This window comes from Bos taurus, chromosome 20 (genome assembly GCF_002263795.3).
Source record: "Bos taurus isolate L1 Dominette 01449 registration number 42190680 breed Hereford chromosome 20, ARS-UCD2.0, whole genome shotgun sequence".
Classification (NCBI taxonomy): Eukaryota; Metazoa; Chordata; class Mammalia; order Artiodactyla; family Bovidae; genus Bos; species Bos taurus.
This window is the reverse complement of record NC_037347.1, coordinates 29,905,057-29,977,145: the sequence shown is the minus strand read 5'-3', so window position 1 is coordinate 29,977,145 and position 72,089 is coordinate 29,905,057.

Genomic DNA, 72,089 nt, shown 5'->3' with positions numbered 1-72,089 from the left:
AGTCACTAGGTTGTGTATGATTCTTTTGCAACCCCACAGACTGTAGCCCACCAGGCTCCTCTGTCCATGGAATTTTCTAGGCAAGAATACAGCAGTGGGTTGCCATTTCCATCTCCAGGGGATCTTCCCAACCCATGGATCAAACTCACGTCCCCTGCATTTGCAGGCAGATTCTTTACCACTGAGAAGCCCTTTGCCTAAGTTTACATGCAAACAAAGTTTATAATCATGTATGATACATATCAATGACAAGCTATAAATTTGAATTTGTTTGTGAAGGTGGTTGAATTATAGATGGAAAATTCTCAAATATTGAAACAAGAAGACCTCCAGAAGTCATGTGTCCATGTAAAGCTCCCTTCAATAGCTTGCTTGACGCATGGTTATTCAGCTGGAGTTTAAAAACTCCACGTTGTAAATGGTCCTTTTCATGTTTGGCAGAGCATTGTTATATTGAACTGGAAAACTGCCTTCACTTTCAGTCCAGTTTCTGTACTCACCAAACACTGAAGAAGAAATTTGCCTTTCCTTTTTCTGCTAGATTTTCAAGCTTGAAGCTGTCTCAGTTGATAGGCTGTCTTCACTGTGATTAATTGTTTTGGTTTTTGCTGTTCTTAGTGTTTTTGTTTACTCATTATACAGTTGAAAAAGTTAAGATTCAAGTAATAGAACAAAGTACATTCCTTGGCAAACTTTGGTGGTTTTTGAATTATACCTGTGCAAAAGAGAATTTAAGTATCAGAAAGGGGCACCAAGGGAAATTTACGTTCATGAATCATGAAGCAGGAGGTGAACAATGCTTCCTTTTTACCACCAGAGGTCTTCAAAGGACCTGTAATAGCTGCCTCTCCACCAACTGAGAAGGAAAATTCTCTAATAATGAAGCTGACAGTTCCTTTGCAAGTAATTTATTGAAGAATTTAAGTAATTATTAGTTCTCTTTAGCTTTAAGTCTAAACATTGCTCTCAAGGCTAAGAAAACAAAAACTAATCACCAAACTCTCAAATACAGAACAATTTTTATAATGTATTATTTTTATTTTAGTTTGATTTATTGCCTAATCATCTCAGTTCCTATTTTTGGAAACTTCTGATGCTAATTGCAATAATAAAAGCAATATTAAATGATTGTCAGTATTACATAAAAGTGAAAACCCACTATTATTTATATATGTTTATGAACATCTTATACATTATAAATATGTAAAATATCCTAATTTTGCTTTTCAATTTAAAGGTTCAGCAACAATGCGAGTTAATTTCTCTGACATACTAAACCATTGGAAAGCTAAGCTAGGCAAAGATTTTTGTATCAGCTAAAAAAAACAGCTTCCTGTTTGGATTTTAAAAGAAAATGACTTTAGATAAACTAATAAATCCTGTAATATGCATAGTAATTTGAGTAACAGTTGTGTAATTTCATTGGCACTTTGTAATTCTTATGGTGATTTTTATTTAATTCAATATTTATTGAGAGCCTGTTACATGCCTGCCATTTTACTAGTGATGGCATAGACAAAAATTACAACCATACATGATCCTGTTCTCAAGAAATTTACAGCTTAGTTCAGGAAAATAGTCAACGAATTACAATTTAACTTTAAAAATGCCCCTTTAAAAGATAATCAGAAGGGCATTGGGAACCAAAGGAACCACCTAACTAGGTAGGAATCAAAAGATTTCAACAGAAAGCAGATACCACAACTAGGTGAAAAGCTAATGGCAGTCAAGTGGCCAAAGGCAGAGGGAAGAGGAGCAGTGCTTCGTGAGAGAGCAAACACAAGCAAAGCAATGAGAAGACAGAAAAGAATAACATGTTAGGGAGTGATGAAAGTGGAGGGAGAAATATGCCTGAATCTGTAATACAGGCTAACATTTTGCTTCCACACATTAAATCAATCAAGAAATATATACCTGATTATTTTGAGGGTAAAGAAAGGGCTAAGGCAAAAATATTCTTAATTCTTGCTTGTAATGTGAATTAACTATATACAAATGAATACAGGCCCTCTAATCAGTGTCCAAACAAAATTTAAAGCATAAACTCACAAAGTGAGTTTTGAAAGCACTTAAAAGATCTGAAAGCCCTTACAAGTTGTTTTTCTTTTTATGTTGTGGCCCCCAACCACCTGACTTTAATTATATTTATGATCATAACAGTACTGCCCCAAAGGGACTTACACAATTCAAGTTTATTATGTTCATAGACATTGGTTCAGTTCAGTTCAGTCACTCACTCATGTCCGACTATTTGCGACCCCATGTATTGCAGCACGCTAGGCCTCCCTGTCCATCACCAACTCCCTGAGTTCACTGAGACTCATGTCCATCAAGTCAGTGATGCCATCCAGCCATCTCATCCTCTGTCGTCCCCTTCTCCTCCTGCCCCCAATCCCTCCCAGCATCAGGGTCTTTTCCAATGAGTCAGATCTTCACATGAGGTGGCCAAAGTATTGGAGTTTCAGCTTTAGCATCATTTCTTCCAAAGAACACCCAGGACTGATCTCCTTCAGATGGACTGGTTGGATCTCCTTGTAGTCCAAAGGACTCTCAAGAGTCTTCTCCAACACCACAGTTCAAAAGCATCAGTTCTTCAGTGTTCAGCTTTCTTCACAGTCCAACTCTCACATCCATACATGACTACTGGAAAAACCATAGCCTTGACTAGATGGACCTTTGTTGGCAAAGTAATGTCTCTGCTTTTGAATATGCTATCTAGGTTGGTCATAACTTTCCTTCCAAGGAGTAAGCGTCTTTTAATTTCATGGCTGCAATCACCATCTGCAGTGATTTTAGAGCCCCAAAAAATAAAGTCTAACACTGTTTTCACTGTTTTCCCATCTATTTGCCATGAAGTGATGAGACCAGAGGCCATGATCTTAGTTTTCTGAATGCTGAGCTTTAAGCCAACTTTTTCACTCTCATCTTTCACTTTCATCAAGAGGCTTTTTAGTTCCTCTTCACTTTCTGCCATAAGGGTGGTGTCATCTGCATATCTGAGGTTATTGATATTTCTCCCTGCAATCTTGATTCCAGCCTGTGCTTCTTCCAGCCCAGCGTTTCTCATGATGTACTCTGCATAGAAGTTAAATAAGCAGGGTGACAATATACAGCCTTGACGTACTCCTTTTCCTATTTGGAACCCGTCTGTTGTTCCATGTCCAGTTCTAACTGTTGCTTCCTGACCTGCATATAGGTTTCTCAAGAGGCAGGTCAGGTGGTCTGGTATTCCCATCTCTTGAAGAAATTTCCACAGTTTATTGTGATCCACACAGTCAAGGCTTTTTGGCATAGTCAATAGAGCAGAAATAGATGCTTTTCTGGAACTCTCTTGCTTTTTCCATGATCCAGCGGATGTTGGCAATTTGATCTCTGGTTCCTCTGCCTTTTCTAAAACCAGCTTGAACATTGGAAATTCACAATTCACGTATTGCTGCAGCCTGGCATGACTTTACTAGAAGAAGCTATAGTGTAACAAAAAGACTCATCTCCTTTATAGTAGTTATCTCTTTGCATATCTATTAATGATTCTTCCAAAACTATGAAAGGCAAGGCTCTTACCTTTTCACCACGATGTAACCTTACTTGGTGAGTATATTTGGGCTGAATAAGTCAATGAAGGAAGAGCTGTAGGGAGATAAATATGGGCTTCCCCAATGGCTCAGCAGCAAAGAATTTGCCTTCAATGCAGGAGGCACAGGAGACGTGGGTTCAGTCCTTGGGTTGGGAAGATCCTCTGGAGAAGGAAATGGCAACCCACTCCAGTATTCTTGCTGGAAGATTCCATGGACAGGGTAGCTTCTCAGGCTACAGTCCACAGGGTGGCAAAGAGTCAGACTCGACTAAGCACACATATAACAACAGGGAGATAAGTGGACACTGAAATGATCACATAAATGATGGAACTCCTTGGATCAAATTTTAAAAACTTGAGAACAGGTTCATTTCAAATCAAGATGTTTCAATATAATCTAAGTATCATTAGTTTACTATTATGTTTTAATTTTTAAATACCAAAGAAATATGTTTCTCATATTTTTCCAAGGTAGTCTGATATGGCATTTGAATACAAATCTTCACTAGAATTTATTTAAGCCCTATGGTTTCACCTTTGTGCTCTCACATTTTCAAAGTGTGATATGTTTTGTTCTTTGTTACTAGATTAAGCACCTGTTGAACAGAGAGTAACAGATATATCCGGTAGGCTCTTAAGTCTTATTTATGCTTGACACAGGAAACAGAGGAAAAGATCCATTTTACCCCAATATGCTTCAGTTGATGAAAGTGCATAAGTATAGGTTTTACACATTTGAGCTCACCTGTCAGTGACTCTTTACAAGGAAGCCACTCTACTCTTTTGTTCCTTGAGGAATAGCAATGCCTGAGTGTGTGGAAAAAACATCCCACAGAGATGTGAAAGATGTCTGTGAAGCTAACTTTCACTTCTGGACTTCCTTTTAGTGACCTGTTTTCTTTTACAGTTCAGTTTAGTTCAGTTGCTCAGTCGTATCTGACTCTTTGTGATGCCATGGACTGCAGCATGCCAGGCTTCCCTGTCCATCACCAACTCCTAGAGCTTACTCATACATTTTTATAAGCTAAAGACAAAATTGATAAGATATGAAATTAAAAAATTATGAACAGAAAGAATATAAGTATCATTATAAATATCAGTCTGTCAAATAACTTGTTTTTAAGCTTTTTAACTCTGACACTGTTTACTACTCAGGAAATGAAGTTTCTAATTAGAACAGAGTACTACCTGTGAAAATTGATATACTTCATCTATTTTAGGACAGAGAAATTCTACCAAGGTCAATTAAGATAATTTTCCCTTCTTAAGCTCTAACATCGTTATTTGTATCATTTGTACTGCAGTTCCCAGTAATTAAAACAGCAGGTTACAGATGGGTTATTTCGGCATGGGCACACTCATTTTCTTGCCCTCAGGTTAGATGGACATTGTAGGCACCGCCTATTGTCCCTGGGTAAGACTCCCTCAGATTGTCCTTGGACAAGAAAATCAGCCTAAATAGATCTTTTTCATTTGCTTCATAAATCTTTCAAACAAACTGTATTTGTGACTGCCAGCTGAAGTGTTCTGAACAGGAGAAACAATTCAATAATTGTATGCTTTTGATGTCAACTTGACATAAAGTTAAAAAGAAAGAGATTCAGTTATTTAAGAGAAGATTTTTTAAAAGTTTCTTTGAAGTGCATATTTATCTGTAAACCTTTTTTTTTTTTATGTTGAGAAAGAAGTCATGTCCTTCCAAACATTCTCTAATTAATGTACTCCATAGCAATACCTGTCTAAAGAGTGGTAGTTAGGAAAAATTTAGGGAAGAAAGATGAAAGATGAGAAAGTTTCAAAACAATATGCTCATATGGTTTTGGAATAGGAAGGCAGAGTATCAACTGCCTGTTTACTCTCTTATTTAAGATTGTGTGGAAAGAATTTAATATGTAATACTTATGTTTCTTAGATGAGTCAATGCTTCTGCTCCTTTCCATAATCAAAAAACATCCCCCCTCCCACCGCCTCCTGCTAAGCCATTAAGTGGAAAAAAAATAGGATTTTCCAATGCATCATGGAAAATTCTATCTTAAATCTTATGGGTTCTATGTGTTAAATATATAGTTTAAATTATATGTCAGTCTGTTTGAGTCATCACAATACATGGCATTGGCCCACATTCCTTTAAACAGTTTTCTTTGTTGAAAAATTCCTAAAGTTTAAATTAATCAACTGCTTTGATTTTAGATGTTAATTTCCTTCATAATTTATGGGCCTTCACATAGCTTCTGCTCTCCTATTTACCTGCATTGCTTGGCACTTCACCTCCTCACCATCTGTCAAAATCCTATTCATTGTTTCAGATCAAGTTCAAGCCGAGTCACATTTGTCAAGATTGCTTTGATCACACTGTCTGATCTCTCCTTCCTCTGGTATTTCATAGCATTTATTACCATTTCCACTCATAGTCTTTCTCTCAAACTGTCTTGAATCACCCTTATCATTAGTAAATGTCTTATTTGTCCTATTGCACAATAAGCTCTTAGGCCAGTGACTGGGACTTATGCTTTTGTGCTTCTTCTTAGGGTCCCTTGAATATACTAGTTACTCAAAAGTGACTGAAAAGACATTCTTATACAGGATATGATATTTTAGATAGTCACCTTTTAAAATTAAGATTACACATACATATTTCTCTTTAACAATAATTCCAATAAAGAAGAGTTGGCTAAAATCATGCCCACATGTGGAACAAGAATAATCTCTTCCAAATTATGATTGATTGCTCATGAATTAAATACTCTACTGAATACAATTTTATGCAACATCAAATCTAAGAGCAATTCTGTCTATGATTTTTATGGAAACATGCTAGGGCCTTTTTAGTCCAAAGCCCTGGTGTTTAGTTTGTTGCTATTGTTTAGTTGTGAAGTCATGTCTGACATTTTTGCAATCCCATGGACTATAGCCTGCCAAGCTCCTCTGACCATGGGATTTTCTAGTCAAAAATACTGGAGTGGGTTGCCGCTTCCTTCTCCAGGGGATCTTCCTGACCCTGGGATTGAACTTGTGTCTCCTGCATTGGTAGGCAGATTCTTTACGACTGAGCCACCTGGGAAGCCCAGTGTTTAGTTTGTATATATAGAAGAGCTGTTTGCATCTAGAAAAGATTGATATATATATGGCTCAGCCTCAGAGAATTAAAATCAATGTGGTAATAAGTACCTGGATGTTGTATGATACTGTTTTGAGTCATAAAAGGGAGGACAGAAAAAAAATCATTTTAGTTTGGTTCTAAACTTATCAGTGTTTTGAAATTTCAATTTCGTGAATTATTTTTAAAGAACTCAAGTTAGGGCTCCTCTAAAAGTTACCATAATTTAGAGTGGAGTCTAATATAGCATGATGGAAAACAAGGTATGTAGATATCATTACAAAGTAAAAAGCATTAGCACGTGTTGAGTCCACCCTTCTTCCAGGTGTTCGGATAATTAACTTCACGAGTCGGTTCAACATTTTTATCCTTTTGCTGCCTATCTAGAAACTGAGGCATAAGAAGTAGGTGTAGTGTTTGCCCAAGGCTATGCAACTGAGAAGTCACAGAGCCAGGATGGAAAGGCAGGAGCATCTGATTTCAAAGTCAATGCTTTTTCTGTCCTGGGTTGCCTTTTACAAGAATGTGTTACCAACATTTAGAAATCTTACTTATAAAAATCCCCCCACTGGCTATCTATTTTACATATGGTTATATGTATGTTTCAATGTTACTTCTCAGTTGTCCCTCCCTCTCCTTCCCTCGCTCAAACCCAGTGCTCTGTGACAAACTTGAGGGGTGGGATGGGGTGGGAGGTGGGAGGGAGGTTCAAGAGGAGCGGGCCATATGCATACGTATGGCTGATTCATGTCAGATGCATGGCAGAAAACAGCACGATATTATAAAGCAATTACCCTCCAATTAAAAATAAGTGAAAGTCACTTAGTCATGCCCAACTCTTTGCCACTTCATGGATTATACAAGTCCATGGAATTCTCCAGGCCAGAACACTGGAGTGGGTAGCCTTTCCCTTCTCTAGGGGATCTTCCCAACCCAGGGATCGAACCCAGGTCTCCTGCATTGCAGGCAGATTCTTTACCAGCTGAGTCACCAGGGAAGCCCCCAATTTAAAAAATAAATAAATTTTAAAAATCCCCCCAAAAAGAGAGCTTAGAGATACATAGAAATTCATAGCTGGAATAAATATATATTCTCTACATATTCATGATTAGATGAAAGGGAAATTAGCAAATATATGTCAATTATCTTCAATAAACTTTCTACATGAAGCCTTTGGAAAAAGCAGGATCTGTTATTTAACAGAAATTGTTGACTTTTAAAAGAATATGGCATTTCCTGCTCATATTCAATGTGTTCTCCATCTGACCTCTAAATCTTTGCCTGTTGTATTTTCGCTTAACTTGCCTTTCTCCTTTTTAGAAAAACAATTTCCCTCTAATGGATTTTCTTTTAGGGTTGAAACTCAGTTCAATAGGAATCAGACTCTCAGAGCTGCAAGAGACCTTAAGGCAAAACTGAACCTCAACCATCATTTTACTGATGAGTAAAAAGCTGACAGTGAAGTGAAATGATTTATCTAGTCTACTGGAGAGATCCAGGTTTCCTGATTCTCAACTCAGTGAAATTCTGTGAAACACTACATCTTAATGAGATGCTCAGAGATCAAGCCATTTTGAAGTTGATCGACACTTTTTTTTTTCTTGTAATTTATTGACCAGATTGATCTAGAGCCATCATTACTAATTCATTCTTTGGAATGCTATTTTTAATGTAAAGGCCATGGAAAATTGAAAGATGGCAAATAATGTAGGAGCATAGATACTATACTTTAACATAGGCTTTAGCTTGTCATTCCAGCCTCACCTTCCCCAGGCTTATTCTAAAATTTGTCATGCACTTCATGCCTCCATGGTTTAGCCCCCTGTGCTCCTACATCTTAAATTCTCTTCCAAATCTTGACTGTCTGGAAAAATCCCACTTATTCTCCATTTCTCATTTCTTAGCTTTAGCCACACCTTCTCTTGACCTTGGAAGAATTAATTTTCTACTTCTCTGTGCTACTATTCCTATTTGTGCTTTTATTACAGTGTTTATCCTTATTTTGTTGCCATTTTTCCCTCACTTATCTTTCCATCCTCAGACTAGAAGTTCCTTGAGTGCAAGATTTTGTTCTAATCTTCTTACTATCCCCATGATAACTAAATGCTATACACAAAGTAGTGGCTTCAAATACATTGCTCTTGAACAAATTACTTGCAAATCATGGTCTTTCAAAGACAATGCCCTAAAAGAAAAAAATAAAGTTTAAAAATTAAGGCTATAAGTGGGATCACTTGATCTGATAATTATCACAAAATTTGCTGTCATTCTTACATGTTGAATTTTGTCTAGTCACAAGGTTTGAAACTAATGCTTTATCTTCAATGGTCTGGGTTTTAGATTCCTTTTTTAGTAAAAGAGATTTATATGTTCCCAATTTCTTGCCTGGTTATCATTATTGGTAATGACGTTAATTGAACCTTCTGTTGACTCAAGAATAAGCTTCTGATTGCTCCTTCTATCTTAATATACAAAATTAAGTCAATGACAAGTGTAAGTTACTGGCCTTTGAATTCAGTTCAGTTCAGTTGCTCAGTCCTGTCTGACTCTTTCTGACCCCATGGACTGCAGAATGCCAGGCTTCCCTTGTCCATCACCAACTTCTGGAGCTTCCTGAAACTCATGTCCACTGAGTTGGTGATGCCCTCCAACCATCTCATCCTCTGTAATCCCCTTCGCCTCCTGTCTTCAATCTTTCCCAGCATCAGGGTCTTTTCCAGTGAGCCAGTTCTTTGCATCAGGTGGGCCAAGTATTGGAGTTTCAGCTTCAGCATCAGTCCTTCCAATGAATAGTCAGGACTTATTTCCTTTAGGATGGACTGGTTGGATCTCCTTGCAGTCCAAGGGACTCTCAAGACTCTTTTCCAACACCACAAGTCAAAAGCATCAACTCTTTGGCACTCAGCTTTCTTTATATTCCAACTCTCACATTCATAGATGACTACTGGAAAACCATAGCTTTGACTGGATGGACCTTTATAAGTGATATACTGACCTTTGTATCACTTCAGTTCTTGGTAGATTTGAGATTTATTATAGTACTACACACATACATAGAACAGATCTATTGTAAACAAAATGTAACTGCTTATATTTACAGAATGAATTTATACACATGATTTACATAAAGCTTTTCTCTTCACTACCAATAAGAATGAAAGAGAGCTAAGCTTCAGTTGTAGGATATTAATTCAATGGATTATATTTGTTTATTAGCACAAACTATATATTCTTACAACCTTAAGCAGGATTAATAGACATGGGGTTCCTGAAGATGGTATGTTCTAATCCATGTAGAGTTACATAATGAACAGCTGTTGATGATTAATCACAATTTTTAATGGCTAGTGAGCTTATTCTGTACTCCTGAAAAAGCAAAAATGCATTTTTTTTCAGTCTGTGATCTGAGTAAACAAATTTTGAAAAAATGTGATGCTGACTTGTTGGTTTCCAATTCATTAACAGGGAGCTTTTGCTTTCCCAATGATTGAGATAAATGAAACATCTTGTAAGTATACTTATATTGGGTGTGGTAGGCTTCATTTATATAACAAATTATAGTTGCATAATCTATGACTGCAGCAATGCTTAGGTGGTATAAATGAGCTGCTTCCTTAGAGATTCTCAAATTGTGGAAGAGGCAGATGCTAAAGTGTCCCAGAATTCAGGATTCTTTAAATGGAATTTCTAATGGATTTGCTACTTTTCTTTGCCATTTCTGCAAGCACAAACATGATCTAGCATTTCAATAGCCATAGTGAAAACTAGACTATCAAAGAATGAACTTAGATTTAACTTAACTCTCCTTATCTTCACCCAACTTCACTGCCAGAACCCAAGTTGTTATATATTTGTGCATGACATATACCTAAGTTAGAGGTATCTTACTTAAATGTTCTGATTAATATGCTAATATTAATACTGTATTTCTTTCCTGTTTTTTTTTTTTTTTTTTTTAGTAATGAAGCATTTCTCTGACAAATCATCTGTTTTATTCAGGGGAAATGCATACACTATGTTAATGAAATGCTACTACAAAATGCATCGTCTTCTTCTCCAGTTAATCCAGTTATAGTTACAGTCTTTTAGTAGAAATTTTATCCTCTGTTTTGAGAAAAATGTTTATAAGTGCCTGAAACAGTTTCCTGCTGAACCTGTTAACTAAAAATGTATTTCTGAATGTCCTCAGCTTGCTTGTTATTTCCTAAGTTTCAAAGATTGTAGTACTTAAGTCATTCAGTTCTTTCTTTCTAGCTATTTCTAGTCACTGTGAAATTTTTTCATGCAGAACATGAGATGTTACTGACACATCACAAGAGTCAAGGGACACTAGTGTCATAGGATGGCACTAGGATTCCTTAGGAATAGACCCCGAGTTTCTGAAATTTGTGTGCAGAGGACTGCTTTAGGCAATAACTAGGAAAAATGATTGAAGATATATCGAACAGGGTAAGAAGGTGAGGTATGATGCGATTGCAATAGTGGCCTTGGACCATCTTACAGGAAGTGCTCCTCTTGAGATGACTCTTCAGAGTTTTATGTTCAAGGCAAGGAACCAGGTTTTTATGTTCTGTATCCATCACCCATTTAATGCAGGCCACCCTTGGGGTGGGGGCTAACTTTGGGCCAACCTATTTTCTTTGGCTTAAGCTGATTCCTGGAGAAAGACTAATCAGATAGCTCTTGACCACCAACATTCCTAACAATGGATAAAACGAGTGTTTCAGTCCCAAGGAGGAGCTCTGTGAAGTGCACTACGGTATCCATGATAATGAAATGCCTAACTGTTGGTACCACATTTGTACTGCTAGTTGTAAGTGATGATTAGCTTGCGTGTTGGATGGAACATTAAAGCCATTTAAGTAAACTCTGGGTTGTTAACATCCAAATTATTCTATAGCATAGCTATCTTTAGATAACTTTAGAAATGCCAGCTTCTAATTTCCTACTGAGACCCTAGGGAAGTTATAGTCAAGATTATCTCTAGCTTTAAAGGGAATAATCTGTACAAAATCTCCTATGTTAGACAAAGAATAAAAACATCTCTACATGTGAAGCTTTGAACATCCCTTTGTTTATTTTATCCTTTGAATGAATACAGAGTTGTTTTGGTTTCAGGGTATTTTAACCAAAATGACATTGAAAATTTTCACACTTTTGCTTCATTCCTAATAAGCTTGCAACTATTAGATGTGAGTATTTAAAAATACTTTTATTGATTTGGGTTAAAAATTATAAGCAAAAAAATTACTCTGACTACTAAATAAAATAATATGGCTTAAAAAAAGATCCATTTTGAAGCTATGTTTAGAGTGAAGAGGATGATAGTTGCTGAATGATGTAAATTTTGGTCTTTATTGGCACAATTATTACAATTATTACCATGTGTGTGTGTGTTAGTCATTTAGTTGTGTCCGACTCTTTGTGACCCCATGGACTATAGCCTGCAAGATTCCTCTGTCCATGAGATTCTCCAGGCAAGAATACTGGAGTGGATTGCCATTTCCTTCTCCAGGGGATCTTCCTGACCCAGGGATCGAACCCAGGTCTCTTGCATTGCAGGCAGATTCTTTACCATCTGAGCTATAGGGAAGTCCTCTAATTATTACCATGGCAAAAATAAATCCAGATGTGTGGTGAGTATAAAAGATTGGAAAAGTGGCATAATTGAATCAAGAACATAAAAATTTGACTGTTGAATGAACAGGTCAATTTGTATTTAACACTAATGGATCAACTAGTATTTGGAATGAGTGTTGGTGACAGATGGTAAAGTTACACAGTCCTATTGCAGTCAATTAACAAGTAATTGACAGATGTACTCATGGTGCTGAGCAATTATTTGAATAAAAATGTTTAGGATTGTTTCCTAATCTTCAAGGTTTACCAAGTGTAATTACAGTTAATTCTTTGTATCAATTGCACTACATAAATTAGCATATTCACTAATTCAGAATGCCAGTATTGTTTTAACTATGTAATTAACTCATTCTCATGGTTTGTTTGATTAATGGAATAATCCATCTTATCTTGGTCTCTATTAATATTGTTTCTTTGTCCATCAAAATGATGATCCCCAATAAAAAGCATACTTCTATAAAGTAAACATCAATATTATATACTAAAAGCTCTAGCTCAATAAAACATTGGATAAAGAGAAATAGTAAAATAATCATTCTCATCTTAAAGTTTTATCAATGGACACTTTCCTCATAGAATTTTGTATTATACTAACTTGTTTAGGTTAACTTATTCTTTAAGCTTAGGATATAAAATTTTACCTGCTTTATGTTGTCCTAGAGAAAAATGGATCCTAGACCATATATTATAGCACTATTCTCAGGTTAGGAATCATGTAATGAGATATAGATACATTCTTGTGGGAAAAAATGGATGACTGATAAAGTATTTTAAACCTACATGAGAAAATTTTTTTAAAATTTAGTTGAAAAAACATTGGGATAAGTCCCCCTTCTTCCACCCACAAAATACATAGAAAGGTTGAATAAAATATCAGAGCATTAAAAATAAAAGTTAAACTCAAAGGTACCAAGTGGCAAAAATGTTGAGAGTGCTCAGAGCTGAAGAAGTGAGTTTTGTAGACAACTGTTCCAGCCCACGGGGATATATGAAGCATGTATTCTTAAGAGATAGTTGGTATTTAAATGTCAATGAGCATTGATCTTTCAGGGCCACAGGTCTGACAAGTTTGAATTCTAAAAAGGAGAAATGTACAGAAAAGTAAAAGACAAAAATTTTAGAGACTATGTGTACCTACACATAAGTAAATAAAAACCTTATGTGGGTTAAACAATACACAACTGCAGAAAATACTAGTAAAATACAACAGATTCAATGAAATTACTCAAAAGAAAGGAATTATACTATATTATCCATCATTTGTCAAATTCAAACTCAGAAAAGAGAAAATTGAAAGGAGACACTATTCCAAGAAATGTTAGTAACATTCTAAGAAATGTTAATGTTTCAGATTCCAGAGAAATGCAGCTTTTCAGATTGAAAGAAAATATATCAAGTCCCTCCAACTAGACATAGTGCTCTGAAACTATAATGTATCAAAGATAAAAAAGATGTGAAGAACCTAGAGAGAAATGACAGATTATTTATAAAGAGACATAATTAGATGGATTTCATATTTCTCATTAGGTAAAATAGATATATGAGAACAATAAAATATTTTCTAGTTGCTGGGGAGACATAGACATTCATAAACAAAAAAAAAAACAAAAATAAAATGGTGCCCATGGATCCTCTGTGAAAGACATACTAAGGAATATGCTTTAGCAAGAAGAAAATTGAATTCATAAGAAAAGTTTGAAAGGCAAGAAAACATTGTGACCAAAGCAACTGAACCAGTGAACTTAAAAATATTAAAATACTAATATCACTAACAGTAACTGCTTTTGGAGGGTTTAAAAGGTAAATACTTAAAAACTTAAACACTGAATAGTAATTTAAGTGAGTAAAAAGGAGCAGCTAAAAGGAATATAATTTTTACACATATTTGAAAAAAGATAGTGATATTTTTTACCTTTAGATTTTATTAGGAAGAAGTAAAGTTAAATGTGTATCAGAAAAATTTTAAGTAAGATGGAACCACTGCAACAATTGAAATAGAATGTTTCTTAACAAGAAAGAAAATTTCCAAGTCAATGGAAAATAGGAAAGAAAAAACACAAGATACAAAGAAAAACATAGTAAATTAAGAAACTCACAATAAGATGTAGAAATAAATCCAAATATATTTTATATTGAGGTGCATTCCTTAAACACTAATTTGTTGATAGTTTTTATCATGAAAGGATATTGAATTTTTAACTTGTCTCTTCTTTATCTACTGACATAATCAACATTATTTTTATCCTTTATTCTCTTAATGTGACATATCACATTTATCTATTTGCAAATGTTGAATCATTTTTGCAATCCAGGGATACGTCCCACTTGATCATAGTATATGATCCTTTTAATGTGCTATTGAATTCAGTTTGCTAGTATGTTGTTGAGGATTTTTGCATCTATGTTCATCAGGAATACTGACTTTTTTTTTCTTTTTTGTAGTGTTATTGTCTATATGCTGACCTCATAAAATGAGTTTGGAAATGTTTCCTCTTCATCTATTTTTTGAAAGAGTTTGAAAAGAACTGGTACATATTATTTAAATGTTTGATAGAATTCAGTGAAGCCATCTAGTTCTGGGCTTTTCTTTGTCTCTGTTTGCAGAGACAGGTGACGTGATCCTGTATGTAGAAGATCCTGAAGACTCCACAAAAAAACCTGTTATAACTAATAAACAAATTCAGTAAAGTTGCAGGATACAAATCAACATACAAAAATCAGTTGTGCTTCTATACACTGGCAGCAAACTAGCTGAAAAAAAAAAGGTACAGAAATAATTCCTTTACAATAGCATCAAAAAGAAGAAAATACTTAGGAATAAATGTAATCAAGGAGATAAAAGACCTGTTACTGAAAACTGTAAAACATGGATAAAAAAATGAAAAAGGCATACATATATTAATAGAAACATATCCAATCTACATTGATTAAAAGAATTAGTATTATTAAAATCTCCATACTACACAAACTTTTCCGCATATTCAATGCAATCCCTGTTAAAACTCCAATGGCATTTTTCACAGAAAAAGAAAAAAAAAATCCTAAATTTGTATGGAATTGCAAAAGACCCCAGATATACAAAGCAATCTTGAGTAAGAAGAACAAAGCTGGAGGCATCATATTTCCTGATTTCAAATCATATTACAAACTACAATAAGCAAAACAGTATGGTACTAGCATAAAAACTGATACATAGCTAATGGAAAAGAAAGAAAGCCCACAACATATCTTTAAATAATCTTTCACAAAGTTGCCAACAATAGACAATGAGGAAGGATAATCTCTTCAATAAATAGTATTGAAAAAACTAGATAGCCACATACAAAAGATGTGGGGTGATTATACCTAAATGATATAGTTACATCTTATATTTATTTAATATTGTTGTGTTTGGAGAGCAGTGTCCTATGTCACTGTGTTGTTTACTAAACATCTGTTACATGCCAGGTGTTATGATGATTTCTGGAGATAGTAAGAATATGTGTCACTTCCTATTTTAAACAGCTTCATCTACTCAGTGGTACAGACAAACAAAAAATTCTACAGATTGGAAGAAAAAGAGAACTAAGAAAGTGATTTGAAATATAGAGAATTTCAGAGATCTTTGAAAGAACAGTTTGAGTTATGTTGAGAGGAGATGAATAACAGTGGTTTTAAGCCAAGTAACAAATGATTGCAGACATAAAAAGGAAATTTCCATATCTCAGTTTTATAAAGTGGGTTCAGTATTAGGAAATTTAATCTATTTCATGGGAAAAGAAGATAAAATATATTAGTGCCTACAAAAATCTTCAAATACCTTACCAATATGTTTCAGGAAGTAACAGCAAATACTTGTGTGTGTGTGTGTGTGTGTGTGTGTGTGTGTGTGTGTATGTGTGCTCAGTAGCTCAGTCGTGTCTGAGTCTTTGCAACTCCATGGACTGTAGCCTGCCCAGCTCCTCTGTCCATGGAACCATGGGATTTTCCAGGCAAGAATACTGGAGCAAGTTGCCATTTCCTCCTCCAGAGGATCTTCCCAACCTAGGGATGGAAGCTGCATCTCTTGTGTCTCCTGCATTGGCAGGCAGATTCTTTACCACTAGCGCCCCCATATGTGATGACATATTAAAATTTTTCTTATTAAAATTAAAAACACAGCAAGCATTCTAATGGCCACAGTGATTTTTCAATATTATTTTGGTGATTCTAGGTAATGGAAAAAGACCCAATGCAATAAATGTAGTTTAAAAAAAATAAAGTTTTGTATTCAGATGATATAACTGCATACCTAAGAAAATCAAGAAATTCAGCCATTGATCTATTTGAATGGAAAAGAAAATTTATTAAGATGGCTGGCAACAAGAAATCAAAAGCTTTCCTTTTATACTAGAGTAACAGGATGTTAACTTGGAGGCTTTGACTGAACTCCAAGTTACAATGTGCTATGAGTCAGACTGACAGGCTGCAATTTCAAAGAAAGTGTCTGGGAACCTGTTGGATGAGTCATCTTTAACAAGGATCTAAAAGGATCAGGTTGCTGGAGATTCAGCAGGATTTGATGAGAACCGGCTTGAAAAAAATCTATGCTCTCTTCATATCTCCCACTGCAGGCAGGGAGGAAAATAACTGATCCTCTTTCTAAAATATAGGGAGAAGGCTTCACGAGGCAGAGGAGAGGGAGGGTGAACAGAGTGAATATGAGAGGGGCTCCTGAGTTGTTGGAAGCGGTCTATTTTTGTAATCTAGGCAGTTTTTACACTAGTATGTGCACTATGTGAAAAGTCATTGATCTTTACACTAATGACATATGTCCTTTTAATGTGTCACATCAGATCAGATCAGATCAGTCGCTCAGTTGTGTCCGACTCTTTGCGACCCCATGAATCACAGCACACCAGGCCTCCTTGTCCATCACCAACTCCTGGAGTTCGCTGAGACTTACGTCCATCGAGTCAGTGATGCCATCCAGCCATCTCATCCTCTGTCGTCCCCTTCTCCTCCTGCCCCCAATCCCTCCCAGCATCAGAGTCTTTTCCAATGAGTCAACTCTTCGCATGAGGTGGCCAAAGTACTGGAATTTCAGCTTTAGTATCATTCCTTCCAAAGAAATCCCAGGGCCGATCTCCTTCAGGATGGACTGGTTGGATCTCCTTGCAGTCCAAGGGACTCTCAAGAGTCTTCTCCAACACCACAGTTCAAAAGCATCAATTCTTCGGCGCTCAGCCTTCTTCACAGTCCAACTCTCACATCCATACATGACCACAGGAAAAACCATAGCCTTTACTATTTTTACATAAAAATATGTATTTCTTTAGCTTGTTGCAGTTTGACACTATAGAAGCTGTGCAGCTAATCGGGCCTTTCCACGTCCCCCAGTCTTAAAATGATTAGAAATCTTGGAAACAAAAGTAATGTGTCTTCTCTGAGATTAACTGGAGATGATCTTATATTATTGAAGCTTGCAGGACTGCTATCATAATTTTTTTTTCCTATTTTCTTTAACTTTTGTAGAATTAAAGCAGAGATACCAAATTGAACACAAAGACTCAGATACGTCTGAATGATTGGTGAGATGAGTGTGCAAGTTTAATAGCATTCCAAGATGATAAAATCCTTGTCAACACTGAGGCCACATTGCACTGTGCCTGGCTCAGAATTTTCTCAATAAGTATTTGTTGAATAGTTAGGTTAATGGGTAGATGGATGGATGGGTGAATAACAGACAGGCGGAGAGCTTATGATGAATGACAGAGCCAGAATAGAGCTGACTAAGAAACCGTTTCTGGATTATCAGCGGGCGGATCACTGTAATTCTCAGAAGATCTACACCTGGTTTTTGTTTCCTGTCCTGACTGATTGCAGTGACTTCGTGTCCAAGTACAGAGGCCATCAGTAGCACTGTGAAAGTGGTTTCATTAAGCCTTAGTAAGACTTGAAACACAAGTAAACATGCTTGGAAACACATTACAACCAAGCATGGTGAAATTCTGAGCCTTGTCCCTGTAGCCGCAAGTTTATCCCTGACCACTTGTAATACATCTCCTGGTATTAGCAACAGTAATTGAAGAACATTTGTCATGTGGCTACAACCGACATTGACAGGTTTTGGAGATAACAACCAATATCATTTGAATTTTTCTGCTAATATGATTTAGTTACAGAGCCAGGACCAGTGCAAGGTGCTACAAGAACTTGAATGTAATTACCTCCTTAGCTTTTGTATCCTTGGTACATTTCTTGTTTCACCCTAGTTTAAGCCTTGTTTGATAACCATTCGCTGATGATAACTAGAGAATACCAGGTTAATTACCAAAGAAATTTCACTGTCTTCCATATCCACTGATGAAGATTCTTAACAAGCAAATATGCAAAATAGCAAAGCTAAAAATACTGGCCTCGGGTCATTGCTTTTAGTGGAAAATGATAAATGTATATTCTACATCTTAGATAAATATCAGTTACTGCAATTTTTACTCAGTTGACTTCTCACATTGATTGAAGTCCTTGCCTAGGAGTAACTAGACAGGCAAAAGAGAAAGCATAATCATCGCACTTGGGAGCCTAACCCTGATTTATTGTAGGGTATATTATCTCCCTTAACAATAGTAATACGTATACAATGACCAGTCTCCAGTCTATTATTTCATATTGTGGCTAAGCAGGACATTTTTTTTAAGTTTAAAGCCATATAAAAATTAAGAAAGCTTTCAAATGATATATAATGTATACCATGCTGACCTGCAAACTTGTATGCTCTGGAACACCACTCACAAAACTGTAGTTTTATTTCTACAGAAAATGACGTCAAAAAGCTAGGCCCAATTTTGGTGAATGTAGGCTGGTGTGGGACCCAATTTTAAAAATAGAAATGTCCTGACTAATCTGTTATGTTGGCAACAGATCTAAAGACTCTAGACTGGTACCTTTGAAGATCTGAGAAAATGAAGACAAGCAAAGACAGATTCGCCTTCACCGTTGTGGTTAAGATAAATCCTTCATTCAGTTAGCACAGCAAAGAAATTTCATTTAGATTTTAACTTTTTGATATATAATTCACAAAGAGAATTTGTCTCACTTCTAAAATAACTTTTCAAGCATCAAACAACAGAATAAATATTTTTTTAATACTAGAAAAACATGTGAGATTTTTCTGACAATGCCCTAGGTTCAGGAAAAGGAAAAGGAAAAACAAACTTTGTTTTCTAGAGTTTTCCTAACAAAAATTTTGCATTTGTCTCTGGAAACAAATTCTCCTGGGTAATTTTGCCAACCATATGTTGTCAGAAACTTAACACTTTTTTAAGATTATATTGTGTACTTCTATTTATTTCATAAATCTCAAATGGAGGTTAGTCATATACAGTTTTTAAATTGTTGATGAATTGACCAATCTATTATAAGAACTTATATCCTGGATGAAAGGAAGACAATTGCCCATCATATCCCCAGTGATCTGACCTGCAGATGGAGACCTGGATGTTCAGAAGCAAGCCAAAAACTTTGTCATATGGTGGCCCATATGCAGCGTTCATACCATGCACTGAGAAGGGGCGTTCACATAGTCTGAGCAAGTTCAAGGTGACTTCTGTAGGAGGAAAGATCCGACTCTTGAGAGAGAAGAAGAAGTGAGGAGGACAAAAGAGGGAGAGAGAAGGAGAAAGGGGGAAGGCAGGAAGGTATGAAAAAAGACAAATCTAAATGAATTGTTGGGCTCAGATTTGAGTGAACACAGTGGAGTGCTAGAATTGGCTGGTAGCAGCCCAGAGCAGACTGTGGCCATCTCTTCCCAACTCTGTGCTCAGTAATATCATATAAGTTGCTTCAAACAGATCATAGCAGAAGTGTTACACTGCAAAAATAAGTAAATGCATGCAGGAGACCCAGATTCGATCCCTGGGTTAGGAAGATACCCTGAAGAAGGAAATGGCAACCCCTTCCAGTATTCTTGCCTGGAAAATCTCACGGATGAAGGAGCCTGGCTGGCTACAGTCTATGGAGTCGCAAGAGTCGGACACAACCGCCACCACACCACAAATTGGGGCATCATCTGTAGTTCTCCTCCCACCAGCCCTAGGAGCTAAACATTTACAAGCTTACTCTGGTTGACCTGTAAACTCTCAATGGCCACTGTGATAAAGAAAAGCAATGTAACAAAATGAGTTAGGATGAAGGGATGAGGGAGGAGAGAAGAGAAATAAGAGGGTCATGAAAATAATTTAATAACCTAGGTGATCATGCCTACCAGAAAAGAACCCAGAGTTATTGAGCTGATTGGGAAAAAAATACTTGCTGTTTCTCTGGATTACAGAAAGTTGTCCGTTTTTAGGGTGTTAAAGAAGATTTGGAGGTAAAACATAATAATTAAAATGTGATATAAACTGGGAACAAAAGGAGATAAATACAGGGATTTTTCATGAAAATTTAAAGAAGATTACGAGTAAAAAAGCTTTTTAAACTCTTGATTTAAATCAGTTTAGTATAGTCTTACCAATACTGCTTGTAATAGCTAACTTCTTCAAGGTTCCTAGAATGTGCCAGAATGTGCAGACTGTGCTAGAATAGGTTAGTGACTTTGTATACATTATCTAATCTAATATTCAAGGAAATTAAATAAGTACTATTATTATCCTCATTGTACAAATAAACTAGCTGGAATTTGTGCTGTGCTTAGTCACTCAGTCCTGTCTTACTCTTTGGCGACCATGTGGACTGTGGCCTGCCAGGCTCCTCTGTCCATGGGATTCTCCAGGCAAGAATACTGGAGTGGGTTGCCATGCCCTCCTCCCAGGGATCTTCCTAACCCAGGGATCAAATTCAGGTCTCCTGCATTGCAGGCTGATTCTTTACCATCTGAGCCACCAGATAAAATTTAGATATGTGACAACACTTGCCCAAGGACTGACCCAGACTCAGCATTAGCATATTTTGCTATGCCGCTCCAGGAGTTGCAAAATCTATTTGAAATGCAAAATTTTGGATTAAATTATGTAATGGAGTATTGATTCTCAAGTAAGACAAAGTACCAGTGAGATTTATTTTTCTGTTTTTATAACTGTGGTCTAAATTGGTATCAGTTTTACAGTACCTCTAACATAGAATATACACTTCTCATACATATCCAGTGCTGTTGTTGCTCAGTGCCTGAGTCGTGTTCCACTCTTTGCAGCCCCCTTGAATGCAGCACGCCAGGCTTCCTTCACTATTTCTTTGAGTTTGCTCAACTCATGTCAGTTGACTTGATGATGCCATCCAACCATCTCATCCTCTGCCACTCCTTTCTCCTTTTTCCTTCAGTCTTTCCCAGCATCAGAATCTTTTCCAGTGAGTCAGCTCATTGCATCAGATGCCCAAAGTATTGGAGCTTCGGCTTCAGCATCAGTCCTTCCAATGAATCTTGGAAAGAACAAATCTTTCCAAGCAATCTTCAGGTTTGATTTTCTTTAGGATTGCCTGGTCTGATCTCCTGGCTGTCCAAGGGACTTTCAGAAGTCTTCTCCAGCACTACAGTTTGAAGCATCAATTCTTCAGTGCTTAGCATTCTTTATGGTCCAACTCTCACATCCATACATGACTACTGGAAAACCATAGCTTTGACTATATGGACCTTTGTTGGGAAAGTGCTGTCGTTGCTTTTTAATATGCTGACTACGTTTGTCATAGCTTCCTTCCAAGAAGCAAGCATCTTCTAACTTCATGGCTGCAGTTACTATCCTCAGTGATTTTGGAGCCCAAGAAAAGAAAATCAGTCTCCTACTTTTTCCCCATCTATTTGCCATGAAGTGATGGGACCAGTGCCATGATCTTCATTTTTTGAATGTAGAGTTTTAAGCCAGCTTTTTCACTCTCCTTTTTCATGCTCATCAAGAGGCTTTTTAGTTTCTCACTTTTTGCCATTAAAGTGGTATCATCTGCTTATCTAAGGTTGTTGATATTTCTCCCAGCAATTTAGATTCCAGCTTGTGACTTATCCAACTTGGCATTTCACATGATGTACTCTTCATATAAGTTAAATAAACAGAATGACCATTTATAGCCTTGTCTTACTCCTTTCCCAATTTTGAACCAGTCAGTTGTTCCGTGTAAGCTTCTAACTGATGCTTCTTGACTCGCATACAGGTTTCTCAGAAGACAGGTAAAGTGGTCTGGTTTCCCATCTCTTTAAGAATTTTCCACAGTTTGTTATGATCCACATAGTCAAAGGCTTTAGTGAAATCAATGAAACAGAAATAGATATTTTTCTGAAATTCCTTTGCTTTCTCTGTGATGCAACAAATGTTGGCAATTTAATCTCTGGTTTCTCTGCCTTTTTAAAATCCAGCTTGTATGTACATCTGGAATATCCTGGTACAGGTACTGCTGAAACCCAGACTGAAGGATTTTGAGCACAACCTTACTAGCATGGGAAATGAGCACAATTGTCCAGTAGGTTCAACGGTTTTTGGCACTGCCCTTCTTTGGAATTGGAATGAAAACTGACCTTTTCCAGTCCTATGGCCACTGATGAGTTTTCCAAATTTGCTGGCATATTGAATGCAGCACTTTCACAGCATATTCTTTCAGGATTTGAAATAGCTCAGCTGGAATTCCATCACCTAGCTTTATTTTTGGTAATGCTTCCTAAGACCCATTTCACACTCAAGGATGTCTGGCACTAGGTGGGTGACCACACCATCATGGTTATCTGGGTCCTTAAGATCTTTTCTGTATAGTTCTTTTGTATATTCTTGCCACCTCTTAATATCTTCTGCTTCTGTTAGGTCCTTACCATTTCTGTTCTCTATCATGCCCATCCTTACATGAAATGTTTCCTTGACAGCTCTAATTTTCTTGAAGAGATCTCTAGTCTTTCCCATTTTGTTGTTTTCCTCTATTTCTTTGCATTGTCCACTGAAGAAGGCCTTCTTTACTTTCCTTGCTATTTTTTGGAACTCTGCATTCAGTTGGGTATATCTTTCCCTTTCTCCCTTGCTTTTTGATTCTCTTCTTTCCTCAGCTATTTGTAAAGCTCCTCAGACAACTGTTTTGCCTTCTTATATTTCTTTCTCTTGGAAATGGTTTTGATCACTGCCTCCTGTACAATCTTAGGAACCTCTGTCCATAGTTCTTCAGGCACTCTGTCTCCAAGATCTAATCCCTTGAATCTATTTGTCTCCTCCACTGTATCCACATATCCATATACATGATATATAAAACATTATTTTATTGTTGCAAAAATATGAAAAAGCCTGATTCACTGTATAATGTCTATCTAGAACTTCAACAAGCTAAATAAATACTTTTTAAAAGTAAATATTTAAATTACAGTACACATAAAAGTGAATAGATCATACATGTAAAGCTCAATGAATTTTCATATAGTATATATATATACAAGTGTAAAAACTGCTTTGTTAAAGAAACAGACCATTTCCAATAACTCAGGAGACAAACCTCTTTGGTCAACCCTCACCCCCCTCCCACACACACTACTACTACCCTGACTTTTATCACCAAAGATTAGTTTTGCTTATTTTTGAATTTAAAGAAATGGAATAATAATGCATAAAAATTGTATTTGACTTTTTGTTTGTTCAATGTTGTATTTGTGAGGCCCACTCATGCTATTGTGTGTCACTGTATATCATTCTCATTGCTGCAAGACATTGCAATATTTATTTACTTATTTGACTACTAATAGTCATTTGAATTGAGAAATATTAAAGCGTGTTTCTTCCCTTACTCTTCCATCTTAAGTTAAATCTTTTTAGCCGTGGGCAAAAGCTTTGAGAGTTGGAAGGATTTCTTAAAAGAATTTGCTGGCAAATACACTAATATAAGTTAACCTTCACCTTTGTTCAACTTTACCTTTATGGAAGTCATCTTATTTACTAAATTCCTAAATTTAAACATTCCCAAAGCACTTCAGAGACAAAGTTTCTTATTACCTATTTGACTCAAGAGGCCACAAAACCTTAGTAAATTTACAAGTGACCCAAAATTTCCCACATGCAATCGATGTGAATGGAAAGATCTCTAGTAATCCTGCGAGCAGCTTTGAGTCTAAAAGTTGGACTAAGAGTATAAACACTCTGACAAAAACCTTGTTCTACAAAAGCTCTTTAAGACAGTATTTCACTTTCTTTACACATACTATAACCACTTTCTCAGAGGCAATGCTCAGCAAAAGTCTGAAGATTTGAATTGAATTTGGTTATTTCAACAAAGGAAAATGGACAGTATTATACATAGAGAACTCACTAAATCAACTAATGACTAAAACATTTCCAGTCCTGTGGAAAATAAATAATATTCAGCATACAAATATCCCTTTTCCTATTATTCTAAAACTAGTACTTCTTTAAAAAAAATTTTTTTTGTATTGGGGTATAGCCAATTATTCAATATTTTGGTCACCTGATGCAAACAGCCGACTCATTGAAAAAGTCCCTGATGCTGGAAAGGATTGAGCGCAGAAGTAGAAGAGGGTGTCAGAGGATGAGATGGCTGGATGGCATCACTGATGCAATGGACATGAACTTGGTCAAACTTTGGGAGATGGTGAGGGACAGGGAGGCCTGGCATGCTGCAGTCCGTTGGGTCTCAAAGAGTCAGACACAACAACAACATAGCCAGTTAACAGTGTTGTGACAGTTTCAGGTGAACAGTGAAGGGACTCAGTCATACATATACATGTATCCCTTCTTCCCCAAACTCCCCTCCTATCCAGGCTGCCACATAACATTGATCAAAATTCCCTGTGCTATACAGTAGGCACTTGTTGGTTATCTATTTTAAACATAGCAGTGTGTACATGTCCATCACAAACTAACTATCCCTTCCTGCTATCCATCTCCCAGGCAACCGTAAGTTCATTCTCTAAGTCTGTGAGTCTTAAAAACAGTACTTCTCAATTTCTTTAATATAGTGGAAGCTTTGAACCTCCTCAGAACAGTTCTTGATGAACCAGTTTTTTCCCAGATGATTTTAGTGCGCCCACTTAGGAGTCTGTGAGGTTTCTGTGGACACCATATTAAGAAATTCTCTTCTAAATGTTGACACGAAACATTTGTTGTGTTACTACATGACAGGCAATATACTACTGTACATACTGTAGCATGAATTCCCAATGGGTTAATATCACCCTCAAGGGGACAAAAATTTGTCCTTAAGAGTTAAAAAAAAAACTTACTATATTTTATGTGTAATGTATAGATATAGATACAGTACATTAACTGATTTACAATATATCTGTGGTATTAAACTTTTATGGGGTAGAGACAAATAGAAAAAGAAAAAAAGGTATAAAATGTCTCATTAGGGGGTCAATGGAACTGCATTGGAAATAGGAAGACTAAGAAATAAATACTGGGTAAGAGAGGTTTGACTTTAAGCATTTCAAGTATACATTGTAAGTCACCTCAGTTTCAATTAAACATCTTTTAAATATCTCTGAATATGTTATTTTAATCAAGGCAAAATGTGTTTTTAAGAATATTCAAATTTTGAAGGCCTAACCATGGGTGTCTCCCACAGTAAGCAATAAAATAATCATTTGCCCTTCAAAGCTAAAGTTTAGTAATTTTTCATGTATTTTAAAAATCTCTGAAGATAATTTTACATAATGTATTGGCTCTAACACATTATAGATGTAATTATTTCTAATTTTTAATGATATATCTTGCAAAATTACAAATTATACATAATTGTTTAGCTTTGTACTTAGTGATATGATTATGATTTAGAAAGAAATTATTATTGTTCTCCCAAATAAGAAATATCATCATTTAGCACAATTTTAAGTATGCTTATACTTTTAAAGCTTATATTAAAACTGAAATCTTGGAACCCATTTTTAAAACAATAAGTGAATTATCTTACAGAAAGAATGAACTAATTGCTCTGTTCCTATAGATCATTTCTGGTGGGTGATTATTTTCTAGGTGTGAAAAGTATATAATTTACTACTCAGGGGCATATTTCATTGGGTGTTTTCTTGTCTTTTATGGTCTTCACCTACTCTTTTATTACAATTACAGGGAGTTTCACCATCTACTAAGAGGCAAAACTCAGATATCAAAAAAAAAACACAAAACAATTATAACCTTGGCATTTAAAAAATGAATTTTAGATGTCATCCAGAATATAAATATATCAGTTCTCTTTTCTCTTATTTATATGATGCAGGAAATGCCCTTATTAAGCAATAACTTTGGCAAAAAAAAAAAAGCAAAAGCAAAACCCACCAAGGCAACAGAAACAAAATTGAGAGCAACTTCTTGTGTATTACTGTCAATAGTTTTTCATAGTGTGGATCAACTTCCTCAACGACTTGTATAATTTTGTTATGCACAGGTAGACCTGTCCCTAAGCGTATGAGACTAAAGATCTTATTAAGCTTGGTAGACTGTCCTTGGGCAACTTTGATAAATACATTTGTTTCATTGATTTTTAGTTGGAAAGCTAGAAATAACATGGAGAAATTGTAATAATAATTCCTGCTTCAAAATTTTCAAGCATTTTATATTTGGCTGGGTGTTATGGGCTAACATATGCCCTGCATCCAGTTCATTTGTTGAAGTCCTAACCCCCATAACTTCAGAGTGTGACAACATCTGAAGACAGAGTTTTTAAGGTGGTAATTAAGTTAATGGGAGGTTAGTAGAGTTGGGCTCTAACCCACTGGGACTGTTTTGGGAGAAGAGGAAATTAGGACATAGATGCATACAGGGGGAAAATGATCTACAAGTCAAGTCAAGGAGAGAGACCTGCAAAGGAACCAACCCTGCCGATATGTGGATTTCAGATTTCCAGTCTCCAAAACTGGGAAAAAACAAATTTCCAGTATTTAAGTTACACAGTCTGTGACACTTACTATGGTGCCCGAGAAAACTAATATGCTGGGTTGACATTTATAAAAAGTTCTTTATGGATTTTTGATATAATATACAGTTGACCCTTGGATAACAGGAGTATTAGAGATAATAGAATATTAGAGATACCCACCATCCTTGAAATGGGAAAATTTGTGTATTGGTATAACTTATAATCACCTTCCATATGCATAGTTCTCCCATGTCCGTGGATGCAGCCGACTGTAGTAGTTTGTGTGTTATACTGTAGGATGTATTTGGTGAAAAAAAGTCTGTGTATAAGTGGACCTGTACAGTTCAAACTCATGTTGTTCAAGGATCAGCTGTATTAATTTCTGTGCTTTGCTTTATTTTCCACCCACTTCCATCTCTTTGTCATGTAATTGACTCAGCTAGAATGTTTGGGTAGAATTGAGTAGAATAGGTAGAATTCTACTGAGGGATAAAGGCTCTTTCTTTTAAGAAGAGAGCGCTAAGATTATAGAGTTAGGAATATACAGACTTCATCCTACCTACATCTTAATCTGTGCCATTTACTTAGACATTTTTTTTACTTTGAAATGGTTAAATATGCTTCTTTCTGTTGCCACAATGAGGATAGAATGATAGGACTAAATATTCTTTAAAACTGAGATAATACACATAAAGCATCTAGCAAAGGGCCTGGATGGAAAAATGATAATAAATAACGGTGCTCTTTCTATCTTTATTCTCTGCTCTCTTAAACACCATACAGAATAGGAAATAATTACTTACATTTGAATAAATATATCACTCTATGATATCAGTAGTGATAAATCATTTGTTTATTTAAAATTAATTTTGTCTAGTAGATACAGGGATTCTTATCCAGGAATTTATTTTTTACATGTAGTTTTTATAGAAGCCATCAAATGATACTGTAGACAATGTAGAAACATATACCATGACCGATTGAATAATTGTTTTCAGCAAAAATAACTACTCTGAGGGATCTTTGTTGACATACAGGTTTTTACCCAGATGTATCTTCACAGTTTAGTCATAACTTTTCTGAAATACATATTAGTTCTATATGCTATGCTTAGTTGCTCAGTCATGTCCAGCTCATTGCGGCCACATGACTCTAGCCACCAGGCTCCTCTGTCCATGGGGATTCTGCAGACAAGAATCCTGGAGTGGGTTGCCATGCCCTCCCCCAAGGATCTTTCCAACCCGGGGATCAAACCCAGGTCTCCTGCATTGCAGGCAGATTCTTAACTGTCTGAGCCACCAGGGAAGCAGAAATTAGTTCTAGGCAGTTCTAATTACAACAGTCTTTGATCATTGTACAGTTTCTTTCTATAACAAGGAAATCTTCACTTATATTTTTATTTCTATGGACAAAGGAGAATATTTTGAAGGCCACTTTGAAACACGTATCTCCATTTCTTCAAAATCAATGTCTAAAATTATCAAATGTTTTAGAAGTGTTCAGCTTGTTACAGAAGATTTCTTCATTATTAACCCACAGATACTCTGCTATTGATGTTCATGGTAACATACTCATCAAATGGAATCTGAATTTTCTCTGGAAAAAACAAAGCTATTCATTGCTGGAACATTCCTTTACCTAAAGGAGGGATTTGTGTATATCATAATATGTAGATTTTATTATTTTGGTCAGATATATTTCTGATACCTGGAATGCAATATGGTTTTAAAAAATGTTTCTAGTCTTTTCATTCTAGATCAGTTCATTTCACTAACCTTCCCATAAATCTGGCACTATTATCATCCTGTTCACTTTCCAGTTAAACACACAGAAAGGTTAAGGACTCTTATTATTGTAATCTTTTATTCAAATCTCATTGCCATATCCTACTGCTGCTTTTTTGTATCATCTATTGACTGAGTTCTTTCTGCTCAATTTTAAAAGATTTGTGCATATAAGTTAGAGACTGAACAGCAGCAACATACTTACAGGGCCTTTCAGTGTTCAGTCATCCCATTTCCAACATTAATCCAATCTTCAATCAGCACATGGATGCTGATTGATGACATGAAACAGTCACAAGCTAGAGAGATGCATGAGAATTTCTAATGATGAAAATAATCATCCTCATTATATGAATTTTACTAAGTTCTTCAAATTTCATAATCATGGACTCAGAATTGAAGATAAACATCACTTTATACTATAAAACTGTATATTTGGCAAAGACATTTATAAACCTTAATATGGATGGAAGTTAATGTATTAAGTGAGATAAAGGAAAAGAATAGATAATTCTAGTATGGCAAAAATTTACAGCTATCTGTTAGAGGAAATCAGTTGGTGATGTGTATCTTATACAATCACAAAACTGTTGCAATGGAATCTATAGAGGTGACACGGAAACTTCAACAATCTATTCATCTTTTGAAAGTCTGTTCTACCTGAACAGAACAACTGACAAAGTCTTGCCTGGTCTTATGGACCTTTTCCTGCCCTGGAGGGTTAAGGAAGTGATTATAGGAACTATCATTTTGGGCCCAATTTTGATCAGCAAGGAGAATTTTGTTCATAAAGTGCCAGTGACAAGAGACTGGAAAAACTGGCCATGTCATTTTTTAAAATTTGGAGTATCTCAGGAGGGACATTCATTAAATGGGTACTCTAGACTTTAAGAAGAAAGACTTCAAAAACTTCAGATATGAAAAACGTAGAAGCTCAGAAAGGTAGCAAAAAGTGCTAATGACAAGATTCTATCAATGCAAATCTCAAATTATTTTAATGAGGAAGGAAAGAAGGCTGATAGGGAAAGAAAATGGCATAACGATGCAAAGAACTTTATTATATCTGCATATCATAAAAAGACATGCACAGAAAACGGAGAGGAAGACAGATAACCAAAAGGAAGACAAATAACTCTAAATATAGGACTGTAGCATGGATTGGCAAGAATAGTGCAGGAAGGTCAACATCCTTAATGAGCTGAAGTTTGCAAAATTTGCTACCAACCACTGAATTTGGCCTCAAATGGAAATGAGTAGGGCTATTTTGGGTGAAAAGTCAAGGCTGTTCTGGTTGATATATTTTCCCTCTTGCTCTCTTGCACTTTGCTCTTTCTATATTAAATAAATACATTATCTAATGTTAAAAAAATTTTCCTTTAATTTCTAGTATTTTCCCTAAGCCTTTCTCACTTTAATATATGGGATCTATAGTTTAAAAAATAATTTTCCAGTCTACCAGTTCAGGAAATAGAAGGTCTCAAAGCCAAGATGTCAAGCTGAATGTGTTAGGAGTCCACAGGAAGAAAGCAGATAGTAAGAGACTTCAGGATACACATCTTCAGATGAAGGGCAAAGGTGGTACTCACAAGAGGATATTTTTCAGCCTTCTCAAGATGTTTCTCTAACAAACTGTGATAGAATTATCATTGATATATTCAAAGAGAGAGAAAACTGGGGGCAGTAATGAAAGATGAGCCTTGTTCGGCTTGACTCTTTCAAAGATGGTCTGTAATGTCTGACTTTTTGCAACCTCATGGACTGTAGCCCACCAGGCTCCTCTGTTTGTGGAATCTTCCAGGGAAGAATACTGGAGTATATGGCTATTCCCATCTTCAGGGGATTTTCCCAGCCCAGGGATCAAAGCCAGGTCCCCTGCAATGCAGGAGAATTCTTTACCATCTGAGCCACCAGGGAAACCCTAAAGATGGTCTGGAATTCTCCAACCAGTTCTCCAACCTCTTCTGGTATGCAAGAGTCAAAGCCAGATCTGACTAGATTCCTGAGGGACCCCAGGAATGCCAAAGATTAATGGAAGATACTATGTGTCAAAAATACAGCAGAAGGCAGAATTTAAAATTTATATTGCAATTAGAGAATAAGGAAAATACCAAATGATTTAAGAAAAGTTGAAATTGTTGACTGTTAGGTAGTCATTAGATTTTTTTATCAAGGAAATAATTTTCAGGACCATTATAGAAGAAAATAAAAGTGGACAGGAGAATAATTAAATATAAAGTATTTAAAAAGCAAAAAATAGAATAGATCATACTCTTGCTTAAAAAACTTCATAGTATCTCACTGCACTTAGGGTAATAGTCTCCATGACTGTCTCCCTCATCAAATTCTCCTTTATTTGCCCCTTTTTTCTCTTAACTATTTTCCCCCAATGGTGACGTATTGCATAATTATATCACAATATTACAACCAGATCAACAACAGTTCTTTCACAGACATCTTACTGTGACTTACAAGTCTTAGGTGAGCTGACTGGTTCTTACATATTCCATTACATGACCACAGCAATCTCTTTTATTCCTGTATCAGTTTTCTATTGTTGTATATAAATTACCACAAAGTTAGTAGCTGAAAGCCACACATTAAATATCCTGGTTTTTGTGAGTAAAGAATCTGAGCATAGCTTAAGTGAAGTCTTAACAAAGCTACTTAATGATGTGAAAGACAGCTCTTCATCTTTGACATACAATATCACCTAAGCAAGGGGATTATGAGCCTTTGCTATATTTTTTTGATACATTCTTTTATGAAAGGATGAGATCTGTACTGGCTGTGATTCCAGGGTGCTGAGATTTGGGGAGCCATCTTAGAATTCTGCACACTATACCTCTTAACTTCCCCATCACTCATTCTGCTCCAGCCACTTGGATTTACTTTCCTTCTACTTCAGTCTCTCTCTCTCTTTTTAAAAATTTTTATTTATTTATTTTGTGGCCATGCTCTGATGCACAGCTTCCATTGTGGCTCAGCTGGTAAAGAATCTGTCTGTAATGTGGGAGACCTGGGTTCGATCCCTGGGTTGGGAAGGTCCCCTGGAGAAGGGAAACGCTACCCACTCCAGTACTCTGGCCTGGAGAATTCCATGGACTGTATAGTCCATGGGGTTGCAAAGATTCGGACATAACTGAGTGACTTTCACCTTCTCTTCACTGTGAAGCATGTAGGATCTCAGTTTCCCAACCAGGGATCAAACCTGTGCTCCCTGCAGTGGAAGCACAGGACCTTAACTCCTGGATCACCAAGGAAGTCCTTTTCTATCTCTTCTTAAAGGTAACTATAGAAAAAATGCCCTCCTCCGGGATCATCCTATTTAAAAGAACATTTCCATTTATATCCCCCATACTCCTACATCTACCATCTTGCTTTACCTATAGCACTTCACACTGTTTGGCTTAATATGTACCTGTTTGTTATCTGTTTACCTTCACTAAAGTGAAAATTTCATGAGGGAGGGATTTGGTCTCTCACTTTCTCTCTTTCTTTATCTTTAGCACTTAGAATGGTGCCTTGAATAAAACTGGCACAGAAGTATTTGTTGAATGAATAAATAGTTTATTTGGCAAATATGGCTAGTTTGGCAACATAGCAGAAGTAGTTAAGTACCTGGATTTTTTAAATGAAAAAAATTTGTTTGAAAGAACAAGAGTTCAAATCCCTGTTCTCTGATTTAATGTGTTTTTGCACAGATAATTTTACCTCTTCATGCATCAATTTTCTCAGCTATATAATGACTTAAATAATAGTATTTCTTTGCCCAGGACATTGAGAATATTTATTAAAATGTCTTATAAATAGGGAATTCTCTATAATATCAACAAACGTAATTTCCAGTTTATTCAGAGCCAGTTCATTAGATGATTGCCACCTCTTATCTCTATTTCTTATTTTATGAGTATGTCTATTTCAATATATTCTTTCTGCATAGTAAATTTCCTTATGACTTAGTACATAAAAATAACTATTTTATTATCTCTGATTCTGTGGGCCAGAAATTTAGCCAGAGTTCCGTGAGGATGGGTCCTCTATTTCACATGGTGTTAGCTAGGGCAGCTCTACTGAAGGTTGATGATGGCCTCTATCACTTTTCCAGAACCTTATGTTGGGTGGTGTCATCTGAGATTGCTGAACCTCTCTCTTCTTCATGGAGTCTTCAGACTCAGTTACATGCACAAGCATACTCAGTTGTATCCTGCTCTGGAAACCCATGGACTATAGCTCATCAGACTCCTCTGTCCATGGAATTTTCCAGCCAAGAATACTGGAGTGGGTTGCTGTTTCCTACTCCAGGGGATCTTCCTGACCCAGGGATGGAAGCCAGGTTTCCTGCAATGGCAGGTGGATTCTTTACCACTGAGCTACCTGGGAAGTCCCTCAGTTACATAGGGTGTCTTTTTCCCTTGTGTGACATGGAGTCTCATCCATGAAGGCTATCCAACTTAAACAAATCACTGGCTTCTCAGACAATTGATAGAAGCTGACCACTCTCGATACTGAGGCACAGAACCGGCGTTGAACCATTTCCTCTGCCCTCTGTTGGTCAAAGTCAGTAACAAATCAGTCAAGATTGAAAGGAAGGAAACAGACTGTGGAACAAATGACAGGAGTGCACAGAGAAGGAATTATTGGCAGTCATTTAGCAAATGATCTAGCACAAAAACTTGAGAAAATGTTTCTTTTTGAAAACTTATAGCAGAAGTTAGAATGTGGATAAGGTAGTTACAATTGTATTTGTCAAGCTACTTTGTTGTATGCAACCTAAAATGGAAAGAGATTAACAAACTCACACACACACTTACAAGAAGTATGGAGAGTTAGACACCTTAGACTGAAGAAAAATACAGAAAGTCTAGACCACTCAGTGAAGCAATAATTAAAGAGAAAGACAGCTAGTGCAAAGTGCTGGAGTGTGCCAAGGAGATGAGCAAATTATGAGTTAAAACTCATGGTTGAGAGCAATTTTATGATACCTTACAAAATGAATCTGTGTGCTTAGATTATGAAGAAAATATCTCCATATTGGAAATAAGAATGTGATTTTAAAAACATAAATTGACTATCCTATACTTAATTTACATAAAATGTAGATTGCTCAGTATTTGTTTTTCTAGCTCTGATGCAGAAATAAAAATAATATATATATACTTCTTGGTGAAGGAATTAAATTTTTCCAGTTGTAAAAATCATAAAACTAGATAATCTACAAAAATAAATATTATTAAAGAGCAAAATCACTAGGGATGCCAGATGAATTCAATTCAACCTGAAATTATAACACCATTGTATGTGGTTTGTAAGGACAGATACAGATTAAAAATAAGAGGCTTAATACTCCCTATTGAAATTAAGGAAAGAGATCCTCTTCACTTTTTTAAAAGGATTCCATTTAGAAAATTTCTATGTTTCTCCTCTGTCTCTTTGCTGCTGCTGCTGCTAGGTCACTTCAGTCGTGTCTGACTCTGTGCGACCCATAGACGGCAGCCCACCAGGCTCCCCTGTCCCTGGGATTCTCCAGGCAAGAACACTGGAGTGGGTTGCCATTTCCTTCTCCAATGCATGAAAGTGAAAAGTGAAAGTGAAGTCACTCAGTTGTGTCTGACTCTTAGTGACTCCATGGACTGCAGCCTACCAGGCTCCTCTGTCCGTGGGATTTCCCGGGCAAAAGTACTGGAGTGGGGTGCCATTGCCTTCTCCGCTGTCTCTTTGACATATATATAAATCTTTTTTAAAACTACATGAGCCTGTCTCCACTTTTATGACTCAAGAGTGTCTTTCTCCAGGACCAGGGCATCATTTCTTTGAAAATACATAAAATGGTGCCCCATCTCCTAGGTTTTGTGAAAGGGTGGGGGTCTTACTTTATTGGGTGCCTTCCCACGTGTCATAAAGATAAGAGAAGTTTACTTTTCTTTGGCTAAAGACAGTTAGCTAACACAGTCACCCTAATTACCAGGTGAATTTAGGACAAATGCATGACAAATGGTTTTGTCAAGTCCTGTTACACGAGGACTAGTTATTATTTATTTTGAGAACATGCATGTAACAGATTATATCTATTTGATTATACACAAGGGTGAGACTTCTTTCTGTGTTCCTATCTCTGAGCAGCTTGCTGGCCTATTATTTATTCAGAACAAAGTTTTCTTTTTCTTCTACCTTTGTGGACAGATTTTCTGAGTTTAGAGGAGATTAGGGTTTAATTATATTTCCTTGACAAGACATAGTTCATGAAAAACACAAATTGATTATAAAAAGAACACAATGCACTAGAATAGTTTTAAATTGCATTCAATGAATGAGAAATGTGATATACTTAATCCCATGGCAACTAGAACCACAGAGTGGAGAGGCAGCTTTAGGGAACAGAAGTGGACCTGGGGAATACAGAATTCTGCTCTGAGTTTTACTACTTTGGTGTTTGTAGTTAACCTAATGAGGACTCAGTTTTCTCATCTGTAAAACAGAGTTGAATTGGACTGATGGCCTGTTGGAAATAATCCATCTTCACATGCATTTTATGTGTTATGCATTTTGCCTAGGTTATTTTCAAAATAGAGAGACTATACATAAAAACTGAACTTTTGGATAAGAAGAAGAAGGAAGAAGAGGGGAAAGAGGAAAGGGAGAAAGAAGAAGGAGAGAAAGAATGATGCCTTTGCCATTGTTGTTCAGTTGCTAAATTGTGTCCGACCCTTTTGCAACCCCATGGATGATATCCCGCCAGGCTCCTCTGTCCCTGGAATTCCCAGGCAAGAATATTGGAATGGGTTGTCATTTCCTTTTCCAGGGGATCTTCCTAACACAGGGATCCATGAATCCATGTCTCCTGCTTGACAGGTGGATTCTTCACCACTGAGTCACCAGGGCTGCCTGATTTTGCGATGTTGTTGTTCTGTCACTAAGTCATATCCAACTCCGTGCAACCCCATTGACTGCAGCATGCCAGGCTTCCCGGTCCTACACTGTCTCCTGGAGTTTCCTCAAACTCATGTCCATTGAGTTGATGATGCCATCCAACCATCTCATCCCTTGTCGCCCCCTTCTCCTCTCATCCTCAATCTTTCTTAGCCATCAGGGTCTTTTCTAATACGTCAGATCTTTGCCTCAGGTAGCCAAATCATTGGAGTTTCAGCATCAGTCCTTCCAATGAATATTCAGTACTGATTTCCTTTAGTATTGATTGGTTCAATCTCCTTGCTCTCCAAAGGACTCTCAGGAGTCTTCTCCAGCACCAGAATTTGAAAGCATCAATTCTTCAGTGCCCAGTCTTTTATATGGTCCAACTCTTACATCTGTACATGACTACTGGAAAAACCATAGCTTTGACTTACAGACCTTTGTTGGGAAAATGATATCTCTGCTATTTAATATGCTATCTAGGTTTCTCACAGCTTTTCTTCCAAGGACGAAGTGTCTTTTAATTTCATGGTTGCAGTCACCATCTGCAGTGATTTTGGAGCCCAAGAAAATCAAGTCTGTCACTGTTTCCATTGTTTTCCCACCTATTTGCCATGAAGTAATGGAACTAGATGCCATGGTCTTAGTGTTTTGAATGTTGAGTTTTAAGCCAGCTTTTTCTCTCTCCTCTTTAACCTTCTTCAAAAGGCTCTTTAGTTCCTCTTCACTTTCTGCCATTAGGGTGGTGTCATCTGCATATCTGAGGCTATTGATATTTCTCCCAGAGATCTTGATTCTAGCTTGTGCTTCATCTAGCCTGGCATTTCACATGATTTACTCTGCATAGAAGTTAAGTAAGCAGGGTGACAACATACAACCTTGATGTACTTCTTTCCAAAATTTGAGCCAGTCCATTGTTTCATATCCAGTTCTAACTGTTGCTCCCTGACCTGCTATACTGGGCTCATAATAACATTATCTGGGCTAAGAAGTGACTGAATCCTTGATCTGGACACATGCTCTTGAGTTGCCCACAATCCTCATCATTCCTTGTTGTATAATTGTTGGTTTGTTCATCTGCTTACATTTCCCATATATATGTATGCAAGGTATAAGTCATTGAACAACCACTTGAAGTAGTTGTGTATGATAAGAGCAAGAACAGAGGGACTATCCAAATGGTACTTCAATGCTATTTTAGTAGGAAAGTAGCAGTAACATGTATATGTACATGGACAAGGTAAGCAGTGGGAGTGTCAAGGGAGTTTGTAATTTCCTTGGTTCTGTCTCATCACAACAAAAATTTGAAGCAATGGACCAGTGTTACAGCTCCATATTACAGCTCCATTTTATTTAGAAAGTAAAGGAAAATACATCCTCGATGCGTGAGGGCATGCTGACCCAAAAGACGTGAAGAGAAGAGAGGCCCCCAGCCCGTTGGCTCCTCTTTTTATATGTTTTTTTTCTCCTCCCCCTGGGCCTGTCGTATGTAAATTGGGCTAGCCAGGTGTGCTGTTTGTTTTACCCGAGGTCCTCACTCTGATCCTCGGATCTTCCTTTGTTCTATTTTCATGGGCTTTTCCCTTCTTTATCTTTCAGCCACTGCCATTTTGGACTTCTTTTTCCTATTCTAACTACCTAACAGGAGGTTTCCAAGCTGTGCTCCAGCAGGGGATCAATCTCTGGGTCTTCACAAGTAGTCATTGGTGACATAATCCAGGCAGGTCTTTACCACTTGAGCCTTAACTGGCCAGAGTAGTTCCAACACAGAACAAAGCACACAGAACAAACAGAAGTTAAAGACTGATTCAAAATCTTCAGTTCAGTTCAGTTCAGTCGCTCAGTCACGTCCAACTCTTTGCGACCCCATGAATCACAGCACGCCAGGCCTCCCTGTCCATCACCAACACCCGGAGTTCACCCAGACTCACCTCCATCGAGTCAGTGATGCCATCCAGCCATCTCACCCTCTGTTGTCCCCTTCTCCTCATGCCCCCAATCCCTCCCAGCATCAGAGTCTTTTCCATGAGTCAACTCTGCACATGAGGTGGCCAAAGTACTGGAGTTTCAGCTTTAGCATCATTCCTTCCAAAGAGATCCCAGGGCTGATCTGCTTCAGAATGGACTGGTTGGATCTCCTTGCAGTCCAAGGGACTCTCAAGAGTCTTCTCCAACACCACAGTTCAAAAGCATCAATTCTTCGGGGCTCAGTTTTCTTCAAAGTCCAACTCTCACATCCATACATGACCACTGGAAAAACCATAGCCTTGACTAGATGGACCTTTGTTGGCAAATTAATGTCTCTGCTTTTGAATATGCTATCTAGGTTGGTCATAACTTTCCTTCCAAGGAGTAAGTGTCTTTTAATTTCATGGCTGCAATCACCATCTGCAGTGATTTTGGAGCCCAGAAAAATAAAGTCTGACACTGTTTCCACTGTTTCCCCATCTGTTTCCCATCAAGTGATGGGACCAGACGCCATGATCTTCGTTTTCTGAATGTTGAGCTTTAAGCCAACTTTTTCACTCTCCACTTTCACTTTCATCAAGAGGCTTTTGAGTTCCTCTTCACTTTCTGCCATAAGGGTGGTGTCATCTGCATATCTGAGGTGATTGATATTTCTCCCAGCAATCTTGATTCCAGCTTGTGTTTCTTCCAGTCCAGCGTTCTCAAGATGTACTCTGCATATAAGTTAAATAAGCACGGTGACAATATACAGCCTTGATGTACTCCTTTTCCTATTTGGAACCAGTCTGTTGTTCCATGTCCAGTTCTAACTGTTGCTTCCTGACCTGCACACAAATTTCTCAAGAGGCAGATCAGGTGGTTTGGTATCCCCATCTCTTTCAGAATTTTCCACAGTTTATTGTGATCCACACAGTCAAAGGCTTTGGCATAGTCAATAAAGCAGAAATAGATGTTTTTCTGGAACTCTCTTGCTTTTTCCATGATCCAGCAGATGTTGGCAATTTGATCTCTGGTTCCTCTGCCTTTTCTAAAACCAGCTTGAACATCTGGAAGTTCACAGTTCATGTATTGCTGAGGCCTGGCTTGGAGAATTTTGAGCATTGCTTTACTAGCGTGTGACATGAGTGCCATTGTGCAGTAGTTTGAGCATTCTTTGGCATTGCCTTTCTTTGGGATTGGAATGAAAACTGCCCTTTTCCAGTCCTGTGGCCACTGCTGAGTTTTCCAAATTTGCTGGCATATTGAGTGCAACACTTTCACAGCATCATCTTTCAGGATTTGAGATAGCTCAACTGGAATTCCATCACCTCCACTAGCTTTGTTCGTAGTGATGCTTTCTAAGGCCCGCTTGACTTCACATTCCAGGATATCTGGCTCTACGTGAATGATCACACCTAGTGGTGAATTCTAAAATGCCACCAAAGCTCTTTGATAAAGGATATCTTTATTGTGTATTATGTGCTTGTTCTTTTAGTCATGTCTAATTCTTTGTGACCCTGTGGACTGTAGCCCTCCAGGCTCCTTTGTCCATGGGGATTCTCTAGGCAATAATACAAGGGTGGGGTGCCAAGCCCTACTCCAGTATATCTTCCCAACCCAAGGATTGAACTCAGGTCTCCTGCATTGCAGGTGGATTCTTTACTGTCTGAGCCACCAGGGAAGCCCAAGAATACTGGAGTGGGTAGCCTCTCCCTTCTCCAGTGGAACTTCCCAACCCAGGAATCAAACTGGGGTCTTTTGTATTGCAGGAAAATTCTTCACCAGCTGAGCTGCCAGGGAAGCTTTATTAACTAGATAATTTTTAATCTTGATTGTGTATATATATATATACACACATATATATATACATATATATATATTTAATATAGATTTGAAACACCTATTCCTTTTAAACAGCTTATTCACTTTAAAAAAAGAAAAAACAAAACAATTTCCCTTTTTGGTCAAACCTTCTAAATGTACTTAGTTCCTAAGATAGGCAAATGAACACTACATCAAGACATGTTATTTCTTCTTCAGCATTTCAATGGACATTAATTATATGTCTAGTTTACCAAACTGTGGCAGATCTGTAGGCTTATATTTTGTAGCGTGAATAAACATCTTCTGAGGCACAGATAGTAGGGTATATAAACTATCTATGGTACATGGTTTCCCTTGTGGCTCAGCTGGTTAAGAATCTGCCTACAGTGAGGGAGATCTGGGTTCGATTCCTGGGTTGGAACAATCCCCTGGAAAGGGGAATGGTTACCCACTCCACAATTCTGGCCTGGAGAATTCCATGGGGTCACAAAGAGTTGGACAGGACTGAGCAACTTTCACTACTTCCATGGTATATGGTATAGTATATAAACTATAAATATATCATGACTTTTAAAAATCAGAAAATAGTCACATTTCAATGAAAAATAACTTAGAATGTCTTCTTGACTTAAACTACTATTGAACAAAGACATAATTAGTCTCCAAATGACTTACAATTAGATTTTCTTTCAAAGAATGATAAATGAAGCTTAACAAGTATAAGCTTCTCATTTTTAAAAGGCTTCCTTCATCAAAGGAGCCAATACTGTTAATAATAGGAAATGTCAAAAATGTCCAGGTCTGCTAAAAATAAATCTGTCTAAAGTGAAAAAAAGCTCAAAGAAAGGTACAATAATCTCTTTCATTTTTAGATTGTGATGTGTTTTGGAGGACTAATTGCTTATATATTGAATATCCTGTCCAGGCAAATTAAAATAGAAGTGAAATTATCATGCTTGGAAATTGCCTGTGTCACACATTCAACCATTCAGATTTCAGCATAATGACCTCAGCAACTCTTGCTAAATTCATCACCCTCAAATTCTTTATACATATTCCATTTGCAGTCTTTTACCCTGAATAGCTGGCTGAAAATCATGTTTAGCCTTGAACTGTTGGCAGCCACCCAGCTAATCTTCAACACATAATGAAATGAAAGGGGTGGAGTCTGAGCAAACAGTGTGCCAGCCTCAAACCCATTCCTTGTCATTGGTCCATGTTCCATGACTATTACCTTATCATTTTAAATGATTTAATTTTAAAATTATTTTTCATAGCTTGAAGAAATTTGTGTGGGTGATATTTAGACCTTAGGGAGTTAGCTTCTTCTTTAAAGAAATGTTAAGTAGTCAAGAAGTTTAGAACATATCTAATTGCTATATATATTAATCTCAATCTAAGAGATAGTGGTGTATAGGATGATATTTAAACATTTTAGAACAGAGAATGCAATTTATTGTGGAATTCAAGTCAGGCCTTTAAATATGGTGTGGAAATGCCTAGACTCTTCTTTCACTACCAAAACTATCCAACACAGGTAATAAATAAAATAAAGCCATGTATATGGCATGAGCATCTAGGTATTTAAAATAGATCCTAGTTTACAATGTTGGAAATTTTTCTGTGTTTCATTGACTTAACAGGGCTTCCCAGGTGGCTCAATGGTAAAGAATCTGCCTGCTGATGTAGGAGTTGTGGCTTTGATCCCTGAGTTGGGAAGATCCCCTGGAGAAGGAAATGGCAACCCACTCCAGTATTCTTGCCTGGGAAATCCCATGGACAGAGGAACCTAGCGGGCTACAGTCCAAGGGATTGCAAAGAGTCAGACATGACTGAGCACACACACACATTGACTTAAGACTACTTTGATTTGAAAAATAACCACAACTTGGAGAAGGGGAAAATAGCAGATAAGGATAGGTAGAAAATAGCTATTGTGCTATAATTTTTTTATGACCATTTAAACTTGGATTTTATGGCTCGCTAAAATTGAGTTCAAAGCCTATTGTGTGCATTTTAGGAACAGACAATTCTTCATCACCTACTGAAAAGTTTTTAGTGTCTAAAGACTGAATGCTAAATAGAGGATCATATTTCATTAGCTATTTCTATGGAGAATAAACATTGATTACTAACAAACCATTGATTTGAATCCTGATTGCTTTTTATTTTCAATTTTTAATTTATGTCTTCCTTGCAAAACTCAGAGACCCATGATCTAAGATTTTCTGTAGAGATATCTTACAAAGGTAACAACCTCACCCTGTACTACTCGAGACTTTCATCACCCCCAGTGAAAAATCAGTTGTTTATTGCCATGAAATAATGCTGCCACTTAAATTTGTATTTACTTGAAGAATTGAAAAAGTGGGTCAGAAATTAAAGAAACCAACAAAAATGATTAAATCTAGAGACTATTTTACATTTCAAAAGCAATTAGTACTCAAATGCTTCCTTCAGGCAATCTGTTTCCAAGTGTCAAGGGATCTTTGCTATGGCCCTCCCTCTTCCTGCACCCCAGGCCATTTTAGAGTGGTGCGCTTAATTGATCTTATTCTGTTTATACTGTTACTTCACAAAGTTGCTATTCTGGTGACTCTGGATTTTCTTAGAATTGTTATTATAGGCTTCATGGATTTCAGGAACTATAATGCTTTAATAAGACAATGGTTTGATAAACTCCAAAGTTGTTGGGTAATACCAGTTTTCAATAATTTCCTAGGCACACACAGTGGTTTATTTTTAATGAAGAATAAACTGGTATACAGCCAAGTGTAAAATATTGAAAACAGTCATTTCCAAACTCTATCAGAGAAGGTTAAAAGGTCACAAGACTTCTTACAACATTAACATTTGACATTTGAATTATTTTTCAGCTTAGCAGGCTGAAGAGTACTCAAGAATCTTCAGATAAACTAAAACAACTAAAAACATAAAAAAATTTTTTTCAGTCAAATCAAGCCAAGCTACTTAGATTGTACTGGTGTACAGTGGTATCACCATAGAAAAGGGAACTCTTAATGATCACTTTGACCATTTGAACAAAATCATAGTCCTATTCTTCAGAAATGAAAAAAACTTTAAGAATTGATATTTCTTTATAAATTAAAATTAAACATGATATTTAGAGAAAAAGAAACTTTTAGAGTCTACATTAATGGGTTAATAACCACCCTTTTAACCCACTTAAAAGGGTGCCTGCATATAGTGTTCAATGAAAGTTAACATCTTCATTGTAATCATCAGCCCTTGTTGTAAGTGGTCAGTAGCTGATAGCAAGCAAGACATAGATTCACGCTTCAAAGGCCACTGACTATATCTCTCTCCAGGCTTCTCCTCTCTCAAGAAAGTAAAGAATGGGTGTTGGGACCAGAAAAACTCCTTCAATTTGAATTATGTTTCTACTACTTATTGGCAATGTAAACTTGGGCATTTTTTTTTTTTTTAAGTTTGGTAAATCAATTTCTATTCTATAAAACCAGGCCAATAATTTCTACATCACAAGTTAGGCCAACTATGTAGTCTCTGACACATAGTAAGAACTTCTTTCATGTATGCTATTGTTCCTTCTGCTCTCTGAAACAAGTATTCAGCTAAAATGTTTTTCTGTGCACCCCCTACATAAGAGGACAATGCTCATAGTACTACATAGCCATTCTACACTTTGTCCTTGGAACAGAACCTCTGAATTGGTCACATTATTTCCCCAGATATGCTTCATTTCCCAGATACCTTTGCAGCTAAGTCAGGTCATATGAATTCTCATAGATATGAGAGTGGAAATAGAATGGTCAACTTCCTAAAAGTGTGCTAAACAGGTAGCTTGACCTGGTCTTTCTCTTTCCTAATTTTTGCTGACTAGAATGTAGAAGTAGTGAGTGGAACAACAGCAGCCATTTTGAGTCATGAAGAGGGCCACACTCTAGGTATGGATCATAAGGAGCTAGGAAAATCTTGTGCGTCTCTAATGAAGTTAGTTAGTGTTAGTCACTCAGTCGTATCCGACTCTTCGTGAGTTTATGAACTGTAGCCCGCCAGGCTCCTCGGTCCCTGGGATTCTCCAGGCAAGAATACTGAAGTGAGTAGCCAGTACCTACTCCAGATCTTTCCGACCCAGGGATTGAACCCAGGTCTTCTGTATTGCAAGCAGATTCTGTACCTCCTGAGCCACTGCTGCTGCTGCTGCTAAATTGCTTCAGTCGTGTCCGACTCTGTGCGACCCGGTAGATGGCAGCCCACCAGGCTCTCCCGTCCCTGGGATTCTCCAGGCAAGAACACTGGAGTGGGTTGCCATTTCCTTCTCCAATGCATGAAAGTGAAAAAATAAAGTGAAGTCGCTCAGTCGTGTCCGACTCTTAGCGACCCTGTAGACTGCAGCCTACCAGGCTCCTCTGTCCATGGGACTTTCCAGGCAAGAGTACTAGAGTGGCGTGCCATTGCCTTCTCTGGCCTGAGCCACTAGGGAAGCCCTAATGTAAAGGAAGTCTCTAATGAAACATTGCTCAAGGTATGTTGTCTGATCCCAGAGCTTATTGTTGTTGCTCAGTCGCTGTCATGCCCAACTCTTTTTCAACCCCATGGATTGTAGCACACCAGGCTTCCCCATCCCTCACTATCTCTTGGAGTTTGCCCAAATTCATGTTTATTGAATTGGTGATGCCATCAAACAATCTCATCCTCTGCTGCCCTCTTCTCCTTTTGTCTTTTTTCTCCTCTTAAGCCAAGAACACAGATTGTCAAATTCCAGGATAAAAATTTTATGCATTTTAGTCCCTATTAATTTCAGTTTCCTATCATAAGTAGCAAAAGTTAACCCTAAATAACTCTACCCCAAAATATATTGAGTTAAATTCACCCAATCCAGTCCATTTTAGTTCGGTGATTCCTAGAATGGCAACATTCACTCTTGCCATCTCCTGTTTGACCACTTCCAATTTGCCTTGATTCATGGACCTAACTCTTCACAGCATTAAACCTTGCTTCCATTACCAGTCACATCCACAACTGGGTGTTGTTATTGCTTTGGCTCCATCTTTTCATTCTTTCTGGAGTTATTTCTCCACTGATCTCCAGTAGCATATTGGGCACCTACCAACCTGGGGAGTTCATCTTTCAGTGTCCTATCTTTTTGCCTTTTCATACTGTTCATGGGGTTCTAAAGGCAAGAATACTGAAGTGGTTTGCCATTCCCTTCTCCAGTGGTCCACATTCTGCCAGACCTCTCCACGGTGACCTGTCCATCTTGGGTGGCCCCACACAGCATGACTTAGTTTCATTGAGTTAGACGAGGCTGTGGTCCATGTGATCAAGTTGGCTAGTTTTCTGTGATTATGGTTTCAGTCTGTCTGCCTTCTGATGCCCTCTCTCAGTGCCTACCATCTTACATGGGTTTTTTCTTACCTTGGAGGTGGGGTATCTCCTCTTGACTGCTGCTCCTGACCTTGGACTGGGGGTATCTCCTCTCTGCCGCTGCTCCTGACATTGGACATGGGGTATCTCCTCTCGGCCATTCCTGCACCGTGGAGAGCTGACTGTGGCTCAGACCATGAACTCCTTATTTCCAAATTCAGACTTAAGTTGAAGAAAGTGGGGAAAACCTCTAGACCATTCAGTTATGACCTAAATCAAATCCCTTATGATTATACAGTGGGAGTGAGAAATAGAATTAAGGGACTAAATCTGATAGAGTGCCTGATGAACTATGGACCAAGGTTCGTGGCATTGTACAGGAGACAGGGATCAAGATCATCCCCAAGGGAAAAAAAAATGCAAAAAAGCAAAGTGGCCTTACAAATAGCTGTGAAAACAAGAGAAGTGAAAAGCATGGGAGAAAAGAAAAAATATACCCATTTGAATGCAGAGTTCCAAAGAATAGCCAGGAGAGGTAAGAAGGCCTTCCTCAGCGATCAATGCAAAGAAATAGAGGAAAACAATAGAATGGGAAAGACTAGAGATATCTTCAAGAAAATTAGAGATACCAAGGTAACATTTCATGCAAAGATGGGCTCGATAAAGGACAGAAATGGTATGGACCTAACACAAGCAGAAGATATTAAGAAGAGGTGGCAAGAATACACAGAAGAACTATACAAAAAAGATCTTACGACCCAGAAAATCAGGATGATGTGATCAGTCACCTAGAGACAGACATCCAGGAATGTGAAGTCAATAGGGCCTTAGAAAGCATCATTATGAACAAAGCTAGTGGAGATGATGGAGTTCCAGTTGAGCTATTTCAAATCCTGAAAGATGATGCTGTGAAAGTGCTGCACTCAATATGCCAGCAAATTTGGAAAACTCAGCAGTGGCCATGGGACGGGAAAAGGTCAGTTTTCATTTCAATCCCAAAGAAAGGCAATGCCAAAAATGCTCAAACTACTGAACAATTGCACTCATCTCACATGCTAGTAAAGTAATACTCAAAATTCTCCAAGCCAGGCTTCAGCAATACATGAACTGTGAACTTCCTGATGTTCAAGCTAGTTTTAGAAAAGGCAGAGGAACCAGAGATCAAATTGCCAACATCCACTGGATCATCAAACAAGCAAGAGAGTTCCAGAAAAACCTCTATTTCTGCTTTATTGACTATGCCAAAGCCTTTGACTGTGTGGATCACAATAAACTGTGGAAAATTCTGAAAGAGATGGGAATACCAGACCACCTGACCTGCCTCTTGAGAAACCTGTATGCAGGTCAGGAAGCAACAGTTAGAACTGGACATGGAACAACAGACTAGTTCCAAATAGGAAAAGGAGTATGTCAAGGCTGTATATTGTCACCCTCCTTATTTATATGTAGAGTACATCATGAAAAACGCTGGACTGGAAGAAGCACAAGCTGGAATCAAGATTGCTGGGAGAAACGTCAATAACCTCAGATATGCAGATGACACCACCCCTATGGCAGAAAGCGAAGAAGAACTAAAGAGCCTGTTGTTGAAAGTCAAAGAGGAGAGTGAGACAGTTGGCTTAAAACTCAACATTCAGAAAACTAAGATCAGGGCATCTGGTCCCATCACTTCATGGCAAATAGATGGGGAAACAGTGCAAACAATGGCTGACTTTATTTTTCTGTGCTCCAAAATCACTGCAGATGGTGATTGCAGTCATGAAATTAAAACACTCTTACTCCTTGGCAGGAGAGTTATGACCAAACTAGACAGTGTATTAAAAAGCAGAGACATTAATTTGCCAACAAAGGTCCTTCTAGTAAGGCTATGGTTTTTCCAGTGGTCATGTATGGAGGAGAAAGTTGGACCACAAAGAAAGCTGAGAGCTGAAGAATTCATGCTTTTGAACTGTGGTGTTGGAGAAGACTCTTGAGAGTCCCTACGACTGCAAGGAGGTCCAAGCAGTCCATTCTAAAGGAATCAGTCCTGGGTGTTCTTTGGAAGGACTGATGTTGAAGCTGAAACTCCAATACTTTGGCCACCTCATGTGAAGAGCTGACTCATTGGAAAAGACCCTGATGCTGGGAAAGATTGAAGGCAGGAGGAGAAGGGGATGACAGAGGATGAGATGGTTGGATGGTATCACCGACTCAGTGGACATGGATTTGGGTAGACTCTGAGAGTTGGAGATGGTCAGGGAGACCTGGAGTGCTGCGATTCATGGGGTTGCAAAGAGTCAGACATGACTGAGCAACTGAAATGAATTGATGAAAATATTTGGGGAGTATCATAAATTGAAATATTATTCATATGTTCTTGTAGTTTATTAACTTTTGATAGCCCTTTTGCTGGACTATCTTTTTATACAAGGTTCTGAAAAATACTGAAATTACATTTGCAGCATAGGAAAAGATTCTGTATGAGCCAGAGAATTTGATATAGCTCGGGGTTAAAAATAATGACATTTAAAGACACTGATCTACTCTCTTTAACTAAAATTTAGGTTTCATACAGTGGGACTGAAAAAAATGCTTGGTATCTGACCATTTGTTCTGGTTGCTTTGAGAACACTCAAAACTTAGAGGCTTGAAACCACCATTTCACTATGTGCCAGAGTTCTGGAGTCAAGAATTGAACAGGATGCAGAACGAAGTGTTAGTTTCTACATTGTGGTATCTGTGCCTCAAATGAGAAGAGCTGAAAATTGGGGTGAATCAAGAGTGAGGGGCTAGAGTTAACTGGTGTTCACTTCTTACAGATATATCTGCTGCTGTCCTATAAGGACTTGAAGACTAGTATTGCCAATTGGTGTCACTTATACAAGGCTTCTTCATGTGTCTTGTTTTCCTCATGTCATAGTGACATAAGGCTCCAAATACAACTATTTCAGTATAAAGTTGCATCATGCTTTATTACCCACCTCCACTTATGCTGGACTGTATTCAAGGAAGTAGATCCATCCCTGCTGAGATACAAGGGGAAGGGCCATACACTCTACCTCCTGATGAAAAGGATATTAAGGAATTTGGAGGAAGGGATGCGTTAAAATAGCCACACCTTTGTAATTAGAATGAGAAGTAAGCAGCTCCAGTTTTTGACCAATGACACAGTAAAGGACAGAGCAAGGCAGTAATGTGACTTGAATTAGTAGGCAAATTCCTCACTGTTGCTGTGGTCCTTACAGCCCAACTAATGATTAAAATGCAGGGAACCCAGAGATCTGAATAATTCTGACCTAGCAAGATGATTATTCTGTATAGTTTGTGCTGACAGCTGAAATTTTAATGAAATTTATGAGGAACTAGCATCTTGGTAACTAGCCACTAGTTAAGCAATGGGGAGCTGCTTCCACTCACTTTTATCATTATCTGGTTAATTTCCTTGCATTGCTTAGGTCCCTGTTCAACCAAAACCCTGTGTTTGAGTCTCCATCCTCACCAGTTTTCATAATTTGTGGTCTAGTATCTTAACCTGATTTTGATGAACAAGAACCTCTTGTACTTAGAAATATAAAAGCTTGTTAATGGTGGCATTATTAATATTTCAAGTTCAATAACTTTTCTAATTATAACCAGACAGAAATAAATGTCAAGGCATTCTTGCTTAATGAGTGACAAATAATTTCTTATATTAAGAATTTGTAAAGTGAGAGATTACTATCAGAAAAAAATTTAGTTTAACTGTTAATATTCTGTATCTCAATTTACTGGTGGTACAGCAAAGGAAAATTCTACCTAAGTTGGGCAGGTTTAGTGAGAATGAAAAATACAAGTGTGAACAGCTCCTGGCACACAGCAGTCACTTAGTGAATGCTGGCTTCCTCTTCCCCCTCTAGCCTCCCATAGCTTCTGTCATCCACCAGGGCAGTTTCTCATTTTCTAAAGTGAGTCTGCAACTGGGAAATTCAATCTCTGATTCACTGAAAAGGAAATTACAACATGACTCAAGATCACTATTGTTCCAAAAGCTCTACCTTTCTAAAAGTTAACAAAAGAGCTGATACTTATATTTCTAAGTCATCTTTTATCATCGAAAAATATGTTATTCTAGGGTACTATCATTTTCAGTGAGAAATAAGGAGGTTTTGGCCTAGAGAGTTTCAAACTTGAAAAAAAAAACAAATTTACATTTCTTATAGTAATTTTAATAATTAAGTTGTCATTTGTAGCCATAATTGTAGGCTCTTAAATCTAACCCTCTCTGAGCAAAAAGAGCTGGCTGTTTATAACTAGCTTTTGCCCAGGAGCATTGGCCTTATCTCTCTGCTCATATAAATCAGTCACTGGTGTTTCAGACACATTTTATCATTATTATCATATAGCTTTATGACATAGCACAAAGATGTTCCAATGGAGTAGCTGTGTGGCTAGAATATTCCTTAGTCTAGAGCAGTTACAATCTATAATGGATGGAATAGGGGAGATTGGTCCCTACTCAATGGATTTCATTATATCAGATCAGATCAGTCGCTCAGTCATGTCCGACTCTTTGCGACCCTATGAATCCCAGCATGCCAGGCCTCCCTGTCCATCACCAGCTCCTGGAGTTCACTCAGACTCACATCCATCGAGTCAGTGATGCCATCCAGCCATCTCATCCTCTGTCATCCCCTTCTCCTCCTGCCCCCAATCCCTCCCAGCATCAGAGTCTTTTCCAATGAGTCAACTCTTCACATGAGGTGGCCAAAGTACTGGAATTTCAGCTTTAGCATCATTCCTTCCAAAGAAATCCCAGGGCTGATGTCCTTCAGAATGGACTGGTTGGATCTCCTTGCAGTCCAAGGGACTCTCAAGAGTCTTCTCCAACACCACAGTTCCAAAGCATCAATTCTTCAGCGCTCAGCCTTCTTCACAGTCCAACTCTCACATCCATACATGACCACAGGAAAAACCATAGCCTTGACTAGCTGCCTTATGCAAACTTGTGCTTTAGAGACCATCAATTTTAAACCAAGATATCAAGAAGCTCTTGGCTACAACTGTTAGAATACCTGAGTGATTATAAAAATAAAAATATTTATGTTACTAAATAAAAAGTAAGAAGTAGAAAGTTCTAGGATTGGGCCAGCAATGTAAAGTTTTCAGAAAGAACTCTGGCTGTTTCCAGCTTCTGTTCTGCCATTCTCAGCATGTTGGTGATGCCTTCTCTAGCTATACCAGGCATTACAATCTTATAAAGCATTGTCCAAAAACAGAGAGGGAGGAGATCATCTTTTTGACTTTTGTCAGTGAGATAGTTTTCCCAGAATCCCCGTATAGGCTTCTTTCGTTTCATTGGCCAGAACCAGGTTACATGGCCTCACTGACTGCAAAGGAAGGTGGAGGTGGAGTATCTGGCACTTTCACTGTTTGGCATTGAAGGCAGATCCTGCTAAGGAATAAGACTGGAAAAGGAATGACTACAGGACACATAAGCAAGAACTTCTGTCATCCCTGATAACTGGTAGTTGTTATAAAGTTACAACTGAGGGCATTTAAATTTTAGAGAAATAGTTAAATAAAAATATAAAATAATGATACAAGTGGCTGGCATTTGTTGAGGGCTGACTATGTGCCAAGGTTTCCCAGGAGCCGCTAGCAGTAAAGAACCTGCCTGCCAATACAGGAGATATAAGAGACGTGGATTCAATCCTTGGGTCAGGAAGTTCCTCTGGAGTAGGAAATGGCAACCAACTCCAGTATTCTTGCCTGAAGATACCCATGGACTGAGGAACCTGGTGGGCTACAGTCCATAGGGTCGCAAACAGTCGGGCACAACTGATGTGACCGAACACAGCACATACTGTGTGCCAAGCAGGGTGCCGAATGATTTGCGTTATCATCTCATTTAAAAATCAGCCTATGAGGGTAGTATTTTTACATCTTTTTCTTTATAAATGAGGAAACTAAGATTTAGAGAGGTATAGTAACTTTCCCAAGGGCATGCAGCTGTTAAGATTAGGGGCACTATTTGAAGGCACCACCCTGAAATTTATGTTCCTCATCAAATCCAAAAGATAATTCTTGGATTCCTATTATGTTCTAACCATGTTTTACTAAATAGACCAAGGGTCTTAGCAACAATCAAGGCAATTTGTTTTTCTTTTCACAAAAATCATAGACTTTCTCAAGTGGCTCAAGTGATAACGAATCTGCTTGCCAGTGCAGAAGACTCAGGAGACACAGCTTCGATCTCTGGGTTGGGGAGCTCCCCTGGAGTAGGAAATAGCAATTTGTTCCATTATTCTTATCTAGAGAACTCCATAGACAGAGGAGCCTGGAAGGTTGCAGCCCATAGGGTGACAAAAAGAGTTGGACACAACTGAGGGATTGGGCACACAAAGGAGTAAATGCTATGGTGATTATATATGTGAATATTATCAAAGGGGATAAAGTGTTTAGAGGTTGCAATAAAGAGATTTAACCTATTTTACAAAGAAGGCAATGGCACCCCACTCCAGTACTCTTGCTTGGAAAGTCCCATGGATGGAGAAGCCTGGTAGGCTGCAGTCCATGGGGTCGCTAAGAGTCAGACACAACTGAGCGACTTCACTTTCACTTTTCACTTTTATGCATTGGAGAAGGAAATTGCAACCCACTCCAGTGTTCTTGCCTGGAGAATCCCAGGGATGGGGGAACCTGGTGGGCTGCCATCTACGGGGTCACACAGAGTTGGATACGACTGAAGTGACTTAGCAGCAGCAGCAACAACAACAAAAACCTATTTTAAAATGTGAGAGAAGGCATCTTTGAAAAAGTCATCAGTATCAATCTGGTTTCTCCAGAAATACAGAACCAGTTGTGTGTGTGTGTGTGTGTGTGTGTGTGTGTGTGCATGTGTATGTGTGTGTAGAGAGAGGGAGATTTTAAGAAATTGCTTGTTCCTTTGTGGGGGTTTGCAAGTTTGAAATCTGCAGGATAGACTTGGAGTTCCTACAAAGTTGATATTATAGTCTAAAATTTGAAGTCTGTTTTGAGTTAGAATTTCTTTTTCAGAGGATCTCAGTCTTCTAACGCCTTCAACTGATTGGATGAGGCCCACTCACATTACAGAGGGTAATCTGTTTTATTCAAAGTTTACTTATTTAAACATCACAACTAAAAAGAAAATATCTTTACAGCAACATCTCCACTGGTGTTTGCTCGAATAACGGCACCGTGGCTGTGGTAAATTGACAGAAGTAACCATCACGTTATCTTCACTCTCAGATTCCAAGAATGAATAGAAACTTTCCAAGTAAAGAGCTGGGGAAAAAGAATTCTAAGAGAGAACTGATTGCAGAAAAGCATGAGTCATGGTAGAGTTTGGTGCATTTAAGGAAATAAGAGAAATTCATTATGATCGTATCATATAAACAAGAGTAGAGATGGCTTGAAAAGAGACTGGAGATAAGGCAAGGATCTATATTAAGTAAAACCTTGACGAGGACACGCAAAAGTTTTTCAGCACTTATATCTTGGTATTTTACTGCATTTTGAGTTTTATTTTTTAAGGTATAATCCAAAAGCTACAATTTGTAATATCCCTTGTATTAATAATTATTGGTATAGATATATCACATTCAGCCAATGAAATATAAAACTTGATTTGAAAAGTAAGCCAGAGGGGAAAATTGGCTGGATACTAGACATCCATTTTATTCATCTGAGTGGTTGAAATGGTAGCCAGGTTTTGGGTGTGGTGGTAGGTTCCTAGTTGAATTATATGGATTTGAGAGGAATTTATAAGATGAAAATCAGAAAGACTTGAAGATTTAACTGAGCATAGGAGATGAGAATGAGGAAAGAATTAACTTCTCATTTTTCAATACTATCTATAATTTATTTTCCTAAATTTTATTTATATTCTAGCCACGGAATCTCCTTTATATATTTATGGTAAATCAGATCAGATAAGATCAGATCAGTCGCTCAGTCGCGTCCGACTCTTTGCGACCCCACGAATCGCAGCACACCAGGCCTCCCTGTCCATCACCAATTCCCGGAGTTCACCCAGACTCACCTCCATCGAGTCAGTGATGCCATCCAGCCATCTCATCCTCTGTCGTCCCCTTCTCCTCATGCCCCCAATCCCTCCCAGCATCAGAGTCTTTTCCAATGAGTCAACTCTTCGCATGAGGTGGCCAAAGTACTGGAGTTTCAGCTTTAGCATCATTCCTTCCAAAGAAATCCCAGGGCTGATCTCCTTTAGAATGGACTGGTTGGATCTCCTTGCAGTCCAAGGGACTCTCAAGAGTCTTCTCCAACACCACACTTCAAAAGCATCAATTCTTCAGCACTCAGCCTTCTTCACAGTCCAACTCTCACATCCATAGATGACCACTGGAAAAACCATAGCCTTGACTGGACGAACCTTTGTTGGCAAAGTAATGTCTCTACTTTTGAATATGCTATCTAGGTTGGTCATAACTTTCCTTCTAAGGAGTAAATGTCTTAATTTCATGGCTGCAGTCACCATCTGAAGTGATTTTGGAGCCCAGAAAAATAAAGTCTGACACTGTTTCCACTGTTTCCCCATCTATTTCCCATGAAGTGATGGGACCGGATGCCATGATCTTCGTTTTCTGAATGTTGAGCTTTAAGCCAACTCTTTGACTCTCCACTTTCACTTTCATCAACAGGCTTTTTAGTTCCTCTTCACTTTCTGCCATAAGGGTGGTGTCGTCTGCATATCTGAGGTGATTGATATTTCTCCCAGCAATCTTGATTCCAGCTTGTGTTTCTTCCAGTCCAGCGTTTCTCATGATGTGCTCTGCATAGAAGTTAAATAAGCAGGGTGACAATATACAGCCTTGATGAACTCCTTTTCCTATTTGGAACGAGTCTGTTGTTCCATGTCCAGTTCTAACTGTTGCTTCCTGACCTGCATACAGGTTTCTCAAGAGGAAGGTCAGGTGGTCTGGTATTCCCATCTCTTTCAGAATTTTCTACAGTTTATTGTGATCCACACAGTCAAAGTCTTTGGCATAGTCAATAAAGCAGAAATAGATGTTTTTCTGGAACTCTCTTGTTTTTTCCATGATCCAGCGTATGTTGGCAATTTGATCTCTGGTTCCTCTGCCTTTTCTAAAACTAGCTTGAACTTCAGGAAGTTCACAGTTCACATATTGCTGAAGCCTGGCTTGGAGAATTTTGAGCATTACTTTACTAGCGTGTGAGATGAGTGCAATTGTGTGGTAGTTTGAGCATTTTTGGCGTTGCCTTTCTTTGGGATTAGAATGAAAACTGACGTTTTCCAGTCCTGTGGCCACTGCTGAGTTTTCCAAATTTGCTGGCATATTGAGTGCAGCACTTTCACAGCATCATCTTTCAGGATTTGGAATAGCTCAACTGGAATTCCATCACCTCCACTAGCTTTGTTTGTAGTGATGCTTTCTAAGGCCCACTTGACTTCACATTCCAGGATGTCTGGCTCTAGGTCAGTGATCACACCATCGTGTTTATCTGGGTCCTGAAGGTCTTTTTTGTACAGTTCTTTTGTGTGTTTTTGCCATCTCTTCTTAATATCTTCTGCTTCTGTTAGGTCCATACCATTTCTGTCCTTTATCGAGCCCATCTTGGCATGAAATGTTCCTTTGGTATATCTAATTTTCCTGAAGACATCTCTAGTCTTTCCCATTCTGTTATTTTCCTCTATTTCTTTGCATTGATCGCTGAAGAAGGCTTTCTTATCTCTTCTTGCTATTCTTTGGAACTCTGCATTCAGATGTTTATATCTTTCCTTTTCTCCTTTGCTTTTCGCTTCTCTTCTTTTCACAGCTATTTGTAAGGCCTCTCCAGAAAGCCATTTTGCTTTTTTGCATTTCTTTTCCATGGGCATGGTCTTGATGCCTGTCTCCTGTACAATGTCATGAACCTCATTCCATAGTTCATCAGGCACTCTATCTATCAGATCTAGGCCCTTAAATGTATTTCTCACTTCTACTGTATAATCATAAGGGATTTGATTTAGGTCATAGCTGAATGGTCTAGTGGTTTTCCCTACTTTCTTCAATTTCAGTCTGAATTTGGTAATAAGGAGTTCATGGTCTGAGCCACAGTCAGCTCCTGGTCTTGTTTTTGCTGACTGTATAGAGCTTCTTCATCTTTGGCTGCAAAGAATATAATCAATCTGATTTCGGTGTTGACCATCTGGTGATGTCCATGTGTAGAGTCTTCTCTTGTTTTGTTGGAAGAGGGTGTTTGTTATGACCAGTGCATTTTCTTGGCAAAACTCTGTTAGTCTCTGCCCTGCTTCATTCCGTATTCCAAGGCCAAATTTACCTGTTACTCCAGGTGTTTCTTGACTTCTTACTTTTGCATTCCAGTCCCCTATAATGAAAAGGACATCTTTTTTGGGTGTTAGTTCTAAAAAAAAAAAAAAAAGATTTATGTTTAATATACATCACTATTCACCTCTTAAAAATAAATTATTTGCTCTTTTATCTAAACTGCTTTTGAGATGACATCATTGTATTATTTTTCATAAAGCCTTATGCAACACAGTCTTTTATAAATTAGTGATAGAAAAAGACTTACCTATTATTATTATTTTTTAAAACAAAATGTTTAAGTGATTCACCATATTTAATATTTGATTTTACTAACAAGGAACTTTAAAATCATATTTTGCAGTTACTTGCAACAACTTTTAATGTAAATTTTCTTGGACAAATTTTTCCTTTATGGTTTGATATATTTCTTTTGTTTTTACTTTAACAAAAGACTTTAGACTTTTTTTTTTTTTTTTTTGGTATAATTGAGGTGGGGGATATGATAGAATTAAGTGTGGAATGTGCCAAAATTGAAGACAAGCTTTTCTGGCATTTTTCAGTCTCCAAAATTATTCTTTAGCATAAGGAATTGCATCTTGTTACTCCAGTCCTTACAAAGGGCACATGTTCACAATAATTTTGAGCTCAAAGTACTGATTGAGGAAGCTACTATAGCCTGAAATAACTTCAATCAATGTTTGTTTGAGGTGCTTAAAAAGTTGGCCAGAAGATTTATAGCACAGGAGTCAAAGAAATATAAGTTTACTCTGCAGGTTTTGACCTCACTGTTGGAAGTTTTGGAGGAAATGGTAAACAAGTTTTTAAAGCTTATGGATGAATGAAAAACAGAGTATCATAGACTCTGATTTCCAGGATCACTGAAAAACAAAAACATTTAATTCAGTTATGTGTCTTAGCTCAACACCTGGTCCAAAGCGCAGAGGGGCTAACTCGTGCATTGGTCTCTTGTCTCTTTCCTCTAAGATGTATTTTTATAAAGAAAAATTCTGTGTTCACAAGAATCAAGCCTACATTTCATGTTTACAGTTTTCTACATTTTCTTCATGGGTTTTTCTTGAACATTTTTTACCACTTTAGATTGTGGACTATTTTGTCATTCAAATTTATTCAACATGAAATAATCCATATACTAAAAAATAAGTGATCTATAATGAAGAAATTAGTAAATTCTCATTAAATTTCTCAAGTCCCTTTATTGTATTATAACCTTTTAATTGCCTTAAGAAAGTATGTGTAAGCATGACTAGTATATTCCAGTAAAATATTCTAGTAAATAGGTTTGAAAATATAGCTTTTGAGTTATATACACAAATGGCATAATTAGAGTATAATTTAAAGCAATTTGTTCACATTTTTTGAGTTTTTAATTGAAATTTTTATCAAGATACTCAGAGATTCATATGCAATTTTAAGAAATAATATATATAGGTACCTTCTACCCTTTAAGTCAAAGGTAATATCTGACAAAACTATAATACAAAATCGCAACCTGGTATTGACATTGAATACAATCACATACTTTATGCAATTTTCTCAGTTTTGATTATATTTGTTTGCATGTATTTATTTAATTCTATCAAATTTTATCACATGTGTAGGTTTGTATATTCATAATCACAGTCAAAACATATAATTGTTCTCATAACCAGGATCCTTTATGCTGCCTTTTAATAATCATACTCACTACCTCTGACCTTCTCCCGTCCCCAACCCTGGCAACTCACTCATCTCTCATTTCTAAAAATTTATCATTTTGAAAGCATTCTATAAATAGAAGCACAGAGTATGTTACCTTTTTGGATTGTTTTTTTCGTTCAGTATAGTTCTCTGGTGAGGCACAGAGAGGTGTGTAGCAATAGTTCATTCATTTTCATTACATGGCAGTGTTCTTGATGGGCTTCCCAGGTGCCACTAGTGGTAAAGAACCCTCCTGCCAATGCAGGAGACATAGATACGAGTTTGATCCCTGCGTCGAGAAGATCCCCTGGAAGAGGAAATAGCAAGCCTCTCCAGTATTCCTGACTGGAATACTGGAAGCCTGCTGGGCTATAGTCCATAGTGTTGCAGAGTTGGCTACAACTACAGCGACTTAGCAAGCATGCACACAGCAGTATTCTTGATATGGATATGGTAGTGGTGGGGATGGTTTGGTTACCAAGTCATGTCTGACTCTTGTGACCCCATGGACTATAGCCCGCCAGGTTCCTCTGCCCATGGGATTCTCCAGGCAAAAATATTGGAGTGCGTTGCCATTTCCTTCTTCATGATATGGATATACCATAGTTTAACCCTTTACCCATTGAATGATACCTGAATTAGTTCTAGTTTTTCAGCTCTTAAAACTATGTATGTTTTTGTGTGAATGTAAGTTTTCATTTTGGAGGGATAAATGCTAAAGAAAGTAAGTGCTGGTAAATGTGATAGCTTTATACTTAGATTTTTAAATAAATGCCAAATTTTTGTCAAGAGTAAATGTATAATTTTAATATCTACTAGCAGAATATGGGTTATCTAGTTTTCCCATATCCATGTCTGCATTTGATGTTCTTACTATTATTTTTGAACTTTCAGATCTGTATTTTTTTTGAACTTCCAGATCTGACTATCTGTTGATAACTCATCAGATCAGATCAGTCACTCAGTCGTGTCCGACTCTTTGCGACCCCATGAATCGCAGCACGCCAGGCCTCCCTGTCCATCACCAGCTCCCGGAGTTCACCCAGACTCACCTCCATCGAGTCAGTGATGCCATCCAGCCATCTCATCCTCCGTCGTCCCCTTCTCCTCCTGCCCCCAATCCCTCCCAGCATCAGGGTCTTTTCCAATGAATCAACTCTTCATATGAGGTGGCCAAAGTACTGGAGTTTCAGCTTTAGTATCATTCCTTCCAAAGAAATCCCAGGGCTGATCTCCTTCAGAATGGACTGGTTGGATCTCCTTGCAGTCCAAGGGACTCTCAAGAGTCTTCTCCAACACCACACTTCAAAAGCATCAATTCTTCGGCGCTCAGCCTTCTTCACAGTCCAATTCTCACATCCATACATGACCACAGGAAAAACCATAGCCTTGACTAGATGGACCTTTGTTGGCAAAGTAATGTCTCTGCTTTTGAATATGCTGTCTAGGTTGGTCATAACTTTCCTTCCAAGGAGTAAGTGTCTTTTAATTTCATGGCTGCAATCACCATCTGCAGTGATTTTGGAGCCCAGAAAAATAAAGTCTGACACTGTTTCCACTGTTTCCCTATCTATTTCCCATGAAGTGATGGGACCGGATGCCATGATCTTCGTTTTCTGAATGTTGAGCTTTAAGCCAACTTTTTCACTCTCCACTTTCACTTTCATCAAGAGGCTTTTTAGTTCCTCTTCACTTACTGCCATAAGGGTGGTGTCATCTGCATATCCAAGGTTATTGATATTTCTCCCAGCAATCTTGATTCCAGCTTGTGTTTCTTCCAGTCCAGCGTTTCTCATGATGTGCTCTGCATAGAAGTTAAATAAGCAGGGTGACAATATACAGCCTTGATGAACTCCTTTTCCTATTTGGAACGAGTCTGTTGTTCCATGTCCAGTTCTAACTGTTGCTTCCTGACCTGTATACAAATTTCTCAAGAGGCAGATCAGGTGGTCTGGTATTCCCATCTCTTTCAGAATTTTCCACGGTTGATTGTGATCCACACAGTCAAAGGCTTTGGCATAGTCAATAAAGCAGAAATAGATGTTTTTCTGGAACTCTCTTGTTTTTCCCATCATCCAGCAGATGTTGGCAATTTGATCTCTGGTTCCTCTGCCTTTTCTAAAACTAGCTTGAACATCAGGAAGTTCATGGTTCACATATTGCTGAAGCCTGGCTTGGAGAATTTTGAGTATTACTTTACTAGCATGTGAGATGAGTGCAATTGTGCAGTAGTTTGAGCATTCTTTGGCATTGCCTTTCTTTGGGATTGGAATGAAAACTGACCTTTTCCAGTCCTGTGGCCACTGCTGAGTTTTCCAAATTGGCTGGCATATTGAGTGCAGCACTTTCACAGCATCATCTTTCAGGATTTGGAATAGCTCAACTGGAATTCCATTACCTCCACTATAGTAGCTCTAATTTGCATTACTCTGATGAATAATAATGCAAAGATCTTTTAATGTGCTTATTTTCCATGTGTTTAACCTCTTTGGTGAAATGTTTTGGTGAAAATTTGCCAATTTTATAACAGTATTTTAAAAACTATTGAGTTTTAAGATATATGTGTGTGTTAGTACAAGCTGGAATCAAGATTGCCGGGAGAAATATCAATAACCTCATACAATCAGATAACACCACCCTTATGGCAGAAAGTGAAGAGGAACTAAAAAGCCTCTTGATGAAAGTGAAAAAGGAGAGTGAAAAAGTTGGCTTAAACCTCAACACTCAGAAAACTAAGATCATGGCATCTGGTCCCACCACTTCATAGGAAATAGATGGAGAAACAGTGGAAACAGTGTCAGACTTTATTTTTGGGGGGCTCCAGAATCACTGCAGATGGTGACTGCAGCCATGAAATTAAAAGACGCTCCATGGACGTGAGTCTGGGTGAACTCCGGGAGCTGGTGATGGACAGGGAGGCCTGGCGTGCTGCAATTCGTGGGGTTGCAAAGAGTCGGACATGACTGAGCGACTGAACTGAACTGAACTGAACTCCTTGGAGAAAAGTTATGACCAACCTAGATAGCATATTCAAAAGCAGAGACATTACTTTGCCAACAAAGGTCCGTCTAGTCAAGGCTATGGTTTTTCCAGTGGTCATGTATGGATGTCAGAGTTGAACTGTGAAGAAAGCTGAGCGCTGAAGAATTGATGCTTTTGAACTGTAGTGTTGGAGAAGACTCTTGAGAGTCTCTTGGACTGCAAGGAGATCCAACCAGTCCATCCTAAAGGAGATCAGTCCTGGGTGTTCATTGGAAGGACTGATGCTGAAGCTGAAATCAATACTTTGGCCACCTCATGCAAAGAGTTGACTTATTGCAAAAGACCCTGATGCTAGGAGGGATTGGGTGCAGGAGGAGAAGGGGACGACAGAGGATGAGATGGCTGGATCACATCACCAACTCAATGGATGTGAGTTTGAGTGAACTCTGGGAGTTGGTGATGGACAGGGAGGCCCAGCGTGCTGCAGTTCATGGGGTCGCAAAGAGTCAGACACGACTGAGCAACTGAACTGAACTAAACTAAACTGAACTGAACTGTGTGTTAGTAGCTCAGTCATGTTTGACTGTTTGTGACGCCATGGACTTTAGCCCACCAGGCTCCTCTGTCCATGAGATTCTCCAGGCAAGAGTATGGAGTGGGTTGCCATTTCCTTCTCCAGGATATCTTCCCAACCTAGGGATCCAACCCAGGGGTCGAACCCAGGTCTCCTGCACTGCAGGCTGATTCTTTACCCTTTGTGCCAATATATATAAAAGCCCTATATATACAAAGTTATATATATATATATATATATATATATATATATACCATATAAAATTTTATACATAGAACCAGACATAGAACAATGCAAATTTGGAAAAGAGTACATCAAGTTTGTATATTGTCACTCTGCTTATTTAGTTTATATGCAGAGTACATTATGCAAAATGCCAGGCTGGATGAAGCTCAAGCTATCAAGACTGCTGGGAGAAATATCAACAACCTCAGATACAGAGATGATACCACTCTAGCAGTAGAAAGTGAAGAGGAACAAAAAAGACTGTTGAGTGTGAAAGAGGAGAGTGAAAAAGCTGGCTTGATACTTAACATTCAAAAAACTAAGATCTTGGTATCCAGTCCCCTCACTTCATGGCAAATAGATGGGGAAAAAGTGGAAATAGTGGCAGATTTTCTTTTCTTGGGATCTAAAATCACTGTAGATGGTGACTGAAAACATGAAATTAAAAGACACTTACTCCTCGGAAGAAAAATTATGACAATCCTAGAAAGTGTATTAAAAAGAAGGGACATCACTTTGCTGACAAAATTCCATATAGTCAAAGCTATGGTTTCTCCAGTAGCCATGTGCAGCTGTGAGAGTTGGATCATAAAGAAGGTTGAGCACTAAAGAATTGATGCTTTTGAATTGTGGTGCTGGAGCAGACTCTTGAGAGTCCCTTGGACAGCAAGGAGATCAAACCAGTCCACCCTAAAGGAAATCAACAAATATTAATCAGAAACACTGATGCTGAAGCTAAAACTCCAATACTTTGGCCACCTGTTGTGAACAGCTAACTCACTGGAAAAGACCCTCATGCTGGGAAAGATTGAGGGCAAGAGGAGAAGGGGGTGACTGAAGATAGGTGATCAGAGGGCATCACCAACTCAATGGACATGAGTTTAAGCAAACTCCAGGAGAGAGTGAACAGGGAAGCCTGGTGTGTTGCAGTTCATGTGGTCACAAAGAGTCAGACATGACTTAGTGACTGAACAATAACAAATGTTTTATACATATATATCCTATGTTTTTCCCCAGAGATAATTCTTTATTGGTTATTAAGTTTTCAAATATTTTCTCTTACTCTGTAGTGTGTGTTTTTATTCACTTAATATAATTTTTTGCAGATTAAAGTTTTTAATTTAATGAGGCATAATTTCTCTTTTATGGGTGGCTCACACGGTAAAGCATCTGTCTACAGTGCAGGAGACCTGGGTTCGATCCCTGGATCAGGAAGTTCCCTGGAGAAGGAAAAGGCAAACCACTCCAGTACTCTTGCCTAGAAAATCCCATGGACAGAAGAGCCTGGTGTTCATGGGGTCGCAAAGAGTCGGACACGACTGAGCGACTTCACTCACTTAAGAACTCCTTGCTTTATTCTATATCCCAAAGATGTCTTCCAATGTTTTATTTTTAGAAGTTTTATAATTTTATAAGTCTACGATCTATTTTGCATAAGATGTGAGGTTTAGTTTGAGGGTCATAATCTTGCTGATATAGGTTTAGTTCCTCTGACACCATTTATTGAAAACACTATCTTTCCTCCATAAAATTGCTTTTATGCCTCAGTCAATAATCAGTTGAACATATTTGTGTGGGTCTGACTTCTCTATACTCTTTCGTTGATCTATGTGTCCGACTGTCAACCAACACCACACTATCTTGATTACTGTAACTAATAGTAAGACTTAATATTGATTAGGTGATTATCCCCACTTACTCTTCTGTGTTAAGATTTTTTCTACCTATTATAGGGCCTGCATCTTTCCATATAAATTTTAGAATCAGCTTGTTGATGTCCAAAAAACCTTGCCAGTCAAGGAAGCCATCTTTTTTCTCCATGGATCCAAGGTGCCTCTTCACTGTATTAACTTCTAACTAATTTGGAAGTTCAAATGTAAGATTTTGGAAAAGCTAAATCAGATGAAAAAGACATCTAGCACTGACAAGATAAGTGAATAGTCTACATGTATAGAAGTGTCATAATTTCTCTTTTTGTATTATAAGGTAGTATATTTGAAATAAAATACTTTCTCTGTAATGAAAAGTTTTGGGAAACATTAAGAAGTATACTCTTCATGTTGGTGTACAGACAGTTCTGTAGTTTAAAAGGAGTACTGTGCTTTAAGATAATTAAAACGAGAATTAGTTATTACTTTTGTAGTGAAACTCCTATTTCTAGTTACTAATAGTAGAGAATTTGAAAGTTTTGAGTGTTAGATTAACTAATGAGTAGCAAAGACTATATCTTAATAAGACATCATGTATCTCATTATTGATGCTTTAAACAATTGAAGAGAAACAGAAAAATCTTGGTAAATAAGCAAGATAAAGATTTTTAAATGAAACCTTATGTTGAGTTATGATCAGTTAGAACCCATATAGATCATCTTGGGTTATAATAAATTAGAACTCAATATTTTTTTAACCCATTTCTTGAGAATCTTGTTTTGTGTGGCCTGGAAAGATAAATACCTCATTTCCTTGTCATTAGTGTTCTAGATATAAATCATTTCTGCCTATTAAGTGCACTCTGTGAGATTTAGAAGATAGAAATGAGACAAACATCATCTTACTTCTACTGCTGGCTGTTTCCTGCTGCAACCAATGAGGTGGAGAAATGCTTGTTTTGCTTTGTTTTTATTTTCTGTAGTAGAATTCCATGTCTAGTCAACAACTTTGGTGTTGAGGAGTTAACAACAGTGGTGCAGCAGGTTGTCAATCCTGACTTCTTGATCGTCAATGTGCTATTGAAAAGTGTGTTTCTGAACCTAAACTTCCTTTGGCATCCTTTAGATTTCTAACTCTTCTGGAGTGTGGTGGAGGTACTAGCTACTCTGGTAGTCTGTTCTGTAGCCTTCATGGTACAGGTCTCAATAAGATCCCCTTGCTCCAGCTCTTCAAACATTCCATAGGTGCCAATTTTCTGTATTAAAACTCTTTATATTCAAAATACCTAGAGAGTTTCTGTTTACCAAATAGAATTCAACAGATACCTACTTTCCGCAGAAACATTATAAAAGTAAGCACCAGTTAGTTCAGCTCAGTTCAGGTCAGTCGTTCAGTCATGTCTGACTCTTTGTGACCCCATGAATTGCAGTACGCCAGGCCTCCCTGTCCATCACCAACTCCAGGAGTTCACCCAAACTCTTGTCCATCAAGTCAGTGATGCCATCTAGCCATCTCATCCTCTGTCGTCCCCTTCTCCTCCTGCCCCCAATCCCTCCCAGCATCAGAGTCTTTTCCAATGAGTCAACTCTTTGCATGAGGTGGCCAAAGTACTGGAGTTTCAGCTTTAGCACCAGTCCTTCCAAAAAAAACCCTGGACTGATCTCCTTTAGGATGGACTGGTTGGGTCTCCTTGCAGTCCAAGGGACTCTCAAGAGTCTTCTCCAACACCACACTTCAAAAGCATCAATTCTTTGGCGTTCAGCTTTCTTCACAGTCCAACTTTCACATCCATACATGACCACTGGAAAAACCATAGCCTTGACTAGACGGACCTTTGTTGGCAAAGTAATGTCTCTGCTTTTGAATATGCTATCTAGGTTGATCATAATTTTCCTTCCAAGGAGTAAGTGTCTTTTAATTTCATGACTGCAATCACCATCTGCAGTGATTTTGGAGCCCCCCAAAATAAAGTCTTCCACTGTTTCTACTGTTTCCCCATCTATTTCCTATGAAGTGATGGGACCAGATACCATGATCTTAGTTTTCTGAGTGTTGAGGTTTAAGCCAACTTTTTCACTCTCCTCTTTCCCTTTCATCAAGAGGCTTTTTAGTTCTTCTTCACTTTCTGCCATAAGAGTGGTATCATCTGCATATCTGAGGTTATTGATATTTCTCCCAGCAATCTTGATTCCAGCTTGCGCTTCTTCCAGCCCAGCGTTTCTCATGATGTACTCTGCACATAAGTTAAATAAGCAGGATTACCAGTTAACATGCAGAAAATCAAGAAAAGTTTTAATAATGACTTTTAAAAGAAATAGTGAACAGGCTTCTCAATACTGTTCTTACTGATACTTTTGCAATTCTAATTGGACACATCACCCACCAGCAACATTTGCTAGAAGCAGCTCCAATATGCTTTTTCTTAAGTCAGATGTTTCTGAAGTTTAAGAAAATGACAGTAAGAAAAGCACCTTGTGTTTTTATCCTGTCTAAACTACCTTCAGTGAGAGACAAATAGTTGGTTTTAAGATTATGTAGCATTTAAAAATCCAACTCAGTAGATCTACCTTCTAAACAACAGCATAAAGAACTCTGCATATCTATTCCCCAGCAAAACAACCACAGTGGTTTGTGTCCCTTCAGAATTCATATGGGGAAGTTTAATTCCCAATGTGACAGTATTTGGAAGGGGGGCCTCTGGGAGGTGATCAGGTCATTAGGGTGAAACACTCATTAATAGGATTAGTGCCCTTATGTAAGAGACATGGAAGCTTCCTTGCCTCTTCCTCTGCCTGAGGACACAGAGATACACAATCAATCTATGGATCAGGAAAGTGAAAGTGAAGTCGTTCAGTTGTGTCCGACTCTTTGCGACCCCATGGACCCCATGTAGGCTACCAGGACCCTCTGTCTGTGGGATTCTCCAGGCAAGAGTACTGGAGTGGGTTGCCATTTCCTTCTCCAGGCGATCTTCCCAAACCAGGAATTGAACCCGGGTCTCCAGCATTGCAGACAGATGCTTTACCGTTTGAGCCACCAGGGAAGCTCAGGAAGTAGGCCTTTACTGACAGTATCCTCTGGCTCCTTGATCATGGACTTTCCAGGCTCTTGAACAGTTAGAATTAAATGTTTATGGAGATGTCAAGTCTATTTTTCTTATAGTAGCCCAAATGTATTAAGACAAACAATTAATTTGTATTTCTCTTAGAATATCATTCATGAGAATCAGGTTTTGTTTCAGTGAAATGAATTAATGGTACATGAGTAGCATGACTATTACTATAGAAATATGTTATTAATCTCTAAGGTTTCTTTTTCCCAGTATAAATTTCTGGTGGTTTTAGCTGTAAAATGCCTAGTAAAGTATTTGTGGTTTTATTTATTATTTAAAATGATTAAAGAAGGCAATGTAGGTGATACAAATACAGAGAATTTACAGAGCCAGAAAAGCTGTATAAATTTCAATTTGCTGAGTAGCTCCCAGGAGGAGCAGTTCCAGGTTGAGTCTAGAAATTTATTTCAATGTTCTCATAGTCATGTTACTTTCTACAAATTATTTTTTCCTAGCAGTTTTATATCTTCAGTTTCCTAGTCATTCAGATACAAAAATTAGAATTTATCTTGGACTCATTCATGTCTGTCCTTTCATATCAAGCTAACCACTAAAATATACTGACAATTTTTTTTAAATTAATCTCTTCCTTTTTGTTGTCACTACCATGTTCTAGTTTCAGATAGTTATTATTACCTCCTGTAATAATATAATATAATAATATTATTATTATTCAGATAGTTATTATTACATCCTGTACTACAGCAATAAATATCTGTATGTCTCTCTATTTTCTATCCAACTTCTCCTAACAATTCTACACACTACTGCCAGATAAATTTTTTTACAAATTCATTTTTAGTCATGTTTTTTCCCCCAAATATACAATGACTGCTGGTTGGCTATTGAATTTATTTAAAAATTGCTGGCCTGGTAGGCAAAAACTTTCTTAGTGCAGTCAAACCTGCCATTTCAGTGCAAAAAAGATGAACAGTTCTCTGACAATGAATTAACGCATTCTTTCACATATATTAATGTCTCTTATAGGGAAAAAAGCAATGAAATCATTGCTTTATAAGCATGAGTGTGGAACAGTGTGTTGAATCTGAGTGGATAGCTCCATTTACCATATAACAAAACCAGGCTGTATTTTTGAAGTAAAGTAGAACATTGCATTAGCAAATTATGATGCAGGTCTCTTTGGGTCATAAAAATAGGAGAGAAGGATTTTTATTTTTGTAATAAAACTGATTACTAGAATTCAGCTGTGAAGCCGTCTGGACCGGGGCTTTTGTTTGCTGGAAAATTTCTGATTACAGTTTCAATTTCCATGCTTGTGATGGGTCTGTTAAGATTTTCTATTTCTTCCTGGTCCAGTTTTGGAAAGTTGTACTTTTCTAAGAATTTGTCCATTTCTTCCACGTTGTCCATTTTATTGGCATATAATTGTTGATAGTAGTCTCTTATGATCCTTTGTATTTCTGTGTTGTCTGTTGTGATCTCTCCATTTTCGTTTCTAATTTTATTGATTTGATTTTTCTCCCTTTGTTTCTTGATGAGTCTGGCTAATGGTTTGTCAATTTTATTTATCCTTTCAAAGAACCAGCTTTTGGTTTTGTTGATTTTTGCTATGGTCTCTTTTGTTTCTTTTGCATTTATCTCTGCTCTAATTTTTAAGATTTCTTTCCTTCTACTAACCCTGGGGTTCTTCATTTCTTCCTTTTCTAGTTGCTTTAGGTGTAGAGTTAGGTTATTTATTTGACTTTTTTCTTGTTTTTTGAGGTGTGCCTGTATTGCTATGAACTTTCCCCTTAGGACTGCTTTTACCGTGTCCCACAGGTTTTGGGTTGTTGTGTCTTCATTTTCATTCGTTTCTATGCAAATTTTGATTTCTTTCTTGATTTCTTCTGTGATTTGTTGGTTATTCAGCAGTGTATTGTTCAGCCTCCATATGTTGGAATTTTTAATAGTTTTTCCCCTGTAATTGAGATCTAATCTTACTGCATTGTGGTCAGAAAAGATGTTTGGAATGATTTCTATTTTTTTGAATTTACCAAGGCTAGCTTTATGGCCCAGGATGTGATCTATCCTGGAGAAGGTTCCATGTGTGCTTGAAAAAAAGGTGAAATTCATTGTTCTACCAAAAATTTAGAGAAGAGCTAACACCTATCCTGCTCAAACTCTTCCAGAAAATTGCAGAGGAAGGTAAACTTCCAAACTCATTCTATGAGGCCACCATCACCCTAACACCAAAACCTGACAAAGATCCCACAAAAAAAGAAAACTACAGGCCAATATCACTGATGAACATAGATGCAAAAATCCTTAACAAAATACTAGCAATCAGAATCCAACAACACATTAAAAAGATCATACACCATGACCAAGTGGGCTTTATCCCAGGGATGCAAGGATTCTTCAATATCTGCAAATCAATCAATGTAATACACCACATTAACAAATTGAAAAATAAAAACCATATGATTATCTCAATAGATGCAGAGAAAGCCTTTGACAAAATTCAACACCCATTTATGATAAAAACTCTCCAGAAAGCAGGAATAGAAGGAACATACCTCAACATAATAAAAGCTATATATGACAAACCCACAGCAAACATTATCCTCAATGGTGAAAAATTGAAAGCATTTCCTCTAAAGTCAGGAACAAGACAAGGGTGCCCACTTTCACCATTACTATTCAACATAGTTTTGGAAGTTTTGGCCACAGCAATCAGAGCAGAAAAAGAAATAAAAGGAATCCAAATTGGAAAAGAAGAAGTAAAACTCTCACTGTTTGCAGATGACATAATCCTCTACATAGAAAACCCTAAAGACTCCACTAGAAAATTACTAGAACTAATCAATGACTATAGTAAAGTTGCAGGATATAAAATCAACACACAGAAACACCTTGCATTCCTATACACTAATAATGAGAAAACAGAAAGAGAAATTAAGGAAACAATTCCATTCACCATTGCAACGGAAAGAATAAAATACTTAGGAATATATCTACCTAAAGAAACTGAAGAGCTATATATAGAAAACTATAAAACACTGGTGAAAGAAATCAAAGAGGACACTAATAGATGGAGAAATATACCATGTTCATGGATTGGAAGAATCAATATAGTGAAAATGAGTATACTACCCAAAGCAATTTATAGATTCAATGCAATCCCTATCAAGCTACCAACAGTATTCTTCACAGAGCTAGAACAAATAATTTCACAATTTGTATGGAAATACAAAAAAACCTCAAATAGCCAAAGCGATCTTGAGAAAGAAGAATGGAACTGGAGGAATCAACCTACCTGACTTCAGGCTCTACTACAAAGCCACAGTTATCAAGACAGTATGGTACTGGCACAAAGACAGAAATATAGATCAATGGAACAAAATAGAAAGCCCAGAGATAAATCCACGCACATATGGACACCTTATCTTTGACAAAGGAGGCAAGAATATACAATGGATTAAAGACAATCTTTTTAACAAGTGGTGCTGGGAAAACTGGTCAACCACTTGTAAAAGAATGAAACTAGAACACTTTCTAACACCATATACAAAAATAAACTCAAAATGGATTAAAGATCTCAGTGTAAGACCAGAAACTATAAAACTCCTAGAGGAGAACATAGGCAAAACACTCTCTGACATACATCACAGCAGGATCCTCTATGACCCACCTCCCAGAATATTGGAAATAAAAGCAAAAATAAACAAATGGGACCTAATTAACCTTAAAAGCTTCTGCACATCAAAGGAAACTATTAGCAAGGTGAAAAGACAGCCTTCAGAATGGGAGAAAATAATAGCAAATGAAGCAACTGACAAACAACTAATCTCAAAAATATACAAGCAACTCCTACAGCTCAACCCCAGAAAAATAAATGACCCAATCAAAAAATGGGCCAAAGAACTAAATAGACATTTCTCCAAAGAAGACATACAGAGGGCTAACAAACACATGAAAAGATGCTCAACATCACTCATTATCAGAGAAATGCAAATCAAAACCACTATGAGGTACCATTTCACACCAGTCAGAATGGCTGTGATCCAAAAGTCTACAAGCAATAAATGCTGGAGAGGGTGTGGAGAAAAGGGAACCCTCTTACACTGTTGGTGGGAATGCAAACTAGTACAGCCACTATGGAGAACAGTGTGGAGATTCCTTAAAAAACTGGAAATAGAACTGCTTTATGATCCAGCAATCCCACTGCTGGGCATACACACTGAGGAAACCAGAAGGGAAAGAGACACGTGTACCCCAATGTTCATCGCAGCACTGTTTATAATAGCCAGGACATGGAAGCAACCTAGATGTCCATCAGCAGATGAATGGATAAGAAAGCAGTGGTACATATACACAATGGAGTATTACTCAGCCATTAAAAAGAAAACATTTGCATCAGTTCTAATGAGGTGGATGAAACTGGAGCCTATTACACAGAGTGAAGTAAGCCAGAAGGAAAAACACCAATACAGTATACTAACAAGTATATATGGAATTTAGAAAGATGGTAACAATAACCTTGTGTACGAGACAGCAAAAGAGACACTGATGTATAGAACAGTCTTATGGACTCTATGGGAGAGGGAGAGGGTGGGAAGATTTGGGAGAATGGCATTGAAACATGTAAAATATCATGTATGAAACGAGATGCCAGTCCAGCTTCAATGCACGATACTGGATGCTTGGGGCTAGTGCACTGGGACAACCCAGAGGGATGGTATGGGGAGGGAGGAGGGAGGAGGGTTCAGGATGGGGAACGCGGGTATACCTGTGGCGGATTCATTTTGATATTTGGCAAAAGTAATACAATTATGTAAAGTTTAAAAATAAAATAAAATTAAAAAAAAAAAAAAACTGATTACTAGGACCCACTATTCCCTGAGGCAGGAAATGGCAACTCATTCAATACTGGAAAATCCCATGGACAGAGAAAACTGGTGGGCTACAGTCCACAGGGTCACAAAGAGTTGGACACAATTGAGCATGCATGCATATAGGAAAGTAAAAGTGAAAGTCACTCAGTCTTGTCTGACTCTTTGCAACCCCACAGACTATACAGTCTATGGAATTCTCCAGGCCAGGATACTGGAGTGGGTAGCCTTTCTTTCCTCCAGGAGATCTTCCCAACCCAGGGATCGAACCCACAGGTCTCCCTCATTGCAGGCAGATTCTTTACCAGTGGAGCCACAAGGGAAGCCCAAGAATACTGGGGTGGGTAGCCTAACCCTTCTCCAGTGGATCTTCTTGTATTAATTCCCTATCGCTGCTGGAAAATTACTACTACAAACTTTATGTCTTAAAACAATGCAAACTTGTTATTTTATAGCTTTAGAGGTCAGAAGTCTGAAATAGGTACCTTTGAACTAAAATCAAGGTGTCTTCAGAGCTACATTCCTTCCCGAGGCTCTGGGGGTGAATCTGTTTCCTTGCCTTTTCCAGCTCCTACAAACTGCCTGTATTCTTTGCCTCCTGGCCCCTTTCCACCTTCAAAGCCAGCGATGGCTGGTCAGCTCTGTCATGTCTTATCAGTTTGACAATGACTCTTCTGCTTCCCTCATCCATATTTAATTGCTCTTATGGCTGCATTGGAAGAAAAGCTATGACAAACCTAGGCAACATATTAAAAAGCAAAGACATCACTTTGCCGACAAAGTTCTGTATAGTCAAAGCTATGGTTTTTCCAGCAGTCATGTATTATGGATGTGAGTTGGACTATTAAGAAGGCCGAGTGCCAGAGAATTGATGCTTTTGAATTGTGGTGCTGGAGAAGACTCTTGAGAGTCCTGTGGACAGCAAGGAGATCAAACTAGTGAACCCTAAAGGAAATCAACTCTGAATATTCATTGGAAGGACTGATGCTGAAGCTGAAGCTCCAATACTTTGGCTACCTGATGCAAAGAGGCCAACTCATTGGAAAAGACCCTGATGCTGGGAAAGATTGAGGGCAGGAATAGAAGGGGGAACTAGAGATTGAGATGGTTAGATAGCATCACTGATTCAATGGACATGAGTTTGAGCAAACTGTGAGAGATACTGAAGGACAGGAAGGCCTGGCATGCTGCAATCCATGGGGTCGCAAAGATTCAGACCTGATTTAGTGACTGAACAACAGCAACAGTGGCTGCATTGGGACATCTGCACAATCCATTCAGTTAATATCTTTATCTTTAGTCCAATTTATTAGTAAGCTTGTATTCATCTGCTTTCTTAATTTTCCTTTGCCTGATGATAAAATATTTTCATAGGTCCCAGAGATTAGGACATGGACATATTTGGGATGCCATTATTCTATCTACCACAGGACTATTCAATATTGGTAAACTCTAGAACTTTGTCCAGGGTTTCTTTAAAGTATCCCAATCAGCTTGGCTAGTCTAGGCCTCTTCCTGAATCCTTTTGTCCTTTCCCAACCTGTAGAAAATTCATTGCATTCAGAGAATTCTGAGTTTTCTACTTGAGGAAGGATTTTTTTAAAACTTATTTTATTGAAGTATAGTTGATTTAAAATGTGTTAATTTCTACTGATAGCAAAGTGATTCAGTTATATATACATGTGTGCATTCTTTTTCATGTCCCTTTCCATCATGATTTATCACAGGATAATGAATATAGTTCCTTGTGCTATACAGTACTAAGTGGCTTCAGTTGTGTCTGATTCTTTGTGACCCTATGGACTGTTGCCCACGAGGCTCCTCTCTCTTTGAGATT